Genomic DNA, 72,089 nt, shown 5'->3' with positions numbered 1-72,089 from the left:
AAAGAGATTGAAAATGCAAGAAACTACCAATCAGAGCTGAAGAATACAATAGCTTAAATGAAAAATAGACTAAAGGGAATCAACAGCACACTAGATGATGCAGAAGAATGGATCAGTGATCTGGAAGACAGTGTGGTGCAAATCACCCAGGCTGAACAGCAAAAAGAAAAAAAAATTAAAAAATGAAAATAGTCTAAGGGACGTCTGGAACATCAAGCATAGTAGTATTTGCATTATAGAGGTCCAAGGAGAAGATAGAGAGACAGAGGCAGAAAACATACTTGAAGAAATAATAGCTGAAAACTTTCCTAACCTGAGGATGGAAAAAGATATCCAGGTTCAGGAATCACAGTGATTCCCAAACATGACAAACTCAGAGAGGTGCACATGAAGACACATTATGCTTAACCTGTCAAAAATTAAAGATAAAGATAGAATCTTAAAAGTAGCAAGAAAAAAGTAACTAGTTATGTACAAGGAAACCCCCATGATACCATCAACTGATTTTTCAGCAAAACTTTGCAGCCCAGAAAGGCGTGTCATGATATATTCAAAGGGCTGAAAAGAAAAAAAAAGCAATTACCATGAATACTCTCCTCAGCAAGATTATCACTCAGCATTGAAGGAGAGATAAAGAGATTCCAAGGCCAGCAAAAACTAAAGGAGATCATCACCACTAAACCAGTCTTACACGATGTGGTAAAAGGACTTCTTTAAATAGAAAGAAAAGGCTGTAACTAGATATAAGAAAATTATGAAAGAAAAATATTTCACTATTAAAGACAAAAATATAGTAAAGGTTGAGGATCAACAGATTATAAAGCTAGTATGAAGGTTAAAAGCAAAAGTAGTAAAATCAACTATATCTATGATAATTAATTAAGGAATACAATAATTAAGGGAGACAATTAAAAGATATAAAATATATATCAAAAACATAAAATAAAAAACATAAAATAAAAATTTATATTAATAAAATAAAAATAAAATAAACTATAATGTTTTAGGAAGGCATTTGAACTTAAGCATCAATCAACTTAAAATAAATGAATATATACATATGTTGATATATATGAACCTCTTGGTAACGACAACTCAAAAAGCTGTAAAAGATACAAAAAATAATAAAGAGAAAGCAATCCAAACATAACTCTAAAGAAAGTCATCAAATCAAAAGGGGAAAGAGTAAGAGAAGAAACGAACAGAGAACAACTGTAAAAGCATCCAAAAATAATTAATAAAATGCCAATAAATGCAAGCCTATCATTAACCACTTTAAATGTAACAGATTAAGTGTTCTGATCAAAAGATATAAGGTGTATGAATGAATGAAAAGAGAAGATCTGTCTATATCTGCCAATAAAGTACTCACTTTAGATATAAAGACACACACAGACTGAAAATGAAAGCATGGAAAAAGATACTCCACGCAGATAGAAACCAAAAGAAAGGTGGGGTAGAAATACTTATATCATAAAAAATAGACTTTGAAACAAAGAATCTAACAAGAAACAAGGACATTACAAAGTGATAAACGGAATGATCCAACAAGAAAATATAACACTTGTAAATAGCTACGTGCCCAACATAGAAGCACCTAAATACGTAAAGCAAATATTAACAGACATAAACTGGAAGTAACACAAACACGTAGAGACTAAACAACATGCCAATACACAACCAATGAATTAATGAAGAAAACAAAGAGGATATCAAAAAATATCCTGACAAATAAAAATGGAAACATAATTTCCCAAAATCTATGCGACATGGCAGAAATAGTTCTAAGAGGGAAGTTCATAGTGATACTCACTTATCTCAAGAAACAAGAAAAATTTCAAATAAACAATCTAAGCTGACATCTAAAGGAACTAGAAAAAGAACAACAAACAAATCCCAAAGTTAGTAGGAGGAAGGAAATAATAAAGATCAGAATAGAAATAAATGAAATAGAGACTAAAGAAAAATAGAAAAGATAAATGAAACTAAGAGCTGGTTGTTTTAAAAGACAAACAAAATTGATGAACCTTTAGCCTGACTCATTGAGAAAAAGAGAGAACCAAAATAAATAAAATTGGAAATGAAAGAGAAGCTACAACAGATATCACCGAAAAACAAGGAACCATAAGAGACTACTATGAAGAATTATACAACGAGTAATAGACAATCTAGAAGAAATGGATAAATTACCAGAAATATACACTCTTCCAAGACTGAATTAGCAAGAAATAGAAAATCTGAAGAGACTCATAGATCAATGGAAAATAGTAGAAAGACCAAAAATAAACTCATGCTTATATGGTCAATTAATCTACAATACAGAAGGTGAGAGTATATAATCAGGAAGAGACAGTCTTCTCAATATATGATTTTGGGAAAACATGACAGCTACATGCAAAAGAATGAAACTGGACCGCCATTTTATACCATATACAAAAGTAAAATCAAAGAAGATTAAAGAATTACATGTAATATTTGAAACCAAGAAAGTCCTAGAAGAATACATAGGCAGTCAGCTCTTTGATATTGGTCTTACCAATGATTTTTTTGCATCCTTCTGCTCAGGCAAGGACAACAAAGCAAAAATAAACAAATTGAACTACATCAAACAAAAAGCTTTGCACAGCAAAGAAAACCATCAACGAAATGTTGAGACAACCTACTGAATGGGAGAAGATGTTTGCAATCAGATGTCTGATGAGGCGTTAATATCCCAAATACATAAAATGCTTATAGAGCTCAATATCTACAAAGCAATCTGATTAAAAAAATAGATGGAGGACATGAGTGGATATATATATATATTAATATATATACAACATTTGTGGCAACAAGGATAGACCTAGGGCATTATGCTAAGTTAAATAAGTCATAGAAAGATAAATAACATATGATTTCACGTATATATGAAATTTCAAATCAAAACAAACATATAAACAGAAACTAACTCATAGATACTGAGAACAAACTGATGATTGCCAGAGGGGAGGGAAGAGGGGGATGAGCCAAATGGGGGAAGAGGTTTAAGTGGTACAAACTTGCAGTTATAAAATAATTCAAGGAGAAGTAAGGTACAGCATACAGAATATACTCAATAATATTTTAAAAACTTTGTATGGTGACATATGGTAACTAGACATCATAATGATCATTTCAAAATGTATTTAAATGTTGAATCACTATGTTGTATTTCTAAAACTAATAAAATATTGTACATCAACTATACTCCAATGTAAGGAAAAGAAAAGAATGTTAGTTGCAAAAAAAGAGAAAATGCATAGAACTAAAATCAATAATGAGATGGAGACATAGCTACTGATTCTCCAAAAATTATGAGAACATTTTGAACAATTTTATGCTAACGAATTAGATAACCTAGATAAAGTAAGACAATTTCTTAAAAAATTCTTAAACTGATGGAGAGGAAGTGGTTATTTTCAACATACCTAAAAAGTAAGAGATTGACTCAATTATCAAGAACCTCCCAATAAAGAAAAGCTCAGGACCAGATGACTTCAGTGGTAATTTGTGCCAAATATTGAAAGAAGAACAACGCCAATCTCTCTAAAACCGTTTTAAAAAATACAAAAAGAGAGTGTTCTGTAACACTTCCCAACTAATTTTATGAGGCCATCATTAATCTTCAACCAAGTCTAGAAAAACATCACAAGAAATAAAATACACATTAATATCCCTGATGAAAATGTAAAACTTCTCAACAAAGTACCAGTCAACTGAATCCAGTAGCATATAAAAAAGTTGTACAGTTTTCCAAGTGGGATCTGTCCCAGAAATGCAAGGGTGGTTCTACATACAATAATCAATCAATGTACACCACATATTAGACTGAAAAAAAAAGCACATTATTGTCTCAATAGACTCATAAAAATATTTAAGAAAATCCACCACTTTCATTATGAAAAGAGCCACCAAACTAGTAATAGGAGCAATTTTCCTCACATGATAAAGGGCATCTGTAAAAGCCCACAGCTAACATCACATTTAATGATGAAAGTCTGAAAGCTTTATCCCTAAGATCAGGAACAAAACAGTGATGGCTGCTCTCGTCAATTCTACTTTGCACTGTACTGGAAGTTCTAGCCAGAGTAATTAGTCAAGAAAGAGAATAAAAGTCATTGGGATTGGAAAGGAAGAAGTAAAACTATCTCTGTTCACAGATAATATGATTTTATATATAGAAAACCCTAAAGAATCCACAAAAAATCAGAGCTAATAAAAAAATTTTAACATGTTTCAGGATACAATGTTAACACACAAGTCAGTTGTATTTCTCTACACTAGCAATGAAAAATATGAAAAGAAAATAATACCATTAGCAATAACATCTAAAAGAATAAAATGTTTGGGAATAAATTTAACCATGGAGGCAAAATCTTGGATAGTAAAACCACAAAATATTACTGAAAGCAATTAAGGATCACAAATAAATGGGAAGACATCCCAGATTCACAGACTGGAAGACTTAATATTCGAAAGATGGCAATAACCCCCAAGGCAATCTGCATATTCAATGAAACCCCTATCCAAATTTCAATGGGCTTTTTTGCTTAATGAGAAACTTGATCCTCAAATTCATATGGAATTGCAAAGAGGCCCTGAACAGCCAAAACCATATTGAGAAAGAATAAACTTGTTGCACTCACACTTCCTGATTTTAAAGCCTACTACAAATCCACAGTAATCAAAACTTCATGGTCCTGGCAGGGGATAGATATATAGATCAATAAAACAGATGTGCAAATTCAGAAACGTATCTTCCCCTTAAAGTCAACTGATTTTTGACAAGGATGCCAAAGCAATTCAATGGAGAAATCACTGTCTTTTAAACAAATGGTGGGAGAAAAATGGATATCCATATGCTAAAGAACGAAGTTGGATTCTCATTTCACAGCAGATAGAAAAGTAACTCAATATGGATCAAAAACCTAAATCTAGGGGACAGAACTATAAAACTCTTAGAAGAGAATAAAGAAGGAATCTTCTTGACTTTGTCTTTGCCAATGGTTTCTTTAATATGACACAAAAGCACAAGCAACCAAATTAGAAATAGATAATTTGGTCTTATTAGAATTAAAAACTTTTGTATATCAAAGAACACCATCAAGAAAGTTAAGACAGCCCACTGAATTGGAAAATATATTTGCAAATCATGTATCTGATAAGCCACTTGTATCAGGAATATATGAAGAATTCTTACAACTCAACAACAAAAAGACAAAACAATCCAATTAAAAAGATGGGCAAAGGTTGCTAACAGCCATTTCTCCAAGGAAGATCTACAAGTTGTCAACAAGCAAAAGAAAAGGTGCGTAAGACCATTAGACATCAGGGACAAGTAAATCAAAACCACAGTGAGATACTACTTTGTAACCAGCTAGGATTGCTACAATAAAAAAAAATAATAAAACAAGTTTTGAGAAAGATGTGGAGAAATTAGAATCTCATGAATTGGTCCTGAGAATATCAAATGGTACAACTACTTTGGAAGACAGTCTGGCAGTTTCTCAAATGGTTAAAAATACAATTGCCATATAACCCAGAAATTCCATCTCTAGACATATACATACTCCAAAGAATTGAAAACAGGTGTTCAAAATGAGGATTGACAGGGATATTCACAGTAGCAACATTCACAATTGGCTACTTGTGGAAACAACTCAAATGTCCACCAACAGGTGAATGGAAAAACATAATGTAGTGTATCAATACAACAGAATAGAATTCACCATCAAAAGAAATGAAGTAATAGTACATACCACAACATAGATTGATATTAAAACATACTAAATAAAAGAAACTAGACACAAAAAGCCACAGTTTATAACATTCCATTTATATTAAATCTACAGAATAAGTCGTCCATGGTTACTGAAGGCATACTAGTTCTTGCTAAAGACTATGTAAAGGGAGATATAGAAAGTGACTGCTTAATGGGTCTCATTTGGGGGTGATGGAAATGCTCTGGATCTAATTGGGGTGATATTGCACAACACTGTGAATGTATTAAATACCCCTGATTGCACCTTTAAATTGATTAACATGGTGAATTTTATGTTATATGAATACATATATGTTATATGAATAATATATATGACTATATTTCATGAAAAAATTAACAATAAATGACTGGCCAGATTTGGACTAGAAGTCCTAGTTTGTCAGTCATTGGGTTATACTATAAATTTAATTCCTACATAGTCAAAATGGGAATTGCTGTTATTTTTATCATTTGTATTTGAAAAATGTTACATTTTAAACCTATATTAGGTAACATATAGCAACTAGAGCCATTGTGGAAATATTTCTATTCATTTAATAGTGACAGTAGTTAATGCAAGTTGAATTTTGCTGTATACAGCAAGTATATAGAATAAGTGTTTTTAGTGCTTTACCGTATTTTACATTCATTGTTTCAACAATCCCAAGATGAGGATAATACCATTACTATGGTCTCTATTTCACTGAGGAAGCTGAGGCATAGGGAGGTTAAGTAACTTGCCCAATTCCACATAACTTTGCAGTAGTTTTGCAGGGACTGGAATCCAGGCCATCTGAGTCCAGAGAACAAGCTCTTAATCATCATCCTACTCTGACTCCTCTTTCTAGGTTACAGTTATTTATAAAATGTAAAATTTATAGTTTCTCCTTTATGCAGCTATATCTTAATTGTACTATTGTTATATATTTATAACTAAAAAATAACCTACAAATATTGTTTCAGTTATCATTCACCACATAACAACTGTGTGCAAATGTAGAGGCTTAGAACAATAACACTTGCTTTATTATTATCTTTCATAATTTGAGTGTTGGCTTGGCTCAGCTAGTTGGTTCTTGCACAGAGTTTCTTAGGTAGTCACAGTCATATGGTGCCTAGGGCTGTAATCACCTGACACTTATTCACTCACACATCTGGTGATTGGCTTGAGAAAACTCAAACTGCAGGGGCCCTGGAACAACTGGCATGGCTTTGTTTCTCTCTACCACATGATCTCGTTTTCTCGGGTACTTCGGGTATGGCACAAGGCTCCAAAGTGATTGGATAAAAAGTGAGAGAGAGGAAGGGAAAGAGAGTCAGAGAGAAAGATACAGAGAGAGACATTGACTATATTACCTTTTCTAACCTAGGCTGGAAGTTAAGCTGCATCACTTCCAGCACATTCTTTTATTGAGACAACTGCAAGCCCTGGCATAGTTCAAGAGGTGGAGACGTGATGGGAGGACTGTCAAAGTATTTGTAGCCATATCTCTTTTTTTTTGGTATAATTTCATTTGTTTCTTCTTAATAAGGAATAATTGATGTACAATATCCAGTTAGTTTCAGGTGTACATCATAGTGATTTGATGTTTATACAAAATACAGAATGATCACCACAATGTCTAGTTACCATCACCATACAAGTTATTACAATATTATTTCCTGTGCTATACATTACATTCCCATATGACTTATTTTACAACTGGAAGTTTGTACCTCTTAATCACTTGCCTGTTTTACCGACCCTCCAAACCCTCCCCCCTCTGGTATCCACTCTAGTTTGTTTCCTGTATATATGAGTTTGTTTCTGTTTAGTTTTGTTTCCTGTTTTTGTTTGTATGTTTTAGGTTTAGATTCTACATACAAGTGACATCATATAATATTTGTCTCTCTTTGTCTGACATTTCGCATTGCATAATACCCCGTAGGTCCATCAGTGTTTTTGCAAGTGGCAAGACGTCCTTCTTTTTGTGTCTGAGTACTATTCCACAATGTGTATATACCACATCTATATCCATTCATCTATTGATGGCATTTACATTGCTTTCATATCTTGGCTGTTGTAAACAATGCTGCAATGAACGTACAAATGCCTATATCTCTTAGAATAAGTGTTTTTGTTTGCTTCAGATAAATATGCATAAGTAGAATTGCTGGATTCTATGGCAGTTCTACTTTTATTTTTTTGAGAAACCTCCATGCTGTTTTACTTATTGGCTGTGCAACAGTGTATGAGGGTTCTCCTTTGTTCACATTCTCACCAACACTTCTTTTTCCTGTTTGTTTTTGGTATAGCAAGGCGATCAGCTTTTTTTAAAAAATTTAGTTAATAATAGTTTACATCAATGTGAAATTTCAGTTGTACAATATTTCTTGACTATCACCACATAAGTGCTCCCCTTCACCCCATGTGCCCACCCCCTACCCCCCTTCCCCTGGTAATGACTGAACTGTTTTCTTTGTGCATGTGTTTGTTCTTATTCCACATATGAGTGAAAATCATCTGATGTTTGTCTTTTTCAGTCTGCCTTATTTCACTTAGTATAATTCCCTCCAGGTCCTTCCATGTTGTATCAAATGGGATGATTTTGTCTTTTTTATGGCTGAGTAGTAATCCATGTGTATATATACCACATCTTCTTTATCCAATCATCAGTAGATGCGCACTTGGATTGTTTCGGTGTCTGGGCTATTGTGACCAGTGCTGAAATGAACATAGGGGTACATATGTTACTTTGGATTGTTGATTTCAAGTTGCCTGGGTACATGCCAAATAGTGGGCTAGCTGAGTCATATGGTAGTTCTATTTTTAGATTTTTGAGGAATCTCCATACTGTTTTCCATAGTGGCTGCACCAGTTTGCATTCCCACCAGCAGCGTATGAGGGTTCCTTTTTCTCCACACCCTCTCCAGCATTTGTTATTTTTAGTCTTAGCGTTTATAGCCATTTGAACAGGTGTAAGGTGGTATCTTAGTGTAGTTTTGATTTGTATTTCCCTGATGATTAGTGATGTTGAACATCTTTTCCTGTGTTTATTGGCCGTCTGTGTATCATTTTTTGAGAAGTGTATGTTCATATTCTCTGCCCGTGTTTTAGTCAAGACTGTTTGGTTTTGTTGTTCAGTTGTATGAGTTACTTATATATTATGGAGATTAACCCTTTATCAGATATATGATTTGCAAATATTTTTTCACAATTGGTAGATTGTCTTTGTTTTCATCCTGCTTTCTTTCGCCTTGCAGAAGTTCTTTAGCCTGGTGAAGTCCCAGTTGTTTATTTTTTCTTTTGTTTCCCTCGTCTGAGAAGCCATAGTATTCGAAGAGATCCTTTTAAGTTAGATGTCAAAGAATGTACCACTTTATCTTCCAGGAGTTTTATGGCTTCAGGATTTATCTTCAAGTCATTAACCCATTTTGAATTTATTTTTGCGTATGGCAGGAGATAATGGTCTACTTTCATTCTTTTGCTTGTGACTGTCCAATTTTCCCAACACCATTTGTTGAAGAAACTATATTTTCTCGATTTTATGTTCTTGGCACCTTCATCAAAGATTAGCTGTCCATAGATGTGCGGGTTTATTTCTGGGCTTTCAGTTATGTTCCATTGATCTCTGTGCCTGTTTTTGTACCAGTACCATGCTATTTTGATTACTAGCGCTTTGTAGTACATTTTGAAGTCAGGGATTGTGACGCCTCCAGCATTGTTCTTTTTTCTCAGGATTTCATTGGCAATTTGGGATCTTTGGTTGCCCCATATGAATTTTAAGATTCTTCATTCTATTTCCATGAAGACTGTCATTGGGATTCTGACTGGGATTGCATTGAATCTGTAGAGTGCTTTGGGTAGTATGGACATTTCAACTATGTTTGTTCTTCCAATCCATGTGCATGGAATTTCTTTCCATCTTTTTAAGTCATCATAAATTTCTTTCAGTAACGTTTTATAGTTTTCATTGTATAAGTCCTTTTACCTACTTAGTTAAATTTATTCTTAGCTACTTTATTCTTTTAGTTGTGATTATAAATGGAATTGTATTCTTGAGTTCTCTTTCTGTAAGTTCATTATTAGAGTATAGAAATGCAACTAAATTTTATAAGTAGATTTTTTACCTCACAACTTTACTGTAGTTATCAATTATTTCTAATAGTTTTCCAGTAGATTCTTTAGAGTTTTCTGTAGAGAAGATAATGTTGTCTGCAAACAGTGAGCGTTTCACTTCTTCACTCCCTATTTGGATTCCTTTTATTCCTTTCTCTTGCCTAATTCCTCTGGCCAAAAACTCCAATACTATGTTGGATAAGAGTGGTGACAGTGGGCATCCTTGTCTTGTTCCTGTTCTCAGAGGGATGGCGTTCAGTTTTTATCCATTGAGTATGATGTTGGCTGTAGATTTGTCATATATGGCCCTTATTTTGTTGAGGTAATTTCCTTCTATCCCCATTTTGTTAAGAATTTTTATCATGAATGCCTGTTGCATCTTGTCAAATGCTTTCTCTACGTCTATTGACATGACCATGTGGTTTTTATTCCTCAATTTGTTGATGTGGTGTATCACTTTGGTTGATTTGTGGATGTTGAGTCATCCCTGTGTCCCTGGTATAAATCCCACTTGAGCATGATGTACGATCCTTTTGATGTAGTGCTGTATTTGGGTTGCCAAAATTTTCTTGAGGATTTTTGCATCTATGTTCATCAGCAATATCGGCCTGTAGTTTTACTTTTTTGTGTTGTCCTTGTCAGGCTTTGGTATCAGAGTGATGTTGCCCTCATAGAATGCATTGGGAAGTCTTCCATCTTCCCTAATTTTTCGGAATAGTTTGAAAAGGATAGATATTACATCTTCTCTGAATGTTTGGTGGAATTTCCCAGGGAAGTCGTCTGGTCCTGGGCTTTTATTCTTTGGGACACTTTTGATTACTGCTTCAATCTTTCTTCTTGTGATTGGTCTATTATGATTATCTGTTTATCTTTGATTCAGCTTTGGGAGGCTGTGAGAGTTTAGGATTTATCCATTTCCTCTAGATTATCCCTTTTGTTGGCATATAGTTTTTCATGGTTTATGATCTTTCTAATATATTGCTGCATTTGGTCTGCCAATATTTTGTTGAGGATTTTTGCCTCTATGTCCATCAGTGATATTGGCCTGTGATTTTCCTTCTTTGTGTTGTCCTTGTCTGGCTTTTGTATCAAGGTGATTTTGGCCTCATAGTTTGTGTTAGGAAGTATTCCATCTACCTCAATTTTCTGGAATATTTTCAGAAGGATATGTATTAAATCTTTGAATGTTTGGTAGAATTCTCCAGAGAAGCTGTCTGGTACTGGACTTTTATTTTTAGGGAGGTTTTTGATTACTGTTTCAATCGCTTTACTTGTCTATTCAGATTCTCTATTTCTTCTTGATTCAGTTTTGAGAGGTTGTAAGAGTCTAAGAATTTACCAATTTCTTCTAGGTTGTCCAATTTGTTGGCTTATAGTTTTTCATAGTATTCTCTTATTATCTTTTGTATTTCTGAGGCATCCATTGTAATTTCTCCTCTTTCATTTCTGATTTTACTTTTGGGAGTCTTCTCTCTTGTTTTCTTGGCAAGTCTAGCAAGAAGTTTGTTTATCTCTCACATATGAATGAAATCATACAGCTTGTCTTTCTCTGTCAGGCTGATTTTGCTTAACCTAATACCCTCAAGGTCCATCCATGTTGTTGCAAATGGGATGACTTTGTAATTTTTGTATGAGTAGTTTTCCATTTTGTTTATCTTTTCAAAGAACCAGTTCTTGGTTTCATTAATTTTTTCTATTTTTTTTTAGATTCTATTTCATTTATTTCTTCTCTGATTTTTATTATTTCTTTCCTTCTGCTGATTCTCAGCTGTGTTTGTTCTTCTTTTTCCTGTACCTTTATATGTGCTGTTAGGTTGTTTATTTGGGATTTTTCTCCTTTCTTGAGGTAAGCCTGAAGTGCTGTAAACTTCCCTGTTAGAAATGCTTTTGCCGTATCCCATTGATTTTGGCATGTCGTATTTTCATTTTCATTTGTCTCCAGGAATTTTTTGATTTTTCCTTTGATTTCTTCATTAACCCAATAGTTTTTCAGCAGCATTTTGTTTAATCTCTATATTTTTGTGGTTTTTCTGATTTTCTTCCTGTACTTGAATTCTAGTTTCATACCTTTGTGGTCAGAAAAAATGCATGGTATTATTTTGATCTTCTTAAATTTATTGAGACTTGTTTTGTGGCCTAATATATGATTTTTACTTTGTGTTGTCTTGAAGCACTTTCTTTAAAGATTGGCACCTGCATTAACATCCATTGCCAGTCTCCTTTTTTTTTCCTTCCTCACTCCAAAGCCCCCCGTACATAGTGATATATTCTAGCTGTAGGTCCTTCTGGTTGTGCTATGTGGGAAGCCGCCTCAGCATGGCCTGATTAGTGGTGCTACGTCTGCACCCTGTATCCAAACCAGTGAAAACCTGGGCCACCAAAGCAGAGTGCTCAAACTTAACCACTCAGCCACGGGGCTGGCCCCTAATTAATCCATTTTTTAAAGCACATAATTAATACTTGAAAATACTATTTTGAAATGTCAGCAATGAAGACATATATGAATGCTTAAATTCCCATCATTAGAAATTCTGTGTTCTTCCAAATGATTTCCTTTGTATATATACAAATTTACATAGATTTAATTTTAATTCCAAAGAAAAGAATAATGTTTATTTTTTTAACTCTGAACTTATTTTTAATTTTAAAATGTGACATACAGAGCATTCAATGATAGTGCTTGCAATCTATTTTTTCCCTGTAATTGCTATATGCCTTATAACTTTCATAGCATGTGAGTATGTTCATTGATGGATAGCTATTTGAAAACTTGGGGGAACTTCCTGTACATAATGTGTGGATGCACAAGTATTTCTGCAGACAGCTTCCTAGATGTAGAGTCACAGGGTCAAACAGTATGTTTAAATTTTGTTTGAAAGAGTTATTCCACATTATACTCCTTAAAAATTAATTTTATCAGATTCTTATGTTTAGTAAATCTTCTCAGGGAAAACTAATTTATTGATTTAATTTATATTTCCTGAGGTATCAGTGCTTTTGCTATCTGTTATACATTATAGGCCATCTTTACGCCTGTGAATTTCCTGTTCAATCCTCCCTTTATTTTCATATTGGACTGTTCATATTTGTGTGTGATTTGTAAGATTTCTCATCATAGAATGGATATCATTCCTTTTCCTATTAAATGTGTTGCAGAAGAGATTTGAGTAAAAACTAAAAAAAACTATATGCATGATTTAACAATATTATTTACCATGGCACTTTATTTTATGTTAACTTTATTATGGTGATTTATTTTATTAATAATTTATTTTTATCCATATTATTTATTATGACACTTTATTTTTCTAAATGTGTCAATTATCTAGACTAGTAGTATGAGAAAATCTGGGATAAATTTATCCTATAATTCCTCGACATTCACATTTTATCTTGATTTTAAAATGAATTCATGCTGTACACTGGAGAACGTTGTGAGACTTTGATGATGGTCTCTTGGCCAAAAAATACAACTATATTTTTCTTAACCTGGACCAGTTTGATCATAAAGTGAATCCTTGACATGTAGGATTCAGGAAGGTCTTGAGGAGCCTTGTGGTTTGATTTACATATTTTGAAAAATTTACAGAATTTTTGTATTCCTTGCACTATTACTGATTATGATTACTTATAGTGTGCCTACGTTTAAAAGAAAATGGTGCCTCTATTCTTTTTTTGTCATGCCAAAGGATTTAATGTTTCTATATTAGGTTAATTGGAGAGATGAGACTACAGGCTTATGAGGAAAGAGAGAAGGAATGAAGCATGCTGGTCTAGTATGATTATATAGAATAAAAATCATTATTTAAAACTGCCTTCAACAAACACATTGAAATGCTCAAGATATTTGTAAGTAGCCAAATGATGTGGGTCTTTTGAATAAGTGGACATTTTACAGATATATACATATATATATTCATTATATATATTCACATATATATACACATATATTGACATATATATGTTCACATACATTTGGAGAGAATGAAAATTCAATAATTCCTTTAACGTGCAGATTGTATTTTACCAAACCTGCAATTGGGACCTTACATTCTTTATCAAAGGCTAAAATGACAGTGAAAGCAACCAGATTAATATTTTTAAATGACCGTGAGGTAAAGAGAATAAGATACTGAAATCAAAATCATCATTAATAGATGAGCTTTATAATAGGAATCAGGCAGCAATTATTATATTTCTAAATACACATTCATTCCACTGGGAAAGGAGTTAAACTGGATAAAGGCAAACATCTTGCTATGATTTTAGTTAATGAGTGATACTGGAGCTGAATGCACACTAAAAGCCAAGCATCATTAGTGGTCTCCCAAAAAGAAATGGATGGGCGAATCAATTTACACAATTCTAACTATTTAATAGTTTCTTCAGCAAAAGACAAAACTAAAAAATTCTACACCAAAATGAAGGTAAAATATTTTGAATATTTGCACGATAACACCAACATTGTCAATCCACTACTTAATGTTCTTGTGTCCATATGCAATGTTTGAAACACAATTAAGCTCAATAAATTTCTTTGGTTTAACTTTTGAATCAGATTAACAAATTTCAATATATACTCATATAGTCTTATTCTTATTTTATTTTATCCCAAGTTTTTCTTTTTTCTCTGTGGATGACATATTTCTAACTTTCAAACAGGGAGTAAATTCTTTGAAAACAAGTTTTGATCTGAGAAGCTAAATTGTGAAAGATGGTTTTGTCATGAAAGGAAGAGATCTTTGCATCATATCTTCTTCTTCCTGGAGTAAACTATAAGAGTCATCAATTAGGCAATACAGCTTCAAGCCTCAGGTACAAAATAAAATATACCAATTCAGTGCCTAAAATTTCTAAACTACAAATATCTTTTGCACAAAACTTATTTTATCATTATTTTAATATATTTTCTAATCAAATATAATTTACATGCCAAAAATTAACTTGTTTAAAGTATAAAATTCAAATATATGTAGCATATTTACAAATCTATGAAATCATCAACATAACATAAATTTAGGAAGTATTCATTATCATACAAAGAAATCCGACATGGCTTCAAAGTCACTTTCCTTTCTCCTCTGCCCAAGGAACTGTAAATCAAATTTCTCTGTCTATAGATTCAATCTTCTAGACATTTCATATGCATAGAATCATATAATATATGGCATTTTGCAACTGGCTTCTTTCACAGAGCATAATGTTTTTGAGTTTCTTCCCTGTTGTAGCTTTGTATTGCTGAATAATATTCTATGATATAAATATAACACATTTTATTTATGCATTTATGAATTCATGGATATTTTGGTTGTTTCCTATGTCAGAGTTAATGTGACTTCAGATTCTTAGCAAATAGGTATGAAGATAAGGAGAAAGGTATATCAATTAGGAAACTAAAAAATAATTCACAAATACCCAGAGACTCCAAGTATGTTCTATATTAGAAATAATTTACTACCATATTTTATGGAAAGGGCGCATCTGAAAACTTTTAATGCTATCCTTGCTTCTGGCTGACTCCTTTTTATATTTCCATCTCCTACTTCAAGCAGGAAGAGTTATTATCTGATAGATTAGAACCAGAGTCTATTCAGAGTCACATTTTATAAAACACAGTGACACTTTAAGGGCTAGACCTACCTCCACCATTTGTCTTATTTTTTCCTGCTTCATACTTTAGGACTTTAGCATGGCCCAGGCCAGTTCACAAGGGCAATGTTTTCTCCTTTTTTAGGCCATTTTTTTTCTTTCCCTAAGTCATAGTGGCTACATAGTTACCTGAATGCAGTTTGGTGAACCCTGGCTCTCCTTTTTTGAGAATAGCATCCTGAAAAGTACATTGAACAGACCTGTTCCAAAATTAAAGTGAAGTAAAAGAGGCCTGATTACCTGGCAAACCTAAATTTCAAGATGCCTTTCAGACCTGCTTAATGTAATCAACTCCTGCTTAACGTTGCTGTTCAAATTTGTCTCCTTTCTGAGAACATCTGTAGTGTGTACAGTGCCCTCAAGAATCCCGCAAGGAAAAGGAGCAAATGAGAGGGTAGCATTTGATTAAATCTGTACCTGCCTGAAATATCATACTACCAAAAGTTCACGCTACATTTCTTAAATATATTTCTTTTTGGTGACAAAGATACTGCCAATGTTATTGTCAGTTAAAGACACCCTTGTACTACTTTAGAACCTGTTGTGTATACTTTGGTTATTAAACTAATACCTGAGATAAGTTGGATCTACCATAATACACTGTAGTTTACCTTTCATGTAGGAAATTTCTGTAATCATACTGTTTTCAAAATTTAACAGACACATTAACTAGTTGTCCACTTTAAGATACCTGATCTAACCTTTTGCGGACTCTGGGCAAGGGTTGGTACAATCACATTGGCCCTTTCTTCTGTCATATTTCTGACCATTGACCCCAGAGTAAACACCACAATACTGTTTTATCCAGAGCTCTGGGAAAAATCTTCAGTTTCCTGTGGAGAAAGTGTTTGCTCCATCATAAAAGAGCCATCACATAGAAAACACTATTGAAAGGATTACTGCAAACAAAAAAGGAGAGAAAATTCTCTATTATCAGGAGTTATTAGCGTAGTGCAATTTTTTTTTCAGTTGTGGTAAAATACACCTAACATAAAATTTACCACCTTAACAAATCCCAAGTGTACAGTTCAGTAGTGTTAAGTATATTCACTTTGTTGTGTAACCAATCTCCAGAAATTTTTCATCATGGAAAACTGGGACCATATCCATGATACAATAACTCTGCATTTCTCCCTTCACTAGTCCTGGCAACCATCATTCTACTTTTTGTTTCCAAGAATTTGGCTAGTCTAGATAGCTCATATAACAGTATTTGTCTTTTTGTGAGTTGCCGATTTCACCAAGCATAATGTCCTTAAGGTTCAGCCATGTTGTAGCATGTGTTAGAATTTCCTTCAATTTTAAGGTTGAATAATATTCCATTGGGTGTAAATACCACATTTGGTTTATTAATTTGTCTATCAATGGACACTTGGTTTGCTTCCATGTTTTGGCTCTTGTGAATAATCTTGCTATGAAGATAGGTGTGCAAATATGTCATCTAGATCCTAATATAAATTCTTTTGAATATATACCCCAAAATGGAATTGTTAGACCAAACAGATTCATTTTTAATTTTGTGAGGAACTTCCATTTCTTTTACATTAGTAGCTCTTTATAACAGACCTAATCCCTAATTTCCTTTGCTAGTATACAATTGATATAAAATTGATTCCCTTTATTATATATACTTCTGCAAATATGTGTGTGTGTGTTTGTGTATATAAGCAAGAAATTAATTAGAGCCAGTACTCTGTATTGAGAAGGAAATACTCTTAGACACTATTATACCCATACTCTTATTTATAATGTTATACAGGCATATCTCAGAGATGTGGCAGGCTCAGTTTCAGACCACTGCAATAAAGAGAGTATTACATTAAAGGGAGTCACACAAATTTTTTTGTTTCCTAGAGCATATAAAAGTTGTGTTTAAATATATTGCAACATATTAACTGTGCAATGGCAGTATATCTTAAAAATGTACATTCCTTAATTAAAAAATACTTTATTGCTAAAAAAATTGCTAACCAACCTCTGAGGCTTCAACAGCTCATAATATTTTTGCTGTTGGTGGGCCTTGCCTCAATGTTGATGGCTGCTGACTGATCAAGGTGGCAGTTGATGAAGGATGGTGTGGCTGTGGCAATTTCATAAAATAAGACAACAGTGAGGTTTGCTGTATCGATTGAGTCTTCCTTTCACAAGTGATTTCTCTAGACCATGTGATGCTGTTTGATAGCACTTTACTCACAGTAGAACTTCTTTAAAAACTGGAGTCAGTCCTTTCAAACCATGTCACAGCTTTATCAACTAAGCTTATGTAATACTCTAAATCCTCTGTTGTCATTTCAACATAGTTCACAGCATCTTCATTGGGAGTAGATTCCATCTCAAGAAACCACTGATTTTGCTTGTCCTTCAGAAGCAACTCCTTATCCATTAAGTTTTATCATGAGAATGCGGCAATTCAGCCACATCTTCAGGCTCCTATTCTAATTCTAGTTCTTTTGCTACTTCCACTGCATCTGCAGTTACTTCCTCCACTGAAGACTTGAACCCATCAGAGTCACCCATGAAGGCTGGAATCAGCTTCTTCCAAACTCCTGTTAATGTTGCTATTTTGAACTCTTCCCATGAATCACAAAGGTTCTTAGTGGCATCTAGAATGATGAATCCTTTCCAGAAGATTTTCAATTTACTTTGCCCATATCCATCAGAGGAATCACTATCTACGGCAGCTACAGCCTTATGAAATGCATTTCTTTTTTTTTTTTCAGGAAAATTAGCACTGAGCTAACATCTGTTGTCAATCCTCCTCTTTTTTGCTTTACCAAGGAATACTGGCCCTTAGCTAAAACCCATGCTCATCTTCCTCTACTTTATATGTGGGATGAATGCTACAGCATGGCCTGACAAGCGGCGCATGGACCACAACCAAGATCTGAACTGGCAGACCCTGGGTTGCTGAAGCAGAATAGGTGAGCTTAACTATTTATTATTTATTATTAAATAATAATACTTGAAAGTCTAAATAAATCCTTGATCCATGGACTTCAGAATTGATGTTGTGTTAGCAGGCATGAAAACAACATTAACCTTGTTGTACAACCCCATCAGATCTTTTGGGTACCAGGTGAATTGTCAATGAGCAGTAATATTTTGAAGGGAATCTTTTTTTCTGAGTAGGTCTCAAAAGCAGGCTTAAAATATTCTGTAAACCATGTTGCAAATAGATGTGCTGTCGTCCAGGCTTTGTTAAATTTATACAGCAGAGGCAGGGGAGCTTTACCAGAATTCTTAAGGGCCCTAAGATTTTCAAATTGGTAAATGAACATTGACTTCAAATTAAAGTCACCAGATGCATTAGCCCCTAACAAGAGGGTCAGCCTGTCCTTTGAGGCTTTGAAGCCAGGTCTTGACTTCTCTCTACTTATGAAAGTCCTAGATGATATCTTCTTCCAATATAAGGCTGTGTCAACTACATTGAAAATCTGCTATTTAGTCTATGTACCTTCATGAATTATCTTAGCTAGATCTTCTGGATAATTAGCTGCAACTTCTACATCAGCAATTGTTGCTTCACCTTGCACTTTTATGTTGTGGAGGGGGCTTCTTTCCTTAAACCTTATGAACAAATCTCTGCTCGCTTCAAACTTTCCTTCTGCAGCTTCCTCACCTCTCTCAGCCTTCATAGACTTGAAGAGAGTCAGGACCTTGCTCTGGATTAGGTTTTGGTTTAAGGGAATGTTGTAGCTGGTTTGATTTTCTATCCACACCAGTAAAACTTTCTCTGTATCAGTAATATGTGTCTTGTGCTTTTTTATCATTCATGTGTTCACTGGAATAGCATTTTTAATTTCCTCCAAGAACTTTTCCTTTGAATTTACAGCTTGCTTAACTCTTTGGTTCAAGAGGCCTAGGTTTCGGCTTATCTCACCTTTCAATATGCCTCCCTCACTATGCTTAATTATTTCTACCTTTAAGCAAAATAAGTCAGAAACAGAAACCCAAATACCATATTATTTTAGTCATATGTCAAAGATAACAAAGAAACACATAGATACAGAGAACAGATTAGTGGTTACCAGAGGGGTAAGAGTTGGGGGAAGGTAAAAGGGGTAAAGGGGCACATGTGTACAGTGTTGGATGACAACCAGACCTTGGTAATGAGTATGATGCAGTCTACAAAGAAGTCAAAATATAATGATGTACACCTGAAATTTCTGTAATGTTATAGACTAGTGATACCTTAATGAAAAAAAGGCAATATCTGTGATGTGCAATGAAGTGATCAAAGTAAAACGAAGTAGGCCTACACTTATATAGATTCCTAGAAGGAGGCTACACAGCAGGATCTTAACTCACTCTTGACTCTTTATTGTTCTAGTTCTACTAAAATATTTATGTTTATTCCAGGCAGTTTTTATGTAGAATTACTTTTGTTTGGTCATTAATTTTTTATTTCTCTGGCTAGGAGCACTAAGAAAAAGTTCATTGTGATTAGGATGACTTTATTTTTATTTTTCTCTCACTTCTATAATAATTTATACTTGACTTTACCTTTGTCAGAATTTCCCAAGCTCTCTCCCTAAACCAGTCTTTATAGGCTGGAAGTCAGGGATCACTATCATTCATGAGTCTGGTAATACTATTTGGAATTTCCATGAAGTAGCCCTAAGATCTTTGTTTGTTATCCAGAAATATACTTGTCTAGTTACTTATTTGAGTGACCATATTTATGGCTTAAATGTGTCTGACATCTTTTCCCTGAAATCATATTTTATAATTGATATTCCAGCAGAATGTGCTATGTGTAATTAGCTGCGAGGGGCCTTCATCATCGCCTCCCTGAGTCCACCCGGGAGCAGCTGCCCCACAGAGGGAGAGGTACAGCAGGCGTCCTGCAGCAGAGAGCTAGTCATCCCTTGAGGAGCTCAGGTCAAACTATCTAAAGCTCCTGGTGAATCTGTGTTTGTCTGGAATTAATTCGGAATTATTCTGACTTGTACTCCTGGATCTTTGTCAATTAAAAAAGGAATACTGCTATCTATAGTAGAATAATTCCTCATTGCTCAATGTACTCTCTCACTAGAAAAACAAAAGCAAAGGAAATGTAGAGCAGCTGAAAGTTTCCTGCAAATCTAGTCAAACTGGATATTCAATTTTTTTTCCCAGTCTTTCTATTTTAAAGTCATTTGTTTATTCTAAATTCATTTATTTGTTCTCTTGTCTCTGGAAAATAATGACTTAATCATTCCAATATAAAAAGTATACTTTCTCATCATAATTGCTGTTGTAAAGCTTCTTTTCAAAGCTGTTTTTTACAGAATAAAGAAAAGAGGAATAAATTTTCAGACTTTACCTGGCAAACTCTACCTTGTCCAGAGAATTCTGCAGAAGTAAAATTCTACTCTGATGACATTAGTTTCATATGAAAGTCACTGTCCTTTCCTTTGATGACATTTTGCATCCTGGTAATCTGTGGGAGTCCAATAACCTGTAGCAACATTCATAGTTATCTCCGTTCAATGTTATTTGTCATTAGCTCTCTGCTAACAGCTTTCTTCAACCATGCCCTGGAAGATGGTTCCCTACAGAACTCCAATAACACAGCCTCTCTTTGTAGCTTTATCACTGAATTGGACTGGTCTTCCTCACTCTGTGACATCCTTATAAAAATAACACACGGTCACTGAAAGAATATTTAGAAAACTATGAAAAAGAATCAAAAAGGAATTAGGATTCCCCCACTACTCTCCATCCAGGCATATCCTCAGTGTGAATTTTTATGCATTTTTGCACATCTTGATTGTTTTTCACTGCATAGTTTCATATGAGTTTACTAAGAAGTCAAAGGTTACAAGCATTTTTAAGAATCTTGTTGCAATTTGTCAAATGTCTTATTTCTTAAAAAGAAAATGCAGAAATTACCTGTGATCCTAATACTTATTGGAAAGCAAGTTTTTGGGGGAACAATTTGCTTTCTATAATAAAGAATAAAGACAGGTTTCATAATCATTGACTTGGATTCAAGTCTTGTTTCTGCAACTTAATAAAAAGAGCTGCTGTTACTAATTATTAACACTACACTGCTATTCATCTTTCTCTTTGCTTCTTCCCCTTCCTCCACTTTTTTCTCTCCTATTGACATTGCCAGCTTCCCTTAATGTGAAAGAGGGCATCTTTCAAGAATGGGTTTAGATCGAACAGAACTTTCACTTATCTTACTTCAGCCTTTACCCTTGTGAAAGTTTTCCTATGAGCCTGAGTAATTTGCAATCAAAAGAGATATTGTGTTAGTCCTTGAATAAGATCTCAGTTTTATGTTGCTGTCAATCTAATGGAAGATAAAAAGGAGCTCTTAATAGATCATTTAATAGTTCATTAAGGATGCTTCCTTTCTATTTATGTCTTAAAGTTATGATAGCAATTTAAAACATTCTTTCTCTTGCTCATAAAGAATATCATTCTATATACTAACAGAATTATTTTGTAATTTTAAACTACGGGAAGTTTTCAGATCCAAGTGGTATAAATTATTCGATCTTTATTAGATATGCAGAATTTATGGTCTTTAATGTATATACAGCATGCATTTTCTCTTTGATCAATTTGACAGGTATCTATGATGTCTAGAACCATGTTCTCCAAGGGATGTTTGCTGAGATTTTGTACAGGCTTGGTGTGTGGCAGAACACACTTGCTCTGATAAGAAAATTTATTTTATGTTCTAGATGCCAAACCCTGGATCTCAAATGAAGAATTCTTTTTTCTGTTTGTTTTGAGGAAGATTAGCCCTGAGCCAACATCTGCTACCAATCCTCCTCTTTTTGCTGAGGAAGACTGGGCCTGAGCTAACATCTGTGCCCATCTTCCTCTACTTTATATGTGGGACCCCCACCACAGCATGGCTTGCCAAGTGGTGCCATGTCCGCACCCGGGATCTGAACCAGTGAACCCGGGCCACTGAGAAGGGGGACATGCGAACTTAACCGCTGCGCCACCAGGCAGACCCCTGTTTTGAAGGTTTAATCTATGTATTACGATGAAATATTTACCTTTATTTTACTAGTAATTCTGGACTACTCTGTCTGGTATTACTATAGGTACAACATAACTCTATGGTTCCCTTGAAATAGATCTTTTCCAACTTTTGTACTTACAGTTTTCTTCTACTCTTCTATTTAAGCACGTCTTGCATGTATATGTAGTTTCTAAAATGCAGTCTGACAATCTTTGTCTTTAAATGATTTAGTCTGTTTTGATGTATGTAAGTACTGGCATATTTACATTTTCATCCACCATCTTATTCTACATTTTCTTTTCTATTTTCTCAACCTGGTTTTTGTTTCTTTTTCTATTCTTTCTTGCTTATTTTAAAAGTATTTTCATCAATCAATTGTTCTATCATTTTCTCCTTGATAACATATTTTTCAAGTATTCCTTAGGTGATACCCTCCTAATACAATAATAATGCTGATAGTCATAATAAGTGCTGATTAATGGTTTCTTTGCTAGGCACTACAAATTCCACCATGTTATTTTCCTCTGTAATATGGAAAAATTTAATATCCTATCATATTTAAAAACTTTTGTGCTTAAAAATACACAATCAAGAAAGTGAAAAATCAACCCACACAGAATGGAAGAAGATTTTAACAAATCATAATCTGATAATGTACTTGTATCCATAATACATAAAGAATTCTCTATATTTAATAATAAGAAGACAAATACCCAAATTTAAAAAATGTCAAAGCATTCAAATAGACATTGCTCTCCAAAGGATACATGAATGGCCAATAAGCATATGAAAAGATGCTCAGCAACTGTGGCTCTAACAGAACTGCAAATCCAGACCACAAGAATAGACCATTTCATACTCACTAGGATTGCTATAATAAAAATGAAAGAGAATAATAAGTGTTGGCTATGATGTGGAGAGCTTGGATTTCTCATACATAGCCTGTGAAAATGTGAAATAGTGAAACTTCTTTGACATAGGTTTGGCAGTTCTTCATAGAGTTACCACATATTCCAGCACTTCTGCTCCTAGATATCTACCCCAGAGAAATGAAAACATATGTTCACACAAAAACTTGTATAGAAATGTTCAGAAAAGCCAAATGCAGAAATAGCAAAAATATTAATGGACTGATAAACGGACAAATAAAGGTAGCATATCCATACCATAGAATATTATTTAGCAATACAAAACTGCCACGTAGATGAAAGTCAAGAACATGTAAAGTGAAAGAAGCCAGCTTTGAAAGACCACAGATTGCATAATTCCATTTGTATAAAATGTCCAGAACTTGGTAATTTATAGAGACAGAAAGTAGTTTAATGGTGCCAGAGGCAGGGGGAATGGAGAATGACTTCTAAGGCATTTAAGATTTCTTTTTGGGCTGATGAAAATGTCCTAAATTTAGATTATGATGATGGGTCCATAACTTTGTAATGTATTACATATATTTGATTTTTATACTTTAAACATTTAATTTTATGTTATGTAAATCACATATCATTATAAAATATGTTAAAATAATAATGACAAAAATCAATTTTTGAGCAAAAACAGACTAATAGTTTCAAAAATTTGGGGTACTGAATTGAAATATTTTATATAACTTCAAATACCTCATTTTTTTCATTCTATGGGTGCTATCATATTTTTAAAAATATGTCCTTTTTGCAATTACATATATAAGTTTTGCATTTATTTGTATAAAAATTTCTTACAGTATCTGATTACCCATTAAATCAATGGGGTTAAAATGAAACTTCAAAATAAATGCCTGGTTGGAAATAAAAACAGGTTAAAGATTGGTAAAATCATGTTAATAATTTCAAAATTAGTCTCTTAAATATGGGATGCAACTCATAGTTACTGTTGACAAAAGAACCTATCTATAAATACTAACTATTAAAAAAATCGTGATACTCATGGAGAGTCATTAATAACTGTGTTCCAGGCATTGAGAAAATCTGTACTTGACATTGTGTTCAAGTCCAGTCTAACAGCTGCTCCCTTGGCCTTCATGTGAACAATGTTATCAGGTTGATCCGCATACAAAGAAATGACCACCATAGGGATCCTATGGTAGATCATCTCATAGACGCTGTGGTTCCACCATGAGTTATAAGGGCTTCAGTTTTTGGATGACCTAGGTTTGAGTGAATTTCAGCAAATTATTAATTTTAATTCTTAGAAATAAAATGAGATTTGGACAATACAAGGCACTGAAAGAGGCAGTGTATTCTAAACAACATATTATTATACTAATGAAACCACGTTAAAATTAGGTCTCAGATCAAGAAGCACTTAAGTTTGCTGAAGAGGTAAATAAAGATTGGTGTGATACTCGTCACTTGAAAACTGAATACAAGATTCCTGGGTGGACCAGTTGAAAGAAAACATTCTGGGTAAAAGAAATGGCATATGCAAAAAAAAGAAGAGGAGATGGCGTGTTAGAATATATTCTCTTGGGGCTGGCCCATGGCTGAGTGAAGTTTGTGTGCTCTGCTTCTGTGGCTTGGGGCTCTCTGATACAGATCCTAGGCGCAGACCTACACACCACTCATCAGGCCATTCTATGGCAGCATCCCATATAGAAGCACTAGAATGACCTACAATTATGATATACAAGTATGCACTGGGGCTTTGCCGAGAAACAACAAAAGAACATATTCTCTTAAAAAAATAGTGAAGTCACTGACTGAGTTTAAAACGTCGGGTGTCAAGGCAGCAGAAATGTGACAGGAGTGGCTCTGGAATCAGAGGAAGGAAAGAATACATATTTTTTATGAAATATTTTATTACTTCATGAAAAAGAGCATGGATATTTTCCTATAGAAAATGTTGAGACACTGGTAATAAAAGAGGGGCTTTAATTTCTTAGTGGTACTGAATGCTCATACAGAAGAGGAGAGATAAAAATAAAGTTGGAGAACTAGGAAATAGAGCAAAATTCCAGTTAGTTATTGAAAAATTCTCCATGAAAAGTAATTGCATCTGAAATAAAGATCATTTGATTCTGGTCATAAGGAAGGAGGTTGTGTATGATAAAATGCTAACTGTTATATCTTATTCTTTTCCCCCAGGATTAGAAAATAAATATAAGGAAGTTAAATTTTATTTTTGAGTTTTTCAATAATAAATGTTCAATAAGATTTTTCCTGTTGAAATATTATTACTCTGCTCAGCTCTTGCTCATGTTTTCAGTTTTTGTTTTCCAGAGTAATACCAAGAATGCTTTTCTGAAAGATCCACTTATACAACTGAGTATTTGATCCTACGCTATCTGGTTTCTTGCTATCAAATCTCCATGTAACCTGTTAGGGTAAAGAAAATGCTGTGTTCCCTGAGTCATGCTTCAAAATTATAGCAGGTTTGGATTCCAAAAAAAAATTAAGAGATAATCTAGATAAAATTGTTTCTTTAGACAGACAAGTAATAAGGACAAGAGATGTTAAAAATAAGTACTGCTAAAACACTAATATAATAGGAATACCCACATTTTTTGTGCTTATTTTCATATTCAATCCAGTATGAATGCCATCATGATGTTTCACACGTACAGGTTATACAAATGAGATTGCCCATCAGGAAATATTTAAGAAATTTTTAGGCAGTCGTTATAATTCTAGAATAAAAAAGTAGAAAATTACTGTGATTCACACATTTATTTTATCTATTAATTATAATTGCTCTCATCTTCCAATGTAATATTAACCTATATATTTTTAAGTGTTACAGGACTTTACTTATATCCACTTGTTCCATAAGTTATTTTATTAGAGTTTTATATCTTTGATTTACAAAAACGTTAATCTATGAAATGAAATACTTATGAGAAATAATTTTGCTTGTTAATAAATTTATTAATATATATAATCTTCTCTTAGTAAATACATTCAACTTCTTTAGATTACTAATTATTTTCCTTACTTTCATGAAAAATTAGAAGAGGTAAGTTTTTCCCATGAATCTAGAGTATTATTACTACTTCTAGTTTTGGAAATTGTTTACATGTAGAAAAGAAGAGCCTGTTGACACTTCATAGATAACAATATAGCTCTTTGAAAAACTCCAAAATTGTGATGATGCTAAATTTTATTCAACTGTCTTTTAACACTTCAATAATACACTAGAAAGCATTGACAGCATTGATTAATAGGGGTCCTATAGTCAAGCAATTTCCATGCCCAGGACCAAAATAGATGCTAATTTTGGAATTCCTTAATAATCCACATAAATCGTATTATAATTTATAAGTGGTTAACATCTACCTGCTATGTGAAACTTAACTTCATATTCTATGCAAAAAATAGCATGGGTGATAATCAGAAACTATATCAGTTAAGAAACTAAAAAGTAGTTCACAAATACCCAAAGGCTGCAGATGTATTCTGTATATTGGAAAATAATTTACTACCATGTTCTATGGCGAGGGCGGCATCTGACACTTTCTCATACTAAGCTTGCTTCTAGTTGACTCATTGTCTCTCCAACTCCTCCCTCAATTGGAAGGAGCTATTATTCTGATGGATTAGAAGCAGCATCGTTTTTGGCTCACACTTTCTAAAGGGTAGGATCACCTTAAGGGTAGACCCATCTCCTTGCTTTTGTATTTGTCTTCCTCCTTCACTTTTATAGGGCCCAGTCCACCAGGGAATGTGGGTTTCTCTTTTTCTGAATCATCATGGATGGCTTGGATACATAGAGGCAGGTTGATGAGCCCTGGCTATCCAATCTCTGAATAGCCCCATGTAAAGTACACTGACTAGGTCTATTCCAAAATTTAGGAGAAGTAAAGGAGACCTGGATTACGTGGCAAGCCGAAACTGCATGATGTCTTTCAGATTGTTATCAATTCCTGCTTAACTTTACTGTTAAAATTTAACTCCTTTCTGATAACACCTGCAGTGCGTACAGTGCTCTCAGGAATGCTGTAAAGAAAAGGAGCGATGACAAGGCAAAATTTGATGATTTCGGTAGCTACCCACAATACCATTATAATATCAAACTTTATATTGCACTTCTGTAATATATTTCATTCTGATCCCAATGCTGATGCCAAAGTTATTGTCAATCAGAAAACACTCTGCACTAATTTAGCACCTGCAAGGTATATTTTGATTTGAACTTAGGTCTGAAACAAATCAGAGCTATCATGATGGGTGACATGCCATGCAGGAAATTTATGCAATTGAACCCTGTACAGACTTAGCAGACTCATTAAGTAGTTGCCCACTATAAAGGAACTTTATCTAATTTTCTGTGGAATCTGGGCAAGGGTTGATGAAATTACATTATGAAGCCAATATTGCCCTGAAACCAAAACCAGACAAAGATAGTACAAGAAAAGAAAATTATAAGCCAATATTCCTGATGAACGTAAAGAGGGAATGTGCCTCAACATAATAAAGGATTTTTATGACAAGCCCACAGTTAACATCATTCTCAATGGTGAAAAGCTGAAAGCTTCTCCTCTAAGATCAGGAACAAGACAAGGATGCCCACCCTCTCCACTTTCATTTAACATACTATTTGGAACCCTAGCCAGAGCACTTAGGTAAGGAAATAAAATAAATTGGAAAATAAGAAGTAAAATGGTCTCCATTTACAGGTGACACGACGTTATACATAGAAAATCATAAATACTCCACCAAAAACCTGTTCGAATTGATTTAAAAAATCAGTAAATTTCCAGAATATATAATCAATATACAAAAATCAGTTGCATATTTATGTGCTAACAATGAACTATCAGAAAGAAAACAATCCTTGACATTGGTCTTGGCAATGATTTTTTTTAAGTAAGATACCAAAAGCACAGGGAACAAAAGTTGAAATAACAAATGGGACTACCTCAAATTAAGTGTTTCTGTACAATAAAGAAAACCATCCACAAAATTAATAGACAAATTGCAGAATGGCAGAAAAAATTTGGAAATCACATATCGTAAGTGGTTAATATCAAAAAGATATAAAGAACTCACACAACTCAATAGCAATAAAAACCAAACAACCTGATTAAACAAATGGGCAGAAGATCGTAGTAGATATTTTCCAAAGAAGACATACAAATGGCCAACAGGTACATGAAAAGAGGCTCAGCGTCACTAATAATCAGAGAAATACAAATGAAAACCACAATGAGATATCACCTCACACCTGTTAGAAAGGCTATCATCAAAAAGACAAAAGATAAGTTTGGAAAGAATGTGTACTGTTGATAAGAATGTAAATTGGTACAGTCACAATGGAAAGCAGTATGGAGTTTCCTCAAAAAATTAAAATAGAACTACCACGTGATTTAGCAATCCCAGTTCTGAGTATATATCCAAAGAAAATGAAAACAGGATATCGAAGAAATATCTGCACTCCCATGTTTATTGCAGTATTGTTGATAATAGCCAACATATGAAATCAAACTGTCTGTCAAATGATGAATAGATCATATATATGTATATATACACACAAACACTCACACAATGGAATATTATACAGCCATGAGAAAGAAATAAATTGTGACATTGGTGACAACATCAATGGGCCTTGAGGGCATTATGCTAATTTAAATAAGTTAGGCAAAGAAAGACAAATATTTCATACTATCACTTACATGTGGAAACTAAAAAATAAAGGGTAAACAGAAAAAGAGAGGAGAAAGTGGTTGCCAGTAGCTAGGGGATGAAGGAAATAGGGAGAGGTTGGTATAAGAGTACAAACTTTCATCTATAAGATGAATAAGATGTGAGGATCTAATGTATAATCTGGTAACTATACAGACATGCATTGCTTAACAACAAGGATATTTTCTGAGAAACAGGTCATTAGGCAATTTTGTAGTTGTGGCACCATCATAGATAGTGCTTACACAAACCAAGATGATATAGCCTACTACACACCTAGGCTATATGGTACTAATCTTATGGGATCACCATCATTTACGTAGTCTTTTGTTGACCAAAATGTTATAAGACACATGACTAAAGTTTAACATTGTATTATATAATTGAAGTTTGCTGAGAATAAAACTTATATGTACTCACACACACACAAAAGATAAAAATATGAGGTGATGGAGGTGTTAAGTACACGAAGGGAATCCCTTCATAATGTATATGTATATCAAATCATCATGATATTCACTTTAAATATCTTACAGTTTTGTATGTAAATTACACAGCAATAAATCTGGGGAAAAAACTCAATGGGGTTATATTGAATAGAACTTTTACAAATTTTACCTCAAACTTGGGACCTTGTGAAAGTTAAATATTTTGCAATCAAAGTTGATATTGAGTTAACCCTTGAATAATATCTCAGTTTATGTTGCAGCCAATCAAATGGTAGACAAACAGGATACCTTAATAGGTCACTAAATATTTCAATAAAAGATGCTTGTTTTTGAATTATATCTTATAGACATGATATCAATTTTAAACGTGAGATTATTGGTTTCCTTCATAAAGAATGTCATTCTATATCCTAACAGAGCTCTTTTGCAATTTTATACATTGTTCAGTTTTCAGATACTAGTGGTAGAAATTATTTTGTCTTTAAAATTAAAATTTAAAAGTAAATATGCAGGATTTATGATCCTTATTGTGTATGCAGTGTACGTTTACTCTGTCTTCATTTTGTCAGTCAACTATGGTGTCGAGAACCATGTTGCTCAAGGGATCTTTACTGAGATTTAGTACAGACTTGGTATATGGTAGAACTCACCTCCTCTAATAGGCTAAGCAATCTCTTTTATTCTCTACAATGCCAAACCTTGGGATCTCAAATGAGGAATTAACTAAGTGCTGGAGTGACAGCAAATAAATGTTGGATTTGGCTGTAAATATTGTTGGGGTACACATTCCTATGATTGAATAATGGTCTTCCTTTTAAGCTAGAATACTGGTGAAGATCCTCAAAGCAAAGCAAAGATAACAAACAGGGATAGATTATGTTAGGCAGGGATTTGGTAGGTTTGCAGTGAAGTCCTCCAACAAATTCAAAATGTGGTAAGGGTGGGAGAGGAAATGCAAAATCCCAAAAGGTTCAAATGAGCCACATCTCAGCTTTCCTCATTAATCAGCTAATGTAATGGTTCTTCCTGAAGGAACAAAAAGCAAACAAAAGGTAGGGAAAATGAGAGCATTGTAATGTGAATATACTAGGTACTTTCATGAAAGGAACTTGGAATAATGTAGCCAAAAACGTTTAAAAGTATCTGTGGTTTGATAATAGAAATGTATACACGTATATGATACAAATATACATTTAAAATTTATATGTTTTATATATATATATGTTTGTACATATATATATAAAAGACAAAGTGTAAGAGAATTTTATGTCCAATGTCACATCAATACATTCACAGTCATAAACACTTATTAAACCTAAGTCACTAAAGAATTAAACATGAATTTGTTTACTCTGCAAAGTTGCAAAAGTAACAGATGCAAATATAAACAATTATTTAAGCCCCACAATCAAACCAATGGAAACAACTTTCTCTATAGTACTCAGTCTAGTTTCTACAATTTAGCAAACTATTCTGTTGATCCTAGATTTTCCAAGTAAACTGTGCGGTTTTTGAGAGTATGGGTCAATTGCTTGTACCAACTGCTGTATTTGGTTCATGTTAAGAAATTAGTAATATCTATGTAGTAAATAATATTTGCAAATAACAGTTGAAAAATTTTCATAAAATATGGAAATAGATGTGTTCACCCTTAATTTTGGCTCAGTTTGTCTTTAAGGAAAGACAGTCATAAGACAATATAGAGTAATAGTATGCATGTCCATCCTTCAACAAGATTTTAGGCCTTTAAAATAGAGTAAGCACTTCATGAAAAAAATGTGTAATCATGAGAAACCTCAAATTATAGTTTCCTGAGTCTGGGATTGAGCCACTGTAACTGTCCATTGTGAAAGAATCCTTCAGGTAATATGGCAAAACAGTTCAATTTTTAAATAAGGAAACTGATAAACAAGTAGAAAACAATTATTCAATGCTCCATAGACAGTTGTGCTAAAAATATGTAACTCTTCAATCTAGATGTCTGCTTTGATCAAGATGGTGAGTAAAATTTCTAATGCCCTCTTATAAAGATGAAAAGAAAGTATAGTAAAATGTAAATGTAGGAAATAGGCATAGCACAGAGGATTTGTAGGGCAATGAAACTACTCTGTAGAGTATAATAATAGTGGACATACATCATTATAAATTTTTCAAAACTCATGGAATGTACAACACCAAGAACTATGGACTTTGGGTGATAATGATGTGTTAATGCAATTTTATCAGTTGTAACAAATGTACCACTCTGGTGGGAGATCTTGACGATGGGGATGCTACACACGCATGGGATCAGGGGTTATGTGGGAAATCTCTAATCAATATTGCTGTGAACTTAAAACTCTTCTAAAAATCAAGTATGTGATGGGTAGTATTTTGATCCTACATTTAATAAACAACAAAGGTAGAATAAAACATTTTACCAAGAAAAAAATTTAAAAATAAATTATATTGCAAACCAACAATGAAAGAATGGAAATGTAATTGCTTCAAGAAATCCTCAGTGCTTTGATTTGTGGTTTTTGAGTTCTTGGAGTTCCCTGTACAAATAATGGACCACAGGGTTCAAACTGTCTCTGTATAAGCCTTTCCATAATATTTGTGAAGTTGAAAGATCGTTTTATACTTTTATTTCATCACTTCACTTATAAAAACTGCATTCCCTGACTTTATACAAACTAGCCTTCAAAGCTCTACGTAAGTTAGGACTTCAAGATATCAACTTAAAACATGACTTACCTAGTACTTTGCTGTAAAACCAATCCCACTTCTCATTTAACATTTGGAACTAAAAGTCAAAATAAAGCACATAGATGATATTTTTTACCCTCTCCATGAACGTCATTTCATCACTTAATTCTAACATAATAACAGGCACATAGGATGGAGGGAATGGAAGTCGTCCATATACTTTTTAATTGTATAACTGGGAGAGAAGCAGAGACTGTACACAAAAGGTATTCTACGTAGCTAGTTCAGCAAGCAGCTCACCACAGGGTCCAATGGCATCTGCGAGAATAAGATCAAACCTCGATTCTTGTAGTTTTGCCAAAATTTTCCTGTTCAAAATTACAACTTCATGGAACTTTTAAATACAATCAGAATATTCCCAAAAGATTTCTTACATTAGTGAAAAATATGTCCAAATATATCTTTTGGCAGATCGTATGTCCATTTAGAGATCATCCATGTGAAAAAAACCTCAAAATCGTCTTTAGTTAAGGTATAGGATAAACCTCAATTTTAATAGCAGATGGTTTGTTGGGATCAATAAGAATGGAAGCTGAAGATGTCAGAAAAATCACTTCATGACTTCTCTGGACAAGTACATCCAGTATTGTCTTCATATAGATCCAATGGATGTATTTTGTGGGCCACACCAACACCTTTCTACCACTCCCAGGTCTAAAGTAACGAGTCACCTGTAACAGCAGCAGAACTGAAATCCATTTCATGGACGTCCTGGTGGAACAGAATGCTTCTTTTCAAATTGCTATTCCCTTCTACCATTGCTCATGTTCATGTCCAAGGGGAAATCAATTAGGAAATTAAAATGTAACTCTTATGCTTCAAAGTAAATACATTATATGAGTAGTCTGAGCATTTGAATAGCAAATGGAAAAAGCAAAATATGGATGACTTTGTTTGTATACATGTGTTTAATGTCTGTTTTATGATTACAAGTGTCATCATCTAGCTAAGAGTCCATGACCTTTCATGTGTCAATCATCCATCTTATGTAGTATATTTTGGAAGAGTGTCAAGAATAGTGGTAAGTGAGAGGGGGTTGTGTCTGCAGCCTCATTGATACAAGAATTACAGAAAAACTTATTATACAGATGGATGAGAATTTCTGGGATACGATGGTTTAAGAGATTTTTATTTTGGTTTGTTTTATTTATTTTGTTACTTTTTGACATGTAATTCACATACCACACAATTGCCTAAAGTGTACAATTCAATGGTTCATAGTATATTCACAGAATTATGCAAGCATCATGATGACAAATTTTAGAACATCTTTATCACCTTGAAAAGAAACTCTACCCTCTAGATCGAACTGCCTGTTTTCTGCATCTCCCTAGCCCTAGCCAACCTTCAATCTTCTTTATGTTTTATAGATTTTCCTATTCTGAGCATTTCATATCAAGGAAATTATGCACTATGTGGTATTTTGTGACTACTTTAGCATTTGGTTTTATTTTTTAAAATCTTTTCCAGGTTTATTGAGATATAATCGACACATAGCATTATGCAAGTTTAAGGTGTACAGCACGATGATTTGATTCACTTATATATTGCAAAATGATTAAGATCTACTCAATTAACAACTTTCTAGTATACAATACAGTATTGTTAACTGTACTCACCATGCTGTACATCAGATCATTAGAACTTATTCATCTTACAACTGGAAGTGTGTGCCCTTTGACCACCTTCACCCACTTCCCTCACCTCCTTGCCCCTGACAATTACCAATCTACTCTCTGTTTTTACATACTCTGTTTTTTTAGGTTCCACAAAAAGTGAGATCATACAGTATTTTTCTTTCTCTGTCTGACTTATTTCACTGAGCATAATACCCTCAAGGTCCATCTATGTTGTCACAATGGCAAGATTTCCTTCCTTATTTTGTGCGAGAGTATTCCAATTTGTATATATACCACATTTTCTTTATCCATTCTTTCATTGATGGACTCTTAGGTTGCTTCCATATCTTGACTATTATAAATAAGACTGCGCTGAACATGAGGGTGCATATCTCTTTTAAGTTAGTGTATTGTTTTCTATAGCTACATACCCAGAAGTGGAATTGCTGGATTATATGGTAGTTCTATTTTTTTGTGTGTGTGTGTGAGGAAGATTGGCTCTGAGCTAACAACATCTGTTACCAATCTCCCCTTTTGTTTGAGGAAAATTGTCCCCGAGCTGACACCTGTACCAATCCTCCTCTATTTTTTTTGTATTTGTGACACCACGACAGCATGGTTTAATGAGCAGTGTGTACCTGGAATCTGAACACGCAAACCCTGGGCCGCCAAAGCAGAGCACACAAACTTAATCACTACACCACCAGGCCAGTCCCTCTATTTTTAATTTTTTGAGGAACCTCCATAGTGTTTTCTATACTGGCTGCACCAATTTCCAATCCCACCAACAGTGCACAAGGGTTCATTTTTATTCACTTCTCCTCCAATATTTGTTATTTCTTGTCTTTTTGATGATAGACATTTTAATGGGTGTGAGATGATATCTCATTGTGGTTTTGATTTGCATTTGCCTGATGATTAGAGATTTGGGGTATGTTTTTATGTGTACCTGTTGGCCATCAGTATACTTTCTTTGGAAAAATGTATATTCGGATCCTCTACCCATTTTTAAATCAGATTCTTTGTTTTTTTTGCTATTGAGTTGTATTAAACTGATTTTTGTATATTGCTTTTGTGTCCTACAATTTCACTAAATTCATTTATTAGTTCTAATAGTCTTTAAGTGGAGTCTTAGGGTTTTTTCTATGTATAAGATCATATCACCTGAAAAGGGAGACAATTTTACATTTTCTTTTCCTGATTTGGATGTTTTTCATTTATTTTTATTACCTAATTGTTCCGGCTAGGACTTCCAATACCATGTTGAATAGAAATGGCATGAGTGGGCATCTTTGTCTTGTTTGTGATTTTAGAGGAAACTTTTTCAGATTTTCACATTTGAATATGATGTTAGGTCTGGGCTTGTCATGTACGGCCTATATTATGTTGAGGTACATTCTATCCATACCTAATTTATTAAGGATTTTAATTATAAAAGGATTTTGAATTTTGCCAAATGTTTTCTCAGAATTTATTTACATGATCGGATGATTTGGTTTTTATCGTTTATTCATTAGTGTGGTATATCACGTTTATTGATTTGCAAATGTTGAACCACCCTTGCATTTCCGAGATATATTTTATGAGATCATTGTGTGTGATCTTTTTAATGTGCTCTTGAATTTGTTTTGCTAGTATTTTACTGAGTATTTTTGCGTCCATGTTCATCTGGGCCTGCAATTGTCTAGCTTTGGTATCAAGGTAATTCAGGCTTCATAAAATGAGTTTCATAAAATAAGCTTCATAAGAATATTTTAGAGGAATTTGAAAAGATTTGAATTAATTTTTCTTTAAATGTTTGGTAGAATTCACTTGTGAAGTCATCAGGTCATGAGCTTTTATTTCTTGATGGATTTTTGATTAGTGACTCAATCTCCTTGCTCTTTTTTGGACTGTTTAGATTTTCTGTTAATTTGTGATTCTGTCTTGGTTAAGTTGTAGGCTCTATGAATTAATCCATTTCTTCTGTTATCTAATTTGTTGGTGTGTAATTGTTCATTGTAGTCTCTTATGATTGTATTTTTCTGGTATCAATTGTAATGTCTCTTCTTTTGTTTTTAACTTTATAATTTGAGTCTCTGCCTTTATTTTTAGGTAGTCTAGCTAAAGCATTGTCAATTATTTTATTTTTACAAAAAATTAACTTTAAATTTAGTTGATCTTTTCTATTGTCTTTCTAGTCCCTATTAACTTCATTTCTGCTCTTATCAGTTTTATTTCTTTCCTTCTGCTCACATATGACTTTGTTTGTTCTTCCTTTTCTAGTTCCTAGAAGAGTAAATTTAGATTGTTTATTTGTGATCTTTCTTTTCTTAATGTTTGTATTTATTGCTAAAAACCTTTCTTAGAAATGACTTTTCCACATTCCATAAGTTTTGGTATATTGTGTTATCATTTTCATTTGCCTCACAATAGTTTTTGATTTCCCTTTTGATTGATTCTTTTACCAAGTAGTTTTTCAGTAGTTTGCTGTTTAATTTCCACATATTTGAAAATATTCCAATTTTATTTTTGTAATAGATTTCTTGTTTCATACCATGGTGGTTGGAAATATGCTTGATATGACTTCAGTCTTCTTATTTTGGTTAAGCTTTGTTTTGTGACTTAACCTGTGACCTATCCTGGAGAATGCTCTATGTGCACTTTCAAAGAATGTAAACTCTGCTACTGTTGGATGGAATGTTTTGTATGTATTTGTTAGGTCCATTTGGTCCAAAGTGTAGTTCAAGTCCATTGTTTTCTGTCTGGATAATCTCTTCATTGTTGAAAGTGAAGTATTGAAGTACCTTACTGTTATTGCATTGCTGTGTATTTTTGCCTTCAGATGTGTTAAGAAATGTTTAATATATTCAGTTACTCCGATAATGGGTGCATATATCTTTACAATTGCTATACGTCTTTAATGAATTGACCTCATTTTTATTATACAATGAACTTCTTTATATCCTGTTACATCTTTTGACATCAAGTCTATTTTGGAGCTACTTGCTTCTTTTTTTGTTTCCATTTTCATTCCATTTTCATGTCTTTTCCCACTCCTGTACTTTCAGTCTATGTGTGTCTTTAAATCTTAAGTTAAGCTCTTTCAGGCAGCATATAGTTGGTTCTTGTTTTTATCCATTTAGCCACCTTCTGTGTTTTAATTGGAGAATTTAAACCATTTACATTAAGATTAATTATTTACAGGCAAGGACTTATCACATTTTTGTTCATTGTTTTCTGATTGTAGTTTCTTTGTTCTTTCATCCTCTTTCAATGACTTTTTTTGTGAACTAATGACGTTTTTAGCAGTATACTTTTATTCTTTTGTATGTTTATCATTTGTTTATCCATTATAGGTTTCTGCTTTGTGATTACTATAAGGCTTTAAGAATAGGTTTTATAATTATTACAGTCTATTTTAAGCCGATACAACCTAACTACTGTTGCATAAAAAAGTTCTACACTTTTACTCACCCCCTTCCACAATTTATGCTGGTATATACCAATTTATATCTTTTTGAATTGTGTATACATTAACAAAATATTTTACATATAGTTATTTTTAACAATTTTGTCTTTTAACTTATACGCTAGAGGCAAAATGACTTACATGCCACCATTGCAGCATTATAGTATTTTTAATTTGACTATATATTTACCTTTACCACTGAATTTTATACTTTCATTTATTTTCATGTTACTAATTAGAGTCCTTTTGTTTCACCTGGAAGAACTCCTGTTAGTATTTCTTGAAAGACAGGTCAGGTGGTGATAAATTCCCTCAGAGTGTTTTTCAGGGAAAATCTTTATCTCTCCTTAATTACTAAAGGACCACTTTCCAGGTTAAAGTATTCTTGATTGACAATTTCTTTTCTTTAAACACTTTGAATATATCAGGACACTGTCTCCCGGCCTGCAAAGTTTCTGTTGAGAAGTGTGCTGATGGATTTATCAGGATCCTTTGGACGTTCTGAGTCTTTCTTCTTTTGCTGCTTTTGTCTTTCATTTTTGAGAACTTGATTATAATGTTTTATTAGTAAAGCCTTTTTTGGATTGAATGTGTGTAGGGATCTTTTAGCTGCATGTTCCTAGATAGCCATATCTCTCCCCGTATTTGGGAAGTTTTCTGGTATGATTTCTTCGATAAGTATTTTTCCTCTTTCTCTCTCTCTTATTCATCTAGTATTCCCATAATAGGAATATTGTTCAGTTGATGGTGTACCATTATTCAAGTAGGCTTTCTTTACTCTTATTTATTCTAATTTCTTTTTTTTTATTCTTCTGACTGGATAATATCAAAAGATCAATATTTAAATTCACAGATTCTTTCCTCTGCCTGATTGATCTATAGTACCTCTCTATTGCATTTTTTTTTCATTCATTGTATTCTTTTTTTATCCTTTTTTTTATTGTGGTAACATTGGTTTATAAAACTATATAAATTTCAGGTGTACATCATTATATTTCAGTTTCTGTGTAGACTACATCATGTTCACCACCCAACGACTAATTACAATCCATCGCAAATACACATGTGCCTAATCACCTCTTTCACACTCCTCCCTCCTCACTTTCCCTCTGGTAACCACCAATCCAATCTCTGTCTATATGTGTTTATTTATTATTGTTTTTATCTCCTATTTATGAGTGACATCATGTGGTATTTGGCACTCTCCTTCTAACTTATTTTGTTTAGCATAATACCACCAAGGTCCATCCATGTTGTCACAAATGGCAAAATTCCATCATTTTTATGGCTGAGCAGTATTCCATCGTGTATGTATACCACATTATCCTTATCCGTTCGTCTCTTGATGGACACCTATGTTGCTTCCAAGTCTTGACTATTGTGAATAATGTTGCAATGAACATAGGGATGCATATATATTTACACATTCATGTTTTCATGTTCTTTGGATAAATACACAGCAGTGGAATAGCTGGATCATATGGTAGTTCTATTCTTAGTTTTTTGAGGAATCCCCATACTGTTTTCCATAGTGGCTCTACCAGTTTGCCATCCTGCCAGCAGTGTACAAGAAGTCCCTTTCCTCTGCATCCCCTCTAACATTTGTTATTTCCTGTCCTGTTAATTATGGCCAGTCTGAAAGCTGTGAAGTGATATCCCATTGCAATTTTGATTTGCATTTCCCCAATAATTAGTGATGGTGAACATCTTTTTATCATTCATTGTATTCTTCAGTTCTCAAATTTTTGTTTGGCTCTTTTTTACAACTCCTATCTCTTTCTTGAATTTCTCATTTTGTCCATGCATTGTTTTTCTGATTTCATTGAATAATCTATCTATATTCTCCTATATCTCTCTGAGCTTTCTTAAAATACTTATTTTGAATTCTTTTTCTAGTAACTTACAGATCTCCACTTCTTTGGGATCAATTACTGGAAAATCATTGTGTTCCTTTGGTGGTGTCATGTTTCCTTGCTTTTGCTTATGTTTCTGATGGCATTGCTTTGATTTCTGTGCATTTCAAGGAGTAGTCATCTCTTCCAACCTTTTCAGACTAGCTTCAGTGGGGAAAGACTTTCACCTGAAGGTGGCTGTGAGAGCGCTGGCAGTGTTGGGTTCAGTGTCTTGGCTCCTGGGAGGGAACAGCAGCATAGTCTCTGTGTAACTCCGCCAGCTGAGGCCAACTTTGATGCAGATTGGAGGGGTCTTCTGTGGCCAAGGATGTAGATTTCTTGTGTGTGGCAGTGACAACTAGAGATATTGGGATACTTAGAGATGAAGGATTCTGGGGTCCTCCTATTTTCCTTTTCTGCCTGTAGTAGGAAGTTCTTGTCTAGGGGATCCCTCTTGTAACCTGATCTGGGGCACTGGCACTCAGAGCAGTAGCAGAACCAGGGTCCTGGGATCAGCTGCAAGCAGAAAAACCACAGGGCCTGGGTCCTGGGACACTGGTGCACCTGCTGTAACAGTGACACCGGTAACTAAGGTGCTTGCATGTGCACACCTCTTGTGGAACCAGGGTCTGGTTCTGGGGCTCTCCACAGTGACTTGTGCTGGTGGTGAGGAGATGGAATGCAGTAGCAGCACAAGTTCTGGGATGACAGGGTACACCAGTGGCTTGGGCCCATGGGCAGGATACAGTAGCAGTGCAGCTGGGGATCGTGGGTCAAAGTCCCAGCTCTGACTCTAGTGGGCAGTTCAGAATAGCAGCATCATATCCCCAGTCTTGGCCAGTTAGTAATCTGTTGGAACCCAGGGGCAGGTTTCAGATCTGTGACAGCATATCTCCAGTAAGGATGGGTCATAGTTTTGACCTGGGAACGAGGGTGTGGAGCTCAGAGCTGTGGCAGTGTGGCCTCAGTAATGACATTGAAAGCATAAGTTGGAACCCTAGTGGCTCATAGCAGCAGTGGTGATCCCAGTAATGGTAATGGTGGGACAAAGCCATGATGTGGGACTGGGAGTGAAGCTCAGAGCAGCAGCAGATCTGGTCTCATATATAACAAGGCACTGTGTTGTTCCAATCCCAGAGTGGGGTACATCAGTGATAGGGACCCCTGGGGACAGGTCTCACTGCAGTGTCAACTCTGTGAGGAGATGCAGTGAAGGGGACTTTGAACAGCTCTGTCAGCTAGGATAAGCATTAGCAAAGACTAGGAGTCCTAGGCAGCAGATGCTGCAATAGTGAGGCTTGCTGGTGTTCTCCTGATCTCCTTTTTCCCATGGGGTGAGAGTCCTCTGAGGGCATGCCTCCTGGTGTCGAGCTGCTCTAGACTAGGATAAGGGGTGATGCAAGAAAATGCTTCCTACGCTTTTCTATGCAGTCCTCCTAATTTTCTGAGCTCTGCAGGATTTTTGCTGCTTACATATTGTAGTTCAGAGCTTTTCCTGAGCTATTTTTGTCAGTTCATAGTTTTTTTGTCATAATTTTTCTTGCTTTTGTGAGGGAGATGAATGGTGGCAGCTCCTAATTCTCCATCTTACTCTCCAGTCAACCAATAAATTTTTAAACCATATAATGAATACTTGAAAAGAGCATTGTGAAAGATCAAACAATGAAGACATATAGAGCAAAAATTTAAATTCCTATCATCGGAAATTCAGTGTTTTCTTCCAGGTGATTTCCTCTGCGTTTATACAAATTTAATATATTTTGTTTTATTTCCAAAGGAGAGTATAATGCTTATTTTTCCCTGGAACTTGTTTATTTACCATTGTGACCCAGAGAGCATTTAATAATGTTGCCTGTAAGCTACCTGTTCTCTGTGATGCTGTATACCATAGGACTTCACTGGAAGTAAATGTGTTCATTGACTGACAGCCATTTAAGTGCCTCACATAAATGTGTGCATATTTCTGCATGACAGACTTCTACTTGTAGAATTGGAGAGTTAAGTAGTGTGTTTAAATTTTACTTGAAAGTGTTATTCCCATTATAATACCTCAAGAGTAGTTTTCTCAGATTCTGATGTTTAACAAATCTTAGGTGGGAAAATAATTAATTGACGTAATTTTCATTTCCCTGTCAGTGATTTGTCATCTTCTACATGTTATAGGGTATGTTTACTTCTGTAAATTTCCTCTTTATGTCCTTCATCTATTTTCATTTTGGACTATATTTTTGTTTGCGATTTGTATGATTTCTCACTATATAATGAATACCAATCCTTTTTCTGTTACATATGTTGCAGGATAGATTTGAGGAAAATTAATTCAAGCCTATATGCATGTTTTAACATTATTATATACTATGGCACAATATTAGTTGCATTTTTCTTTAAAATCATGTCAGTTTTCTAGATGAGATGTATGGAAAATTCTGCTGTAAACTACCATCAAAGTTTTAATTCTTTCCAAAAATAAATTCATGTGTTAGGCTGTTTGTTATGATTCTTTGATGTTGGTCTTCTTGGCACATAAAGACAGATATGTTTTTCTCAACCTGGACCACTTTGATCATAAAGTGATTCTATGATGTATTGGTTTTGGGAGGGCCTTGAGAATCCTTGTTATTCGATTTACCTATTTCCTCCAAAAACTGTAGAATTTTGTATTCTTTGCATTGTTATAGATTATGGTCAGTCATATCAGGCCTAGGTTTAAAAGAAAATCATGATTGTATCATTTTTTGTCATACCAAAGGATTTAATGTTTTTATATTATGTTAATGGCAGGGATAGGGTAATGGGCTTCTGAAGAAGGAAAGAATGAAACATGCTGGTCTAGTATGGTTATATAGCACAGTAAACATTATTTCAAGTTGTCTTCAGCAAACAATGAATTTATACAGTTTACACAATAAATTTATGACATACGTATAAATAACTAAGTGATTCGGTGTCTTTTTTTGAAGACAGTAAATATATTTAGGTACACACACGTGAAGAGAATGAATATTTAATAAGTCCCTTTAGAGTACAGGCTCTGTATTATCACAACCTACAGATGAGACCATACATTCATTATCAAAGATTGAAAATGAGCGTGAAAGCAATCAGGTGAATCTTTTTAAAGAGCTGTGCGGTAAGGAGCATTAGCTAGTGAAACCAAAGACTTTCCGGAATAGCTCATACCTATAGTAGGAAACAGCTGGCAGTCATTATATTTCTAAATCCATATACATTCTACTGGGAAATGACTTAAGCTGAATGAAAGCAATGCTTTGCCATGTCGTTAGGTAAAAACTGATATTGAGGCTGGATCCACAGTAAAAGTCCAGTAGCATTAGTGGTCTCCCAAAAGGAAATGAAAGGGTGAGTTTTTCTACACTATTTTAATTATTGAATCACTTCTTTAGCAAAAGATAAAGCTAAAAATTTCTGCACCAACATGAAGTTAAAATATTGAGTATTTGCAAAGTTTTATTAGTACTGTGAGTAGACACTTTATGTTCTTGTTTCCATGCACAATGTTAGAAACACAGTTAAGCTCAATAAATTTTTTGATATAAATTTTGAATTAGAACTGTAAATTTCAATATAAACCCATATAGTTGTACTTGATTTTTATTTCTGTCCGGTTTTCTTTCTCTTGGCATGAGATATTTCTAACTCTTAAATGGGTATTAAGTTTCTTGAAAACAAGTTTTGATCTGAGACGCTGAATTGTTAGAAGCCGTTTTGTTGCTTGAGGAAGGGACGTTTACAACACAACTTCCTGCTGGAATAATCTGGAGGAGCCCCATCTGTGAGGCATACCAGCTTTAGGCCTGAGATATAACTATGCCCTTTTTCCCTTCTTTCCTGTTTTAGCAAACTTCTGGCAACAAGACAGACAGCCTTTTGTAATGACAAATACAGCAGTTGCCACACAGGCCAGCAGGAACCCAATCACATCCAAAGAGTGGTGCTGGAACCAGGTGAGGTCATGGGTTGCAACTCGAAGGTGTTTGGCTCCTTTGTGGCACATGACAAACTCGATCCAGAAGACTGCTTGATCTAGAGGCTTCATTGGCTGATCATGTTGAATTCTTGATAATTTCATAGCATTTTCTTTATAGCTAAAGGAGAAACACAAAGATAACAACATTGAAAGGAAGTCACTTTGCCTAAGCATACCAATCCTATTGATTTCTGAAAAGTGTCACAGAAATGATTCAAAATAATTGCCGTAGAATTGCCGAGGAGCAAATTTTTATTTGGGTCTCATAGATAGTTTGGCTTTTATATTGGAATTTTCTGATTGATAAGTATTTACAAAGTGAAAAAACAAATTCACGTGGGAAAGGAAAATCTTTTCCAACAGAGGAAACGATACAAGCCATTCTAAGCGCTATAAGTCACATGGTAGAAATGCAATTTTAGGATAATGCTTTTGAAGTTTTTAAAGAGGAATAGTGTCAGGGAGGATGAAATGCCTCCTCACTAGTTCCTGTGCTTTTATTCTTCTACACTCTCCTGTCTATTTTCCACCAGTAGCCAGAATGTTTTTAATCAAATTTATGTCAGGTTATTACACCTCCCTGCTCAAAATTTCCATCTGGCTTCTCATCTCATTCCGAATAAACTCTAAATCTCTTCTTTGGACCTCAGGACCTCCATGGACAGAGCCCTGGCTCCCTCTTCTCCTATCAGTTTGTCCCATGCACACTCTGTCGTAGACTCGTTGGCCTTCTAGCTGTTCACTGAAGCTGCCCAAAGTTTTCCCACCTCAGTGCCTTTGCACTTTGTGTCCCCTCTGTCCCCCTGCTGGAGCACTCTTCCTTGCAACACCCCAAGCCTTGCTTCTACCTTTCGACGGAGGCCTTTGGTTCAGAGTTCCATCTCAGGGAGGCTTTCCCTGTCCACATTATGACAGCACTCGTGGGCATTTCTTCTTTTGTTTTTTGTTAATCTTATTTTTTTAATGTGTAGAAACTTTTAAATATGTTATATATTCTAAAAGAAACCTTTAAGTATGAAACATATGGAAGCTGCACATTTCCTAAGAAAGCAGCTCAAAATTCAAAATTAACTAGAAAATTATCCCAAGACAAAACACTAATCTAACTACTCTCCAGATCAGGATATAGAGAATCATAAGCTCCCCAGAAGCATCCCTTCCTTGTGGGCACTTCCAGCCACTACTTTCTTCCCTAAATTAAATACTAGCCTGACTTCTAATATCATTGAGTAGTTTTGCTTATGTCTATACTGGAATCATATTGTGTCTACTCATTTGTGTCTGTCTTTTGTGTAGCAGATGTTGGTTAATTGCATTGTTGTATAGTATTCCTTTGTACGACAATAGCACAAATTATTTATTCATTTTTTGATCAAAGGAAATTTGGGCAGTTAACAATTTTCTGGCAATTACTAGCAATGTGGTTATAATTCTTGAATATGTCTTTTGGTTTACATGTTTATACATTTTTGTTAGTCATATCCCAAGGAGTAGAATTTCTGAGAGAACAGTGCATGTATGTTTGGGCCTCATTGATATTACTAAATAGTTTTCTAAAGTGGTTTATTAATTTGTGTTCCCACCAGTAGTACATGACAATTCCTATTTCTCCACATCCTTTTCAAGACTTGGCCTTGTCAGTCTTTTTAAATTTTAGCTCTTCTGATGAATTAATAGTGAGGTTCCAATTTACATTTTCCTGATGGCTAATGAAGAGGGTAAAGCTGTATATTTTTTGCCAGTAAGAGTAATATTTTGTATAGGTTTTGCTTTTTTTGATAGATAATCATCATCAGATTAAGGAAATTTCTTTCTATTTCTAGTTTGCAAAAGGTTTTTTTCTTTAATATAATAAGGGGATGTTGACTTTTATCAAATTTTGCTTTAGCCATTAAAATGGTCGTAATATTTTTTCTTTTTCATGCTGATAATTTATTGAATTATATTGATTGATTTTCAAACATTTCAGCAAACTTTCAATCCTGGAATAAACCTATTTTGTCGTGATGATTTATTCTTTTTTAAGGTACTCTATTTAGTGACTTAATATTTGATTTAGAAAAGGAATTGTTCTAAAATTTTGTTTTCCTGTAATGTCCTTGTCTTTTTTTGACAGATAGGATATTATGCCCTCAAAAAATGACTTGAAAAGTATTAAATATGTTTGACATTATCTAGAAGAGTTTGTGTAAACTTGGTTGTATTTCTTTCTTAAGTATTTGGAAGTATTCACTTGTAAAGTCATCTGGGCTAGGAGTTTCCTTTGTTGAAAGTTTTAACAAAGAATAAATTGCAAGCTTTCATAGTTTTAACAGACTTTCAATTTCTTTGATGGATATTAGGCAAATCAAATTTTAAACTTCTCCTGAGGTGACTTTTTTATACTAATGTGTTTTATAATACTTTTTATTATGTAGAATTTTGTTCATATAGTTGCACCTAACACACTGTTATGAAAAATTTTAATGCTTGATGGTTCTGCATTAATGTCATTTCTTTATTCTTGATATTGGTAATTTGTACCTGCTTTGTTTCTTTCATGATCCAACTTGCCAAGAGTTTATAAACTTTGTTGGTCTGTTTCAATAGCCAGTTTTTGGACTCATTTATCATATTCATTGTAAGTTTGTATTATATTAATTAATTTTCCTATTGTATTCATTTTTTCCTTCTAGATTGGTTTAATTTGCTGGTGTTTTCCTCAGATCTTGAAATGGAAGCTTAGATCATTGTTTATTAGACGTTTTACTTTTGTCATACATGTGCATTTTAGGATCTAAATTTTCTTTTAACTACAGCTTTTGCTGCATTCTTCAAAACTTGATACATTTAATTTTCATTATCATTTAGTTAGACATATTAAAATTTACATTATGAGTTTTCATTGACTCTGAATTATTAGAAGAAACTTGCTTAATTTGCAAAATTTAGATTAAATTTTTTTTTTGGTGATTTCTAACTAAATTCCAGTATTACCAGACAATATACTCTGTATGAATTGAATCTTTTCAGATGTACTGAATCTTGATTTAGAGACAAACGTTTGGTCAATTATGGTATTTTATTAGACTTGCTTTTGAAAAATGTGTCTTCCCAGTTATCTATCTATTTATCTATGTATCTATCTATCTATCTATCATCTATCTATCTATCTATCATCTATCTATCTTGCATAGGGTATGAAGCCATGAAGAATGACTAAGGGATATAAGGTTTCTTTTTGGGGTGATGAAATGTTCTAAAATTAGCTTATGATGAAGTGGTGAGGGTTTCATAACTCTGTAAGCACACTGAATAGATTTGAATTTCACACTTTAAAGAGGTGAACTTCATGTTATATAAATTTTCCCTCATTATATAATCTATTAAAATAATGGTATTAATAAAAATAATTCTTTAGCAAAAATATTTTTATAGTTGTAGAAAATTTAAGTAATGAATTGAAATGTTTTCTATTTCTTTCACTTGCATCGGTTTTTCCTCCTGTGGATTCAGTCACATTTTTAAAATGTGTACCTCTTACAATGAACTATATGGCTTTAAAATTCTTTTGCATAGAAAATTGTTGCACTAATTGGTTGCCTATTAAATCTATAGGCTTAAAGTGCAACTTAGAAATAACTGTCTGGTTGAATGGAAAAGTGAATTTTAGATCGCTTATACCATTTTAATGATTTCAAAATTAGCCTCTTAATAATAGGGCAAAACTTATACTCACTGCTGAAAAGAAAATCTATCTATGAATACCAACTAGTTAAAAAAATGCTATACTCACGAAGGGTTATTAATGACAGTCTTCAATGCATTGAGCAAATCTGTACTTGACATTGTGTTCAAGTCCAATCTAATAGCTGCTCCCTTAGCCTCCATGCGAGGGATGTTTTCAGGTTGATCAACAAACATAGGGAGTCCCACCATGGGAATCCCATGGTAAATGGCTTCATAGACGACATTGCCACCAGCATGAGTGACGAAAGCTTTGGTTTTTGGATGACCTAATAAAAAGATCAATAAAAACGATAAATTTTGAGCCCCATAGTTAAAAATAGAAATTGGCAGTGTAAGACAGTAAAGAAGGCTGTATTTTCTGCACAGAGTCACTATGCTCATGGGATCATGTAAACATTTGTGGATTTCCAAAAGAAGTCTATGTGAGGGAAAGAGAGAAAGCTGTACATCAGAAGAGATGTTAGTTTAGAGTTTTTTTGTCCAATAGAAAATTGTGGAAGTGAATGCAGATTCAAAGAACATCGTGTTTGAAATCATGGAGGTGAAGAAACATTGTCTCTTAAGGGTATAGGGAGTGATTCACTCTGAAAATGTGTGGAGAATCTCAGGAGGTGTTTGGAAATAAAGGACAAATGATGGATGTGTTGAACGCAAACTGCTTCATATCCTCTTGGGTGTACTTTATTTTCTAGGCAATGTGAGTCATTGAAAGTCCATAAAAAAGTAGGGGTGTTTTCCTGTATCTTTTTGGAAGAACAAGAAAACATTATAACAGCAGTGAGAAAGACAGATCTGAAGTAGAAGAGCATGGAGGTGAGAAGACCAATCAAGAAGTTACTGAAAATTTATGGGTGACAGATAATTAGCACCTGATTGCCGAAGTTTTCAAAGCAAATGTTGCATTGCATTTCTGTTCCAGTCTTTTTCCTCAGATTTTCTTTTAATTAGAATTGTATTTGTTTGCTGCAGTCTTACCAAGAAGATCATTCTGTGGGATCCACTTGAAGAGCTGAGTATTGGGTCCTAATGTATCTGGTTTCTTTCCCCTGAATCTCCACACGATCTATTAAGATGAAGAAAATGCTCTATTCCATGAATAAGATCACACAGGCATAGAATATTTTTGAAATTAAAATCTACTAAGAAGTCTTTCCCAGCTTCCTCCCATTGACAAATGTGGACATTTTTGCCCAGAAATGTTAAAATATGAGTGCTATTAAATAGTTTTAAAAACCAAAGCACCAAAAATCTAGGTAACTATTATCAACTATCTTTTCATAGAATTTACTACAAATTATTAGTTTATCATTCGCTATTATTAGTTCTAAAGAGCTTAGGGAAACTAGTTTGTAAGTGATGTATTTTAATATTAAAAGCATTCAAGAATCAATCAGAACTGTAGTGTAAACACAAAGTTAACTGCGATTTCTGCAATTTTATTTCAAGTGACTATCTCATATAATGAACTTGTGGTTTTAATCTAGAAAAGACTTTGCTTGCTTATCATTTTCTGAGGGGAAAGGTGAAGATATGCTTATGTTCACTTTCTCCACAAAGCATTTTGATGGAAAGTTATATTTTCTATTTTCTATTGTTGGCAATATCATACTTTCTTCTACTTAGGACAAAAGGATAAAGTTCCTTCTTCTTATAGAGGGAATATGAAATATTTTAGATTATATATTGGAAGAACACTGTTCCTATAATCTTTTAAGTTTAAATCTTCCAAGGCATTATCTCAGCTTGTTTTTATTTTTCCCAAAGGCCTTAACAGTGGAATATCCATCCACAGTTTTACATATTTTTTTACAAAGCTAGGAATTGCAGAATTAATATTAGGACAACGGATAAAATTTTAAAAAGTCACATTAATTTTCATTGACCATAATAAGTTAGAATAGTCAAGTTAGAAGCTTGTGCTGTTAAGAGATCTAATTGCATATTATACAACAGAAAACTCTGATGTGGAATGCCTCATGTATCAAAGATGCTGCAACCAGCCCTAAGTAGTGATTGATGCTGAAATTCTCACTTCTAAGTGGGATGACATGCCAAGGAATCCTAAGTTAGTGGGGCATTTTTAAAAAAGTTGGCAAGTGGCTGTCTACTACCTGTCAAGAGAATCAGCCTAATCTCAGCCTCTCAGAGATACAAATATTAGGGGTTGTTCAGGGGGCAGTTTAGATAGTGCCTAAAGGTGGCAAGTAGTTCACAAATAGTGAGAGGGCTCAAGTGGATCTTATAATTTCATAAGAATAACTATAGGATTTTATGGGAGGGAGAACTTCTGGACTTGTCTCTATGCTAAACCTGACTCTGCCCACAAATTCCAAGCTTTTGCTTCTCCCCTTCCCTCCACCTCTGAGAAAGCAGTTGATAAGCCAGTTGGTCAGAATAGTATATCGATTAGAACAAGTTATTAATGGGCAGGACTAAGAGCATTTAAAGTCGGAGCCCATACCCCTTCCTTCCTATTGCCTGTTCTACTTTGACAGGAAACAAAGCCTGGCCCCTCTGGGCCTGCTGGTTAATTTATCCCCACTATTAAACACCAAGGGGAATCAGGAGGCCCAGGCTTCTCTCTTGGTCTTTCAGAGAGGGCTAGTTTTAAGATATATACTGTTTTCATGTTAGAAGAAGAAGAACAGGAGGAAGTGTCTGAATCTTTATGCTCCAACTCAGTCTTTTTGAAAATTCTGCTTTGAATATTGAGTGTTTATGAAGCTTACCCTCTGAACTATAACTTGATGCCTCTCTGCTGTTCATAACTTCACAATCCCTCAGGAACCTCTTTTGAAAATGCTTTGATTTGTAGGGTGAGATTTGGGAATTCTTGTTGTGTTACTGGCATACTATTAGCATAATAGCAATGAAACCTCACACATCGTCCCTAAAATATAAATGTCTCAGAGAGAAAAATAAAAGTTAAACTGTTTTTTTCTTTTTTTTTTTTTGGTGGGCAGCAAATGTGTCTCCCTTGCACTATTTTAGAATTTGACTTGAAAAGAAAAACATATGAGTTCAATTTGATCTAATTGTATTATGAAATTTTTACTCCTTTGTAGTAACTGTTTTAATGGACTCACTCTACAGACTTTAAATAAACTCATTCAAGTAGTTGTTCAGCATAAATGCAATTTTTCAGAGTGCTGGGAGCCATGGCTACATCATTTGATCGGCTGTTTGACAGGGTCCAGTCGATTAACGCCGAGGGGTGCAGGGTCGCCCCTTGGTGAAGAATAACCGGCCAGCCCCTCACATAGTTCTGAAACCTGTGCTGCTTCTAATTGCCCTTCATTCCTTTTCCTTTCTTAACCTCCAGTTTTCACTCCTTTGGGTGGCTGCTTGGGAGGCACTACCTCCTGGGAAAATTAGATATAGTAAGAGAATGTGACCACCTGCAGGTAACTTTCAAGATATTTTTCAGTTAATTATTGGAGGAGCACACAGTCCCATGTGAGACAATCAGAAAGGAATCCTGCCCAGATAAGATGTCGAATTAGGTTTATGGCCTCTGTCTGGTTAATGTTTCCTTCTCCCTCCAGTTCTTTGTCTAAATATATATATGCATCGTCCTTCTAAGTTTGCTAGTTAATTGGATGATCAAGAAGTATCTATATATTATTCTTGACCTTCTGCTTTCTGTTAAAATGTTATAGAGGTTTTCTCCTAAAAGCAATAAATAATAAATAATTGATGAGTAGAAGGGCCGAGGGGTGCAGGGATGCCCCTCGGTGAAGAATGGCCGGCCGACACCCCTGATATTTTCTGAATTATATGCATGCTTTCTATCAAGGTTATGTGTATACTTATTTCTCTTTTTTATTCTTGAAGATATATACTTTAGCTTAGCTTTTCAGCCCTTTACTTTACTAACAATATGATACTTTCTGCGGCAGTGTACTTAAGGGACTGTTAGCTCTGCAATCTAAAAGACAAAGGAATGCTTCCACCCCCTAAAGGGCGCGAAAAAGTAAAGATGTTTAACTGCCCGCTGAGAATGCAGATAGCCCTGGGGATAAGACACCCTGGAGTCGCCTTTTGTTCCCATTAACCGTCTACACTAATGGCGTAAATGATTGAGGGAGGCAGGGATGGCTCCACCAGGATACAACCAGATGGACTGCTGTCCTGTCCGGAGGCCTGGACCTTCTCTCTTTGATATAACTTTACCATGAATCACAACAGACGCCTAGGTACCTATCTCCTTTAGCTTAGAGACAACAAACACTAGTTAATTGCGGAGAAGACGATCATTAACCTTATGCTCTATAGAATGGAATGCTAATAAATATTCTTGTGCTCGTTTTTTACTTCCTTATCTATCTGAGAATATTTGTAGAACTATTTCTGTACTAATCCTGAAAAATATATAAACGACACTTGTGCACAGTAAAGTCGGACTTGCTAACACCAACCCAAGTCTCACGTCCCATTTATTTTCCCCCTCACTCATCGCGACGACGCCGTCCATCCCTCAGGAACCTGGACTCTCCCGGGGCGGGACCCCGGCATCAGAGCTTCTGTGGAATCTGAGCAAGGGCCAATGCAATCATGTTGGCCTTTTCTTCTGTAAGGTCTTGGACCATTGACCCCCAAACTGAATACTACAATGCCATCTTCTCCAGAGCCCTGCACAAACTCTTCAATTTCCTGAAAAGAGATAGTTCATGGTAATATGAAATGGCATCACTGCAGAGATTTTTTTGTATTTCATTTGTTCTTTTTCAGTTTGTTTGAAGGAAATGAATACATACATTTCTAAACAGAGTAGAATTGTTAGAATAGTCTCATCTTCTAACATGCTAAACCATTAAATCCCCTTAGAAGGATTTGTGTGATATGAAATCTATTGTCTTTAACCAATGTATATCACTGATTACTAGGAAAATATGGTTCTTTGTCAATTCTCAGCAAGGGATGACAATAAAGAGGAAGTGTCCTTTGAGAACTTTTCACAATATGGCAACATAGGTTTAATTTTCATAAGTGAGTACTAAAAACAGTGTAATTTCTATTCCACGTGTTAAACATTACCAGGGCCAGACATTTTTTTGTTAGTTCTATGATAAACAATACTGATACCTACCAACACTAGCTTAGTTGTTTGTTCCAGGATTACATGACAGTGACCAACTAAGATAATTTACTCATTAAACCACATAGCTTGCTGGGGCTGGCCTGGTGGTGCAGCGGTTAAGTGTGCATGTTCTGCTTCAGCGGCCCCAGGGTTCGCAGGTTCCGATCTCGGGTGAGGACATGGCACTGATTGGCAAGCCATGCTGCGGTAAGCATCCCACATATAAAGTAGAAGAAGATGGGCACAAATATGAGCTCTGGGTCAGTCTTCCTCAGCAAAAAGAGGAGGATTGGCAGCAGATGTTAGCTCAGGGCTAGTCTTAAAAAATAAATTTAAATAAAAAACACATTGCTTGCTTACTAAGACAAGAGTCAAGACCTCACCTCACTGTGTCCAGTAGTCCAAAATTATATCATAAAGTTTGCTCACTTACAACCAGTTCTGTACTTTACAAAGCCCTCCTTGATATCACCAACCCAGGCCCCAATACCTTGGAATTATCTTCTTTTGACTTTCCTTTTCTGAAACAATAATAAAACCTTGTCAAGGTGCTGTTCCTGCTTCCTGTAATAAGTCAGATAATCCTAGCTTTGTTTGTTCAACAGGTTATTTTTGGTGTTTTTTTGAGGAAATAACAGATGACTAAAAAATTAAAATGATCTAAACTCCTAGCAGAATTCCTTTAATAAAGTGGAAGACCATCTGTAACTAGGCTTCTTGAATTTGTATGTCACTCTATGTCCAATATGTTTGTTACTGAAGTGTAACAATTTTCTTCTTGTCAGTTTTTAAGGAAATCTCTTTTGGCATAGGCTTTCCTGATTATGAAGGCTACATGTTATATGACCTGATTATGAGCTTACATATACTTGCTTTGGTAAAAGAAGGAAAATGCTCTTGTTAAATCACCTTTATGTACAAAAATAAGAATCCTAAATTTGTTAGCCACAACCTTTCCTGTTTCAGATTCCCACCATGAAAAGGCTCTCTAAATTTGAGCTTCAGCTAAGACTCTGATGTATTAATCCCTTGTCTGGGGATATTACATTAACAAACTGGAAGATTTATGAATTTATGAAATAATTTTCCTTTTCTTACAGTCGCACGTCCTTTTTCTTTCTGGCACGTGCTGTGCTAATATTGAGCTTGTTATAACAATTTCATCTCATATTAAGGAAACAGCTTTTCAAATCTTCCTGCAGATTGTTTCTTCCTATTTTCACTCAAAGTCCTAATGAAAGTGCATTAACATTATTTTTATATAGAATGCTCCAACCTTGAATACAAGTTTGATTCTATCTGATCCTGGCCCAGGTATTTCAAGGCAACTAAAGCATGACTGATAATGAATGTGACAAATTTTGCTTATAAACTATTTACTTTGGATGTTTTTACCCTTGAAAGTGTGATTTAATGGATACAACATTTAATCAGTGTGTATATGAACTACTTGGGATCCATGACATAAAATTACTAAAAATCTTCATTTATATTTCTAACTCTGTGGCCTGTTGTGCAGGTTAGTCTTAAACCGGACATTTCCTCCCTGATATTTTACTTACTATATTTGTTTTCAAGTCAGGTAGTGAGATCAGGCAATTTAAAAGTTTAGAATATAATTATATTTTGTCTTATTTATGTACCACTGAATCATTTTTAATGCCCTACTACAGCTAATTCCTGAGAGAGGCTGATTTCTGCAAACTGTATTATCAGGCTACAATGATCTCTGCTTTGTTTTGTGCCATGAAGTTCTTTGATCACATGTAAGACCAGATCAACTGCTGGAGTGCATTCAGAAATGCTTTTGGAAAAACTATCAGGGGTTTGCCAGTATACACTTATGCATATACATGCTCATTTATATACCTCAGAAGGAATCCCTCCAGTTTGGATACTGGTGAGACTGCTTAAATCTTCAAATCGATTTTGACAGTTTCATCTGCTTAATGTGTATTCTAAAATGAATTCCTTTTGTTAAAAGGATTGCTAGTCAAACTGAAATCACAATAGCTAATATTTATTAAGCACTGTGTGTTTGGCTCTGTGTTAGGGCTTTCCATATTTAGTCAATTCTTATTATTCCCAGCAGTTATGTTCTGTGAAGTGCTGCAAACACACGATTAGCGACTACTGAATCACTGCTCTCAGCAGAAACATAATGTTAGGTTCCCACAAACCTCTTGATACAGCATTTTCATCAACTGATCAACACATAACCTTGTTATATGTGTGTTTCTGCTTAAAGACACCTATTTAATGTATGTTGTTGTTTCGTTGGCATTGAGTTCATAACCAACAGTGCCATAACTCATGGAACTGAATGAAGCTTATCTAATAGACATATTTTCTCACTGAGCCATGGCATAGTTGTCTTGCTTCCTCTGAGGAAAACTAGAAAGCACTACAGCACCATCCTTGGGGGCCATTCTAAACAGTGCAATCACGAAAAACCACCACAAAAATGCAAAAAATGTGGCACTAATTAGACTTGGAAAGGGACGCATTTACAGTGTGAGAGCCAAAGAACAAGGCAGAGCATCACCTCATGTGATCTCAACTGGGAACATGCCTGTCAGGTAAATCAACTTTTTTGCTGCTCTGTGCATATCCATGAAAGGTGATGAAAGCACAGCAAGTATTGACGTTGGCATTACAAATCAATTTTACTGAGTAGGCAAATTTAAAAATGTGAAATCTGCAAACAATCAGGAATGACTGTATTAGAACTTTTTATTGTCGCGCAATTCAATGAGATAGGTAAGTAACCCCCCCCCCCTGCCATTTTTCTCGTACATTCATATCTTATAGGAAAGGTATTCTTGGCAGGATTAGGACTTTGTGTATTTGCTGGCTACCATAATACCATGCATTAAAGCACCAGATCCCATAGCCTTAGGATACTGGCATATGTTTTCACTTTGAATATAACATTACCAGAATTTGACTCTTTTTAGATACCTGATTGCAATTTACTAGAATAAAATATAGCAAGAAATCCCATACCACCTCAATCTTACTTATAATATGATTTGTATTTTATTGTAAATAATTGCATATACTGAACATTAATAGTTTTTCTGACCAACTAGTCTATAAGCTTCCCTTAAGAGGGAACTGTGACTGTGTCATTCACCTCTTCTTCAGTACAAAGTGTAGAATCTAGCATATAGTAGGCACAGAACATATATTTGTTGAAAAAATTATCTTTTGTTATGTGTTGGACACTGAAAGATTGTTTTATAGTGCCTATATCCACACAATCCTCCATTTCTCTCATACTTGTAACAATTGTAATGTAACCCGGAATCTTCAGTGATAATGAAACATGAAATACATAGTATATGCAGGAATGGTGTGAAGAGATTTTAGGTATTGCCCCATATCTTTTCTATAGGACAGAATCTGGATTGGGGAAAAAAAGCTCTTTTCAAGACACCAAAGTCTTACCTTAGGCAACAGTTTGGCAGGTTTGCACTGGAGTCCTCCAACAAACTCAAAATTAGGTAAGAGTGGATGAGGAAATTCAAAATCCCAATAGGTTCACATCAGCCATACGTCAGCTTTCCCCATCAGTTCACACAATGTAGTGGGTCTTCCTAAAAAAGAAATAGGGAAAGAAAAATATGTATATCTGTGAATTCATATTCATTTTTTCCTCGAAAATAAAGGAATAAAGTTTCAGGACGCTGTATGTCAAGATGTTCAAAATATGCCAGTGTTCTAAAATATGAACAAACATTTGAAGAACATATAAAGCAAAACGAAAACCATGTAAGTGAGAGACTTAATAGTTAACCAGGTACTGTCACCTCTGCTGCTTTTCTAAGTTCAAATATTCATTAAAGATTTGTTCCTCTTTTCATGTATTACAAATTCAAGATAACTAATACCGTATATTTCTGGGTCAATATTTTTGTGTAATTGTTTAAATATATATGATGAATATTATGTTCTAAATGACCATCTTCTCATTTTCCATATCCATAGCATTAGGATTATGATATTTATGACAGTTTTACTGAATCCCATGGCATTTTAAACATATTTTGTTTTCTTTGCTAGCTAGTGATCCTCAGTCTCTGGGGAGGGCCCATGTGACAGAGTTTCCAATGGGACACAGGCCCAGCTCAGAACCCATTTGCTGCTCATTGAAATGAAGAAATAACCCAAGATTGATGTAATTTGGTTGAATAAGAAATTGTTTTCTAAATATCATAATGATCTTCCTCATTAAATATGGATCTGCAGTGTGAATATTTGCATTGTTCTCACTTGTCTCAATCTGTTCTCCAGTTGCACCAGAGAATAAACAGGTTACACATGGGAAGCTAAGTAATCTTTGGAAATCCAGAGAAAGCAAGCAGAAAAACCTCAGTGGCTCTAGAGTCCTCCCTAATGATACAGAGCTCACCTTATTACAGAGAGACCTTCTCTTCTATAGCTTAAGGACTCACTCTCTGTGGTATATTTTACTGAAGAAAGCTTCTTGCAGGACCAAAGCCCTGGACCATCCATGATCAGGAAAGTGCATGATGAATGAGATGCACTAAACGAAGTGACATCTTTCACCTCCATCTCCTTGTCATTTATTTTTTATTTCTGAAGAAAGTTGAAACATTCTGACGTGGATAGATGATTATGATTTAACTTATAGGGAAAGATGCTTGATAACTTCAAGGAAAGAATTGGGGTCTGAGGCACTATCCCATCATTCAGTCTATCAAGTGTTTTCTCGTACCTAATTCATGCCTCTAGTCTACAGAAAAGTTATATATATGGAAAAACTAAAGTAAGTATTAGTAAGTGTGTGGGAAGGGATGGTAAGGGAGATTCACCTGCAAAAAAGTTAAAAGTTCTCCCTTTTAAGTATTTATGACTTGGCCAAGGGATCTCCTTTGTCAGTTTCTACCCCTAGAAAAAAATCATCATTGCTCTCTTGGGTGCCCACTCAAGGAATGACATAAAACTTCCAGAAAAACAGGATGAAAAACTTGACTTCGTTGTAAAACTCTATTTGCATCAGTGTCCCCTTATTTACTTAAAATGTTCTTTAAATCTCTTTGTGGCTTTGAGTTATATGCTTGGTCTTACATTCCCACAGACCCACCAACCCACTCACCCTCCCCATTCGCCATCCAGCTTTCTATTTTTTGTTTGCCATTTGATTGCTGTTTTCCTTCACATGACTGTGCATGTCCTGACTATGGAATCTCATCTAAGAGCTTATTTTCTATAACCTGTTATTCCTGATTAATTTTTAGCAGGTTAATCATAGAAACTTTGGTCTTTGGATTATTTGTTTAGTCTTTTACTGTGGGCCAAGCTAGCCACCCTCCCACTCCACTTAACCAACCAGCTTTCTACTTTGATTGTTTGCCATTTGATTCCTTGTTTTCCTTCATGTTACCTTCCATACCTTTGCTCTGGGATCTCACGTAAGGGCTTAATTTCCATGACCTGTGATTCTTGATTAATTTTTAGCAGATTTCTTTTTGAAACTTTGTTCTTTGGTTTTATTCTCCAAGCCACTGCCTCCCATACTCTCATACAGTATATATATAGTAGAAGGTTAATATTTTTATGACTCAGATCTTTATTTCCTCTGTAATCAAATTAATCTTACATACCTTCTTATCCATTGATAATAATTATTACATTTATGCTAAGGATGGTTAAGTTCCATTTGAAAGGGATATTTTTTCCAGGGTTTCAAAATTTTTACAATAGAGCCCCCCAAAACGATGCTTTATTTATATGAGTAAAGATGCTTTATATATATGGTAATAAGGGAGCACCCCTCTTGACAAAGCAAAGTTTCGGTAGTTGAAAGATATATACTGGCAATGGGGACTCTTTGCTAAAAGGATCTCCCAGATCAAAAAAAAAAAAAAACAGTTTTATTGATCTTCTAAATTGTGGTATACTTAGTGCTTAGCACAATGTCTCTTCAAGTAATATGTGGAGATTTGAAGTTAGAGTCTCTCTCTTCTCTTTCAGTTAATGAAATTTGCAGAGGTGTTAAGTCCAGTGGCCAGACTGATCTGTTTCAATCCCACTCCCAACATTTTTTCTCTATGAAAACGTGGATAAGAAAGTTACTTGAACTTTCTGTACATAAGTTTCTGTATCTGTAAAATTAGGAGAATAATAATAGTGCCGCAAAGTGGATTTCTATGTGTATCTTCCATGAGTTAGTAAATATGAAGGACTTAAAAGAGAGTAATTATCAATAAATGTTGACTAATTTCCTTCTGCCTCCTGGAAACAAAAATCATAGCATCTGGTCAATAGATGTTTGTTTTTGAATGAATGTGTTTTTAGTGAATCATATTTAGACCTCTTTTAGATTTGAAAAATATATTATACCCCCATATTTTGCATTATTTTTTAGCTCAAGGAGAAGTAGTAATTGTAGGTCAGCAAACAGACATGGATAATTCTAAAATAATCCCGAAAGTTTTAGGTTGACTTAGCAGATGATTTATAAATCATTGAGAAAGAAAGAGCAACAGTAGATAATGCCCAGAGATGACTTGTCCATAACTAAGCAATTTTCCTCTTACTAGAGATATTAAATGATTAGACCAAAGAAGCAGTTCAGATATAGTAATAGAAACATTTAATCTGGAAGAGAGATATCAGAAACTTTGATTCTGAAGGCTGAAAGGAACCTTAGCACTGAGCTTATAGAAATATTTAATTTTGAAGACAAGTACACATAAAGTTTTCACAAAGTAGGCATCTTTCTCACACATAAAGTAAACTTTTTACTAGAATCAGATTGGTAAAATATATTTTCTCATGGCTGACCTTCTCTTGATTTTATAAATATAATTAATGAATTTCCTTACTGTGGCACTTTAAAAATGCTATATAGGGGCCAGCCTGGAGGTATAGTGGTTAAGTTTGCATGCTCTTCCTTTGTGGCCTGAGGTTTACTGGTTCCAATCCTGGGTGTGGACCTACACACCACTCATCAAGCCATGCTATGGCAGTGTCGCACATATAAAGTAGAGGAAGTTTGGCACAGGTGTTAGCTCAGCAGCAATCTTCTTCAAGCAAAAAAAAGAGGTAGATTGGCAAAAGATGTTAGGCCCAATCTTCCTCACAAAAAGGAAAGAAAAAAAATGGCTGCATAATCTTTGCAACTTCTGCTAACAAGACTTGGAGGGTATTTCTCCATCCTTTGAATTTGGACTTGCCTCATGGCCTGTTTTACCAATAGCAGGTGGCAAACGTGACATTGTGTGACCTAAACCTAGGCCAGGAACATTCATACAAGCTGTTCTGGAATTATACTCTCATCTGAAAAAGCAGAAGCTTGCTTGTTCAAGGGACCATAGGGAGAAGACAATTAAATTGTTTGGTTTTTGGGCCAAGGAAGGCCCAAAGAAGAAATATTTCACTGAACCTAGCCCTAATTGCTGGTCTACAGGATCATGAGCAAATAATATGGTTGCTGTTTTAAACTCTGTTTTAGGATGGTTGGTTATACAGCAATAAATAACAGAGACATTGTGATTTATGAAGAATATAGTACGTAAGTATCTTTTGAAATAAACAAGCCCTAAGAATATTAATATAGTAGATCAATGTCAAATAGAGTTACAACTCCAGTTTCACAGAATTATAGAATAATTTACTCAAGTTTTCTTGAATGATTGATAAATTCTGATTGAGAAATTATCATATGTCCATTTGGACACTAAAACGAAGACAATATAAATTCTCCTTAATTATATATATATATATATATATATATATATATACACTCTCTCTCTCTCTCTATATATATATATACATAGTGTATTATATATACACACTCTAGCGCATGCCTAGAAAGTAAGGGTTTTTTTCCACCTACTGTAGGGAAAAGATAATAAATAAACCATTGACTTACCTAATGCTTCACTGTAAAACTTATCCCACTTCTTCTTGTTAAAGATCTCAAATGAAAAGTCAACATATAAGGAATACAAGAAATTTGCCACCCTCTCCATAAATGTCATTTTGTCACTAAGTTCTGATAGGACAACAGGTACATAGGAAGGAGGTAATGTAAGCCCTCCACAGAGTTTTTCATATGTATTGTTAATGGTAAATCGAAGAGTGTAGAGCAAAGGTAAGTTAAGTAGTTCAGGCAGAAGCTCACTACAAGGAGCAATGGCATCTCCAAGAACAACATCAAATTTGGATTCTTGCAGTTTCTTGATTAATTTCTTGTTCAAAACTGCATCCTCACAGAGCTTTTGAACAATATCAGAAAATTCATAATATGTTTTTTGCATCTTTGAATCATATGCCCACAATGTACTCTTTGGTAACTCATATGACCACATCTTGATAAATTTCATAAAACGCAAATCAAGTTCATTCTTCATAAAGGATGTAGGATAAACCTCAAATTTAAGAGCAGATTGTTTGTTAGGATCCACAAGGATGGAAGCTGAAGATACCAGCACAGTTACTTCATGGCCTCTCTGAGCAAGTTCATCCAAGATTGTCTTTAAATTGAGCCAATGACTGTATTCCATTGGCCACACGAGCACTTTTCCACAGAACACACAGCTGAAATAATAGTACAGTGCAAGAAGAGAGGCCCATTTCTTAGACATCCTGGTAAAGTTCACTCCTTCTTTATAAACTTCTTGTAACTTTTGTGTTGCTCTCATTTATATGTAGGAAAGAATCAATTAAGCAGTTAAAATATAACTGATACATATCAATTTCACAATGGTTAAAGAGCTCCCAGTGGGTTTGGAAAGCAAATAAATAAAGGATAAATGATCTTTTGCTTGTATGTGAGTATCATGAATCCCAGTATCATAGTAAATTCTACTGCCACTAGGCTAATAGGAAAGTACCTTCGATGTGCAGTCTCCAGATAAGAAAGTAACACTGTTTGAACACAAATCTATTCTGATTTATTTAAGCATTTCTAAGCATACTTTCTGAATTTCCTCCCCCTTATTTTCACACCTGTTATATTACCTCCATTTCATTTCTCTTCTCTTTGTTTTTTCGACTGTAGATACTCTTTCTCTTCTTTCCTTTTTGTCCAAACATGAGAGACTCTCAAGTACCACTTTAGTTTCTTTCTTTTATTTGAAAATATTGCCTCTCATTTATGATCTTTTTCTTTTCTGAACATTTGCAACATTTTTTATGTTACTCTTCCCTCCTAAAACTTACACTTAGAAAGTATTTATCCTCAAAGTACCTTTTTTTGAACTTTGATTTGTGGATTGCCTTTGTGATCCAGGTAAATTATATATATGTTTAAATCTTACCAGGAATTCCCATCAAATTAGAAGTAGGAAGGGAGAAATGCATGTCATGGGATAGATTTGTTTTCATGCTATTAACAATCTGTTGACCTGAAATGAGAGGTGATTCTCTCTTAAAAAGAATTTGGACATAGATTCTAGCAAAACACTGCCAGCAGAAGTGCTATATCCTTCAATTTTGGCAATGCCCTTTGGTGGCATTGCCAAATATTTGGTATGTTACCCAAATTCTCCTTTTGGGGATATAGAAATTGTTCCCCATCTGATGAGAAGATTGTCAGCTGACACCCCTTGTCTACCAGCTGTCTTTGAAGACTGACTCTGCAGAAGAGAACTATCTAGTCTAAAGTGATGTCTCCTTCCTGGGGAAGCCCTAATCTGATATCTGGTCTCCTCATTTCACTTTGGGCCAACTCTTAAATGTGATCTTATCTTCAGAGCTCTCAGTGGGCTGGTTGAGACCTATGCTGAAACTTTATTATGTCCCTATTTTTTTCTCTGTTCAATCTTGTTTCCTACCCTTCACACTCACGGGCTTTGTTTCCAAAAGCATCAATTAGTAATCTCCCTGCAAACTAATCTCCAACTCAGTGTATGCTTCCTGGGAGCATTCAACCTTTGATAATGGATACCAAGGGTGGAATAATAGAGTAGACACTGGGATTGGATGTCAGAGCCGATCATTCACCACCATTGTAATGAGGACTCTATCTTTGGTGGGAGGTGGGACACAGATAGCCTCAGAACTATGGTAACTTAAACCTTTACTACTTTCAGTGATGGTAAATTGGTGTCATATACTGTTGGAAAGAAAGGGATTAATGATTGTGATATATCAGGTATTTGATGAATATGGGGAAAGTAGAAATTATGAGGACAATGGAGCTAGATGATTACTTCATCTGAATTTATGTTTTGGAAAGTATAATGGAAAAATGGTAGCCATGAATCATCAAATTAAGGCTAAGTGTGAAAGCCACAGAGGTCTCATTGGCAGCATGTAAAGTGCTTCTCATTCTCTTAGGGAAAGCCAAAAACTATTCTGTACCATTTTAAAAATAAAACTCTTCCAATGCTGCTTAAAGTCCCAACCTAGTCTGATCTTTTACCAAGGTTAGGGCTCTAGTTGAGAAAGAGCAGAAGCCCAAGACATCTGATAAACAGTTAATTGTACATGACAATTTTGAATTCCCAGATTCCTCTGAACACTGTCAGTCCTGAGAAGTGTCCCATTCCTCTCTATTAAGGGATAGCACTTCTCCCATATTTAAGGATTACATAAAGTCTTCTACCCACAGGACATTATGTGTCTCTCTCAGGATCTGCTCTTGTCTCCCTTCTTGGACATGGACCAATAAATAGGGTTGAGTCACATTGTAATTCAGCATAGATATGGCTGCACATAAGCTGCACTATGAATGGAGGAAAGATATTATAACTCAAGGGTCACAGACTAGTTACCCCAAGGAACTCAAGGGTGGATTTAGATATTTTAATTGTTTTTCCAAATTGTTCTTTTTCTTTTTGTTATGTTAAGGAGATGCAATCATCAACCACTCTGAACCAGACCAAGTCTCACCATGAGAGCTACACCTATAACCTTTGCCTTATTTCTAATGCTAAGATTTCTCCAGGAGGAGCTTAGGCCTTATTATCATAACTTGCCATGTACATGGAAGCATGTTTCACAACTGAGCCTGTGCAAGAGAACACCCTCCTTTCCCTTTTGAATATTCGTTCCCTATCCAAAATAAATGTCCCTGCTTCTCTTTGTTCAGGGACATAAGGACTCTGGAAATGATTCTTCATGTCTCCTATTTACCACAAATATACTTTACTTTATGAGACAACTACTTTTGGTGGAGAGTCTGATTTAACTCGCTAGGAGGGAACCCACTTTGGTTTTGGTAACAAAAGAACTGAATGATGTAACCAATATTTACCAGCAAGAACTGGGAGATTATTTAGATTATTTATTATTTATGTGAGCAACTGGACTATGGAAAATAGAACATAAAGTTACATAAGGAAGCATAGTTTTATTTTGTTTTTTGTTTTGAGTAAGATTAGCCTGAGCTCACTGCTGCCAATCCTCCTCTTTTCTCTGAGGAAGACTGTCCCGGAGCTAACATCCATGTCCATCTTCCTCTACTTCATATGTGGGATGCCTACCACAGCGTGGCGTGCCAAGTGGTGCCATGTCTGCACTCGGGATCCACACTGGCCAACCCCAGGCCACTGAAGTGGAACGTACGCACTTAACACTGCACCACCAGTCTGGCCCTGCATAGTTTTATTTTGGAGCTCTCTCTCAGGACATAGGATTTAATACCTGTGTTCAGACTGCAGGAGATGGGAGTAAGAAACTGCTAAGATGCCATAGAAACTTCGGAAAGTGATGGCCCACGCAAAGTGAACCTGATGTACTAGAAATGCCATGGTGAAGAGTGAGAGAAAGCATCAAAAGGCTTAGAGCAGTGGATATATTAAGATAGATATGTTATGTAAGTTGCAAAAATCTACCAGATGATTGTTTACTGAAGTTATACGGAATGCTCAGTGTGGCTCTCCTCTGAGGGTCAGATCTTTTGATAGATATAAAACTGAGCTCACTAAAATTAATCATAATCAAATCGAAAAATAAAAGAGACCAAACCATGGTGCTTAATTATGAGAAACCAGGTACTCACAATGATCACAAGGAGCAGAAAGATCAGGTTTGCAGCCAGGCGAGCTTAACTTTGAAAAGCTATGATACAATTATAGAACAGGCAGTCTTAGGGACAAAACAGACCATGACAAAGGGCATTGCACAACCTATACTAGCTGTCTGGAATCTGTGGCAAGCCCAATGGGAGAACCACAACACAGCAAGACAAGGCCATCTAGACTGACGAATTGCACGCATTTGGAAAAGCAAGTCATGGCATGCCACCAAGCCCTGTTAGCGATGGAGCACTTGATCATGGACACCACCACGTTAATGCTCACCCGAGGGCATCTATCATGAAATAGCTGCTAAACAATAGGGTAGGCAAAATGACTCAGCCAGTTGACATCAGCCAGCCTCTATCATCAGCCATCATAGTTCTGGTCCCATGAGCAAGTTAGCAAAAACGTGGCCAATAGTTAGCAGTGAGAGAGCTATGCATGGGCCCAAATGCAAGCACTCTTGTTTAACAAAGGTGATCTAATTACTCTTTAACCTGAATGTCAAGTGTATCAAATCTGCTAGCAATAGAATCAAACACTGTGCCCCTGATATGGCACATCTTTTGGATAGAACAACTGGATGGTTGGGGGCCAGTTTCCCAAATTGTATCCCTTCCATCTGGCTATTTTGCCTGACAGGATTAGCCAGATATACTCAGAATCTCTTTATCTTTCTTATTCTCATAAGTCAGATATGCAGATAAGAAAGAAAATGTCACATTCCACTAACTGGAATTTTAGCAATTTGGACAGTTGACAAGTCTGAGAGATATAAAACTGATCTTAAAATCAAGATTGTTTAAGACCAGATGTGAAAATTGATTTTAGCAGGTCCAAACTAACTCTTCTCTGAGTAGGTTAATTTTAAGTAGACAATATTGTGGGTCATTTTGGATTTCTAAATTCTGCACATTCAATTCCAAAAGTCTAGTTACCTCAAATTCCACTTTTGTTTTTCCTCACGCAGTCATAACCTCCATTTCTGGTGGAGATCCTGTTCATTGCAATGTAATCTGGAAAGTGTCTATACTCAGAAAGCTGAAGTGACCTTATCAATTTCCTATCTCTTAATTGTCATGTTCTTGTGATGCCCAATATTCAATATCTGAAAATAGTTGTTTTATATAATTTGTTCAGTTTTCTAGTTGTTTATGGTGGAGTGCTAGTCTGGCCATAGTTACTCTATGAGGGCCAGAAATGGAAGTCAATATCTAATTCTAATGCAGTGCAAACATCTTGGAATAGTCTTGAGTAGAAAAACTAAAGCAGAAACTGAGAAAGTTTTGTAACAAGAAGGGAAACATCTTAATAGAGATGTTTTGTGACTTACTGAACGTATATCTTAGAGAAATTACACCCTCTTGTTTTCCTGACTTAGAAAAACTAAAAGAATGAATTAAGCACGTTTTCTTTTTCTGATAAAGAGTAAAACAATTAACACCTAGGCCAGGAAGCACCCAATAACAATGATAGATTATTATTGACAATAGTTGAATTCACTGGCTGTGGGTCATAGGTCTTTAGCTCTTCTGTTGTTCATAACAAATATAATTCAGAGAAATGCTACAGTTAAATGAATTATTAAATAATATGCTAGCATTGTTTTAAAATAAGGAAAATGCATATAGAAAGAAATACATTGTTTTCTTGTCCTTCATTACATTTACATTTTAGATGATACAATCTCAGACATATAAATGTGAAAAAAAAAGAAGATATTTTTCTTGAATGATTTTAGCACCTTTTCCTGATAGATGAGGCAGTCCTGTATATTGATAGGGAGATAAACTTATTTCTAACAACAAAAATAATGTGAGCAAAAGCCAAAGTTGGAAAACTAAAATAGATGATTTGAAATACTTCACTTGATAATTAGAGTAATAATTGGTTCATATTGCTAACCTCAGTTTTAGGGCACAATGCTATGATATGTCAAATGTAGGCTGGTCAGTAAGATATGTGGTTGTGGTCCTCTAGACCTCTTCAGATTATCTAACTATGAGAAAGAAATGAAAACCGCAATAGCATGTAGTGATGTGTGTGTGTGTGTGTGTGTGTGCGCGCACGCGCATGTGTGTGATTGAACAAAGGTTAATAGGGTGTTTTAATTTTTTCTGTGTTTTATGCCTATTTTTTTTCTCTTTTTTATGGAAAATATTGTCAGGTACCTTCCAGTGATAGTACTTTTTTCATTAAATGTTCTAGTTCCTTTGATTTTGGAGTTTATATTCTTTTTTTGTTTTTTTCTGTAAGGAAGATTGGCCCCAAGCTAATGTCTCTTGCCAATCCTCCTGGGAAATTGGCCCTGAGCTAACATCTATGCCAATCCTCCTCAACTTTGTATGTAGGATGCCACCACAGCATGGCTTTACAAGCAGTGCATAGGTCAGCACCTGGGAACTGAACCAGTGAACCCCAGACTGCTGAAGCAGAGCACACGAACCCAACCACTGTGCCACTAGCCTGGCCCCTGGAGTTCATATTCTTTAGTAAGGTAAATAATTTTTCACATACTTCTCATTCAAAACTATTTCTTAAAGGGTGGAATTAGAATTTTGACAAATGCCTCATCACTTTAGAAAGATAAGAAATATCAAAGGATGACTGGTTAAGAAATAATCTAATGACAAATTGATATTTAGAATACATTCTTAAGGATAATCATTGGAAAGATCTTTAATGACCTTAATTGAAATGAAAATATTAAGAAACTATCCTGTATCTTATGGATTTTATTATAACTTACATTTGAATGAAATAATTTTTACTCATAATTTAAACTAGGAAATATAGAAAATGTATTTTTCAGTTTAAAGGCACTATTTTTCTCTAAAATTACTCCATACATTTTAGAAGTAGTCATACAAATCCTGTTGTAAAGTTTCCTGGCAGATGCATCTCATTAGTTGTATCTTAAATGAGTTGCTCTGTAGGAATGAATTTTAAATTAATTGCTCTATAGGAAATTAACCAAATTTAATTAAAATATTCCAAACATTGCCAACAAATACTGTTAAATTAGAGTACTTATACTTCAATAACCAAAACAAATTCAGCCTTTAAATCTGTTCATTTATTTATTTTCAGTTATTTTTTTAATGCCCAAGTGCCAATCTCACACCTTCACCAACTTTGAAACCAGCTTATTGCGTGTGCTCTCGAGTGCAGCAGCGAGAACAACCTCTGGTAGACAAAGTCTGTGCACAGAATATAGGCCAGGACCTATCAGCAAGGGAGAAACCAAAAACTTGTGCTGTAGTGTCACCTTCTGGAAAACAAGAGAGAGGATTCACATAGCTGTCCTAGAGAGTTGTAAGATCAAGAGAAGACATACAAGCCTAAGATTTCTGCCATGAAAGGGAGCAAAAAGTGTGGAGCAGGTACATCTATACAAGGCTGAGAAAGCCCCAGATATACAAAGGACCAATGAGGGGCTGGCCTGGTGGTGCAGTGGTTAAGTTCACACATTCTGCTTCTCGGTGGCCTGGGGTTCACCAATTCGGATCCCAGGTGCGAACGTGGCACTGCTTGGCAAAAATGCATGCTGAGTTTGGCATCCCACGTGTAAAGTAGAGGACCGTGGGCATGGATGTTAGCTCAGGGCCAGTCTTCCTCAAAAAAAAATAAATAAAAAGATAAAAAATAGTAAAAAGGACCAATGAAAAGTATTTCCCACCTGTAGGCAGCTATAAAGATTGGAGGAGGAGTCCAAAACTTCAAATGCAAAAACAACAATGCTAAACTCCAAGAAATGTGAAGAATCAAGGAAACGTGACATCACCAAAAGATAACAATAGTCTTCCAGTAACCAACCCAAACACTCAGAAATCTGTGGTTTACCCAATAAGAAGTTCAAAATGGCTGTTTTGAGGGAACTCAGTGAGCTACAAGAAAGGACAGAAAGTCAATTCAGTGAAATTAGGAAAACAATATAGGAAGAAAATGATAACAAAGAGATAGAAATCATAACAAAAAACCAAACAGAAACTGTAGAGCTGAAGAATTGAATGAATGAATTGAAAAATGTAATAGAATCAAGAGCAGAATAGACCAAACAGAATATAGAATCAGTGAGTTAGAGACTAGAAACTTTTAAATAACCCTGCAAGATGACAATAAAGAAAAAGATGAAAAAAAAAAAAAAGAGAGTGAAGAAAACCTATGTGATCCATGGGGCATCATCAAAAAAAATAAATATCTGAATGATTGGAGTTCCAGAAAGGGATGTATGTTAGGGATAGTGAGAAGCAGTTACAGCTGAACAAAAGGCACTCATCATTTTCACAGAGAGTATGTATTTGGGTTGATAAGCACAAACACACCTGATGATCTTTCTTTCTTGTTCATTTTACTCTTTCTCCTTGTGCATATTGCCTTGACATTCCCTGTTCTCACAGGGAGATATTTGTGGCTCAGGGTTCGACTGGGGCTTGTTCCATCCGCTAGTCATACTTGGGTCCTATTATCACTGAACAGAGCACTAGACACGTGATTGCCTATCGTAGAGATTTTAGCTATAGATACACATTTTGTGTGAAGGGCACAAGCTCACACAGCATTTTAATGTCTTCTTCAGTATTTGCTTCTTTTCAGTACTCTGATTGCAAACATAATATTTTATTAATACTTAATCAAAAATTTAATGTTAACTATGTAACTATTTCTGGACATAGGAGCAGGATGTAGGGGGATCATCAAGTGATAATGCGGAATTTTGAGGCTAGTAACTGGGAGTGCTATTACCAACCCAAATCTAAAGGTCAAAGGAAGGTTGTGGTTATCAGAAACGAGTTCTTAGTGATAATGTCCTTACTGGGTGCTGCAGCTTCCCATTCACAAGTACTATCAAGAACGGTAGTATTAAGAGGCATCCCAGTGTAACTCCTGGATTCTCAAAATATTGCTCTTTGTTCATTGTTACGCAACGTCCTAATTTCCCTTTTCTATCTGTTTGTTCAGGCAGAGGATAGAGGACAGGCTCAACTTCCAGTTTCACAGCATTACTTCCTGATGAATGCATACCTTCTTCAAGATGTGAGACTATAAAACCCACTCAGCCCTAATCTCATGGTGACTAGAAGCAAAAATTTCTGAAAGATTTATTCTTTGTAATAGTATCAGGGGCTACTTTCACCTCTTGGTCCCAGACTTACATATTCTGCTTTTTTAGGTAATGGCGTCATATACTGACCCCAAAAGTAAGGTTTCACCACTTCCTGTATGACATACCTCCAGAAACCATCTTTCAGCTTTTAACTGACTTGTCCAACAATATATTAAGTCAATTTTTTAAGTTAATGGACATATTATGGTATGTGTATTTCAAAATATTGCAAAGGATGACTCATCCTGTTTGCTTATCATTTATTTATAATTGCCATATGTGAAATATTGTTTAGATTTGAACTTGATTTTGCCTTAAGAGCGTTACTTATTTATATCCTCCCAAGTGAATCTGATTATCCTGATAAATAGCTGACGACCTCTCACTGGACATTTAAGAATATGACAAGCACAGGTGCACTTAAGAATAATGATGCAACTTTAATGAGGTTAAAGTTACATTAAACCAATTAAATTTTTTTGAACAAAAGAGTATGAGATGCTATTACAACCTCCAGTGCCTAATTAAAATGAAAACCCAATCTGCCACAATATGAGAAACCTATTCTCATTGAGCAATCTGTCTACTCGACTCCCTGTGTCTCTCCATAAAACAGCAGTAAGCACAGCACACCTGCTGTCAGTCAAAACAGAGAGATCAGTTTGGAAATTTGAGTCCTATACTCATGTCCTGTATTTTGCTTTATTTAACAACTTAGCATTCTAAGGAAGTAAATTCTTAAACCTTAAGTGCTTATTATGTAGTTTGTGTGGTCTGTTGGATCTAGTGTTTCAGGTAATTAATTGATTTTTTTGCTGCAATCTGAGTAAAATTTAAATTGTAACCTCAATACAAGTCATATATTCAGAACAGCTAGTCCATTTTCATGATTCCTTTGTTGTAAACTGTGATCCCTATTCAGAGGTGACATGTGATGTTCTGTGGTATACCACAACAAGGGAAAAGGCAGTCACTAGCTTCATGACTAGTAGTCCTGGAAAGAAATCTGAAGGTAGGGAAGGGCAAATAGGTAGTCTTAATATGTGTATCACCCTGTGAAGATCAAAAACTGCCTCTTCTATCCTGGAAGGAGTCCTAGGTATCATTTTGATACCATTCTCTGGGTCATCCCCTCAGAAAATGATGATGAAAACTTGGGTCTAAATATTGATCTTAACTATTAGAATATTAGACATATGCAATGGCAGCAGCTCGTTCAGTCCTGAAAGGGGGAAGTACATATTACGCAGCCCATGATTCCCTGGCCATGTTGTATGTGAGCCTATTCACAAGAAACAGGGAGGATTGAGAAAAAAGCTGACTAAAATCTACCGGGTGGGCCTTCATGTCCATCTACTCACTGAGTTTCTTTCGTAGTGGATGCCCTTTGATAAATGTTCCATGGACCACAAATATCTTCAAACTCGGAACACTGTCTATGGTACTGATTGCCACAGTAAATCCAGACATTTACCTCTTTGTTGGTAGGGATAGAAGAGAAAATCATTTTCAAAATTAATAGCTAAGTCCCTGATGCCAGGGGATGTGTTGATTTGCTTCAGAGAAGACATCATAACTGAATCTATGATTAGCTTCATAAGTTGTTAGTGATAAATTACAGTCAATTCTATGGCCCACCTAACTTTGAGTACTCCAAACAGGTGTGTTAAATGAGACTATGATAGGAATCATCACCCCTGCATCTTCCAAGTCTTTGACAGTATGTGCATATCTGAAAATCCCCCAGAGTTATGGCAGTGCTTGTGATGTAGTATCTTGTTGGAAGGTGAGGAGCCAGCAATTCCAGTGGCCTCCACTTGGCCTTTTGTGAAGATCTCTAGCTTGGGTGATTGAAAGGACTCACAAGACTCCACAGAGAATACTTAGGTAATGCTTTTAATACAGAATAATTGGAGCTTGTGGAGTTAAAGCAGGAGAAAGAGAGTAAAGATAAGCATCAAGGATCCAAAAGACTTCCAGACACAGATCCCCAGGGTTCTTTCTTAATTGTACAGGACACCCTTTGTCTCAGGAAATGAACCAATGAGATTTGTACGATGAATTTTGATTTGATGTAGAAGACAAAAATCACTAACGGAGTCCTTTGTGTTCCTCTAGTTCTTTAACTAAGCCAGCCTATCTCATGGATTAGAGCAGTTGTAGGGCAACAATAAACAAACTGGCCTTGGATGCTAATGGGAAAAAGGGAGGAAGACTTTCAAAGTTAACAACCAGATCATAAATCATTGGTTAGCCACACATCCTTATCTTGGCCCAGAGTTAATACTAGACTCTAGACCTCCATGAAGATAACCATGGGCCTGTCATCATCCAGGTGAGGTGACTCAAATGGAGATTCTGTTGGTTACTAAGTGTATCTGAATTTTGGTTTCAGAGAAATAGTCTAAGGTGAGTCCATGATCATTCTGGATCCGTTGTAAGAATAACTGAGGGTAAATCTTTAACTATCACTTGGCCTTTATGGACTCTCACTCTTCCTTTTGTACCATAGTGGTGTTTTGGGTCACCAGAGATTAGTGTCAGTTCAAAGTGATTATCAAATAACCTGTAGAAGATCTAGAAGTTTCTCTTTCTCCTGAATGCAAGTACCATGGTAATAGACTCTGCATAATTTAACCTAATAAGGAGATCTTATCGGAATTGTGACTGGAATTAAGTTTTTTTTTCTTTTTTGTTAAGATTGGCAACTGAGCTAACATCTGTTGCCAATCTTCTTCTTTTTTTCTTTCTTCTTCTCCCCAAAGATCCCTATGGAATTAACTTCTGATTTAGCTTGAGAAAAATTGCTGCATCACAAAGAATAAAAACAATTAGAAAAAAGATCCCATAAGAAATGCTCAAAGGAAGAACTCAGAACATGTGGGTCAAGATTGCATTGCATTTTCAACTAAGAAG

At 35.0% G+C, this 72,089-nt stretch overlaps 2 pseudogenes; both read right to left on the bottom strand.

The window, feature by feature from the left end:
- Nucleotides 1-30,279: 30,279 nt before the first annotated feature.
- On the bottom strand, nucleotides 30,280-33,012 carry LOC100067952 (UDP-glucuronosyltransferase 2B31-like; annotated as a pseudogene).
- An 8,989-nt stretch (nucleotides 33,013-42,001) lies between these two features.
- LOC100067974 (UDP-glucuronosyltransferase 2B31-like) lies at nucleotides 42,002-60,700 on the bottom strand (annotated as a pseudogene).
- Between the last annotated feature and the right edge of the window lie 11,389 nt (nucleotides 60,701-72,089).

This window comes from Equus caballus, chromosome 3, assembly GCF_041296265.1.
Source record: "Equus caballus isolate H_3958 breed thoroughbred chromosome 3, TB-T2T, whole genome shotgun sequence".
In the NCBI taxonomy this organism is placed as follows: Eukaryota; Metazoa; Chordata; class Mammalia; order Perissodactyla; family Equidae; genus Equus; species Equus caballus.
This window is presented reverse-complemented; position numbering and strand designations above follow the sequence as displayed.